The 72089-nt window shown below is 39.7% G+C and overlaps 1 protein-coding gene and 2 long non-coding RNA genes across 3 annotated transcripts; all 3 read right to left on the minus strand.

The window, feature by feature from the left end:
* Nucleotides 1–842: 842 nt before the first annotated feature.
* LOC112847859 (zinc finger protein 665-like) lies at nucleotides 843–24641 on the minus strand. Its single transcript, XM_025910424.1, has 4 exons — nucleotides 24588–24641; nucleotides 12617–12715; nucleotides 6665–7513; nucleotides 843–3899 (listed from the first exon to the last, which is right to left on the minus strand). Exons 2-4 carry the CDS (start codon nucleotides 12632–12634, stop codon nucleotides 3405–3407), a joined length of 1362 nt encoding a protein of 453 aa, XP_025766209.1. The 5' UTR covers nucleotides 12635–12715; nucleotides 24588–24641; the 3' UTR covers nucleotides 843–3404.
* A 9151-nt stretch (nucleotides 24642–33792) lies between these two features.
* Nucleotides 33793–36196, minus strand: LOC112847860 (uncharacterized). The gene is made up of 2 exons (XR_003221691.1): nucleotides 35378–36196; nucleotides 33793–34912 (listed from the first exon to the last, which is right to left on the minus strand). It is a non-coding gene; the product is annotated as an uncharacterized LOC112847860 (long non-coding RNA).
* Nucleotides 36197–62469: 26273 nt separating this feature from the next.
* Nucleotides 62470–64376, minus strand: LOC112847962 (uncharacterized). The gene is made up of 2 exons (XR_003221799.1): nucleotides 63822–64376; nucleotides 62470–62890 (listed from the first exon to the last, which is right to left on the minus strand). It is a non-coding gene; the product is annotated as an uncharacterized LOC112847962 (long non-coding RNA).
* Nucleotides 64377–72089: the final 7713 nt, after the last annotated feature.

Below are 72089 nucleotides of genomic sequence, written 5' to 3' on the forward strand. Positions count from 1 at the left end.
CAGGCCCCATCTTATCTTAATGACCTCGTAGTACCATATCACCCTATTAGAGCACCCATATCACCCTATATTCGCTCTCGCACTGCAGGCTTACTTGTTGTTCCTAGAGTATTTAAAAATAGAATGGGGGGGAGAGCCTTCAGTTTTCAGGCCCCTCTTCTCTGGAACCAGCTTCCCGCTTGGATTTTAAGATTAGCAAAAAGGAAAGTTTTAAGCCTAAAGCATATAGTTAGGGCTCGATCAGGTAACCCCGAATCCTCCCTTAGTTATGGTGCAATAGATGTAGACTGCCGGGGATTCCCATGATGCATTGAGTTTTTCCTTTCCAGTCACCTTTCTCACTCACTATGTGTTAATAGACCTCTCTGCATCGAATCATATCTGTTATTAATCTCTGTCTCTCTTCCACAGCATGTCTTTATCCTGTCTTCCTTCTCTCACCCCAACCGGTTGCAGCAGATGGCCCCGCCCCTCCCTGAGCCTGGTTCTGCAGGAGGTTTCTTCCTGTTAAAAGGGAGTTTTTCCTTCCCACTGTTGCCAAAGTGCTTGCTCATAGGGGGTCATATGATTGTTGGGTTTTTTCTCTGGATGTATTATTGTAGGGCCTACCATGAAATATAAAGCACCTTGAGGTGACTCTTGTTGTGATTTGGTGCTATATAAATAAAATTGGATTGAATTAAATTGAAAGGCAACTGGTCTGAAACTGTTTAGTGTTCATGGACTGTAACTAGAATAACATTTTTGGCCATTAATAATGCTAAAAGAAACATGATCTTTACTCATACATTCCTAACCTAACCCTAACCTTCAAACAATCAATCTGAATCTTAACTCAAATCTCAAGCTACTTGTTGTGAGACCATTTCTTTATTTTTCACACCAAAGTGTTTTATAAAACAAACTTTACAGAGAGTTCATCAAATATAACTAATGGTTTAACAGAATGAGGATTTGACAATACAAACTTAAAATCAACAAGAAAACAGCTCCAGAACGTGGATCAAAATGCATTCAATAACAAACAACATGTGGACTTCAAAGATACAGTAAATAAACTAAAGTGAAAGGGGGAGCTAAAATTAGAGTTTTCAAAAGAATTTGAATGAACTAAAAGAAGTCATCTGTGATTTCAAAATGGTCTTCATGTGTGCTGCTCTTTTTAGCTTTTAACATTTCTTTGCTGCCACTGTGAATAAGAATGTGTTCTTTGCCTGATTAAATAAAGGTTACACTGACTCTATCTTCTGGTACGAACCAGTTGACAGATTTAGTTCATACTGGAAGCTTTAAGAGCAACACGTGTGACATTATTTGGAGTTTGGGAAGAAACACTTTTAAGAGCACAGATTACCACAGCATAAGAAGATTAAATATGAAAAACAATTAAAATTTTACTGAGGTAACAGATAAAATAAATACAGTGGAACCCTGACTTACGAATACCCCGTTTCACGAAAAATTCAAGTTACGAAGGCAATGAACAGCAATATTTCTGCCCGTGTTACGGCAAAATGCCCGGGTAACTAAATCCGCTGGCTCTGATTGGCTGAGCCTACAATGCCCACAATGCCTTCCGAATCATGTGACAACCCCTTGGCTTCCGTACTTGTGCTTCGCTGTTCCACTTGAACGACGTATTGTTGTTCTAGTTAGCAATTAGCCTATAGCCTATCGTTCAGCATCGCCTGCTTCGACTTACGAAAATTTTCGACTTACGAAAGACCCTTGGGAACGAATTAATTTCGTAAGTCGGGGTTCCACTGAACATACAAATACATAGAAAAAAGTTAGATTTGGAAAAAAGCAAGAAAGTTATAATGAAAAAAAAAATATATACACACATGTATATACAGTCGCCTGGCGCTATAACATGGTTCACTTTTCCCAGTCTTGCTGTTTCGCTGATTTTTTGTGTGTGCAAATTTGCATGGTTTTTTATTTATTTAATTTTTTTTAACAGCGGATTATATTCTGCATACTGATTGTAGACCACTGTGACTCAAGGTGTTAAATAATCAGACCTTGAGTCACGGTGGCCTGCCGTGTCTACTGTCAAATTTACATAAATCTTCAATCACTAGTAGTGTGACTCTGAGGTGCTGTACTGTCTGTTTGTAAGTTTTTGTCATGGTCCCCATGTCTGCCTGGCTGACCCAGGTTGGCTACATATGTTTCTTGTTTTCCCTCTCCCTCTCTCTTTCCCTCACGCTCACCATGTGTCGCCTGGGCGGAGCTCATTGCAGGCTTCCGATCCTGCCCTTTGCACCTGTGGTCCATCACTTCACCAGCGTCCACTACTTAAGGCAGTGGCTGGAAACATCTCATCGTTGGACTATTGAGTAACCTCGGTAGTAAGCTTCCGTACCCTAGTTTCTAGTTGTCTCTTCATTTTATCTTGCTGGATTAACCGCTTGTTCCTGTACGCAGGATTCTCTTTCCCTTAAAACCCTGGGCGAGTGGAGTTGCTGGTGTGTTGTGTTTTGGAACTGTGTGACGATTTCCTCATGTGTAAAGAGCCCCTATTTCTGGACCTCCCCTGTGCCCCTCTGGATCCCCCCCCCCCCCTCTCTCACCTATATATAGTTGCACCTGGTGTTGTGTGTTAATAAAAGGAACTGCATTTAGCTTCCCTTGTCTGTGCATGAGTCCATCCCGCCCCGTGACAGTTTTCTTCCCAAAAAACACAACAATGTTGACGAAATGTTTTGCACCATCAAAGGCATCTGTGAGTGCCTTTGGTTTCATTCTATAATACTGGACATCTTTTTCTACGAAGATTTGAACTTTCACAAGAGAAGTGTGAAAATTGTCCATGTCTGTCTGACAAAAGTGTATGAAGTTTGTAGTGGGGTGTTTTACAGCCTTAAAACATCTATAATCTATAATAATTGTAAAAAATAAAGTTGGATACTTTGCGGATTTCACCTATCATGGGTTATTTTTAGAACATAACTCCTGCGATAAATGACCACTGTATGTAAAATAGCTGCTCGGTATTTTGTTTGAAAATGCTTTATGAAGTTATTAATATCCACATCTGCAGTTTTCATACAATATCAGTTTGGTAAAAAACACATTCCTATAACTTTTATAATACAATAAAAAGTACAACTACTACACACTACTGTGTACTAAGGGAACAAAGATTAAAATGTTACAGGGATAAAAAGCACTAATATCGCTCAAAGGAAAATAAACTTGATGTTTATCTCCATACTACCTAAATTTAACATTCAGTGCGTTTACTGCAAGTCCAGAAATCAGAGCTACCTCATCAGATCCAAGTGTGACATCAGCTGACACTCTTTTCAGGAGACTCCAGCTGAACTCTGTGGAGCCTGATCTCAAGGTTTTTAAGTCTGACCCTGAAACCAGAAGATGATATTTCTGTCTCTTCAGATTCATTGTGATCCAGTGATGGGAATAATTTCATGATCACGCTGATGTTTGCACAGAGCAGATAATGAAGTGAATGTTTTTGCACATTGGTAACAGGGAAACAGTTTATTTGCAGCGTGGGATCGTTTGTGTGTGGAGTATGAACTGAGATTTCTGAAGGTCTTGTCACACTGGTCACAGCTGAAGTTCCCTTTAATGTGTGTACGTTCATGTTTTTTACAATGAGCTGATTGTGAGAAGCTTTTGTCACAGTGTCTGCACTTGTATGGTTTCTCTCCTGTGTGGACTCGTTTATGCTCTTTAAGGTTACCTGCAGTGGTGAAGCCTCTCCCACATTCGTTGCAGTAGTTCATTTTGCCTCCAATGTGTCTAAGTTGATGTTTTCTTAGGCTCCCACGATTACTGAAAGTTTTTCCACAAAGGTCACAAAGAAACTCTTTCCCACCACCACAGTGACGACAGGGTTGAGAACTGGATCCATCTGTGTCACTCTGCTTCTAAACAAAGACACAAAGACAGTGTAAGTCAGGGAATTCCTTCAACATTTTCATTCTGAACGTCGCCTGAAATAAAAAGCATCTCTGCCAACGCCTAATTACATTTTACTGTTTACATTATAACACTCAGCTTACTGGGCGAAGTTAGGAATAAAATTATTAAACAATGCTGTTTTTTATGTACACATTGCTATGTGCTCATTAAAGAGTTGGCACTCCATGTAGTGATGGTCAAAACCTTCATTCAGCACTATGAATTATTGTGACTGACATACTGAGTTGCACAGGGTTCTGCAAACATGCTTACACATCACACTGGTTAAAGTCAGGGGAGATACTTTTGCTTGGCCAAGGGAGACCGAACAATATGTCCTGAGCTTAGATAATAACTAGAAACTGTATGCTGAAAATTGCTAGATAATTTTAAATGCAGCAAAGATAGGTTGGGGAGGTGATTTTTCGTTCTCCATCTTATTCCAGGAAGAGGGATGATACAAGATGAGGTCAAACGTGAATGAGGTGCAAGAGGAGATCCAGTCAGGAGAAGCCTGAAGAAGATAGTCATAACAATACATTTTTTTCTTTTAGCATAAAACTGTGCGGCCCTCCTCTAAGGGCATCCTTTGTGAGAAAGCAGACCGCTGACATCAATGTTCAGCACTGTAACTTTTAATTTCAACTGCTGAAGCAAATTAAATCTTTTAAAACAATAGACACTCTGACATACGTTATCAGTAAGCAGTCTCTGTTACTGTCAGTGGCTTCATCCATCTGCAGAGAAAAGTGTCTATCACGCGCCTTATCATTAGGCTGTTCCACTATGTCCTCTGACATATAATAATAATAATAATAATAATAATAATAATAATAATAGTAATAATAACAATAATAATAATAATAATAATACCGTGTATACTTTACTGATCCCTGTGGGGAAATTACTCTCTCTACATTTGACCCGTTCACTCAGTGAAGCCGTGTGCCGCCACTAAGGAGGTGCACCAGGGAGCAGTGTGTAGGGACGGTACCTTGCTCAGGGGTACCTCAGGGTAGCTGTTCAGTGGATTCGAACGCCGGACTTTCTGATCATGGGGCAACAACTCTACCTACTGAGCTTTCCCTGCCCCCATATCATAAATATGCCGATGGTATTAATTCCGCCACAATTGTGTGTGGCTTTTTACACTATTCCACTTGGTAGGCAACTTTATAAGAGCAAAGGTAAGCATTTGCTGGCACGGATGCAGCTTTATTAAAGAGACACTGCTAAGCACAACTATTCACAAATTTTTGTTTAAAAAAGTAAACTGACTTGTCTTTGTGCTGTGGATGTATTGTCTCCAAGTGGCATTTAGCTTGTTTGGCTTTAAACTGTCCTCATTATCCACCATTGTAAAGGTGAAGACAAAGGTAAGATAGGTGATGGGTCTGTCTAGCACAAACCCGCCGCTGGAACTGAGAGAATTCAACTACACAGCAAAGCAAGACACAAGCAGGAGAAGTTCTTTGTGTTACTCATGCATGAGGGAGACCTGACTTCCGTCAGACTCTCAGCCAGGTTCCCTGTAGCACTCCTTTTATTGTGGTTACATGAATATGCATAGGTTCATTAACACATGACGTCTTACATAGGTATACATGTGAACAAAGAGTACCTTGTCTGCGCGTTGTGTAAGTATGTGTGTGTGAGTGTGTGTGTGTGGGGCAAGATGTGATCCTGCGAAGACTCCCCAAAGCTGGTGCCAGGAGTCTAGCGGTCCATCTAAACAAAAGGCTCTTATACTTAACCAGATACAGAGTAGGTGTCCTCCTATACCATAAATCAGTAAGAGAAGAAATAACCTCTCTCATGACCTTAAGGTCTGTGTGTGCATGCCAGAATACTCTGGAAGGCACACAGCGTCTTTACAGACTGCTAAGGATCAAACCTCTATCATTATGCAATCTTTTATAAAACTCTAAGTATATATGAGTAGATATTTCTAAGCATAATTGACAATCCAATAATATTAACCTGACAATAGGCTTCATCAAATTTCTACTCTTTGGCTTGAAAGAGATTGGTTTGAAAACATATTTGGTGATGCTTCTGTTCTCCACTATGCTAGCAGTGTCGAAGCTTTTAAAAAAAAAAAAAAAATTTATACCCACCCGCAATGGCTCTACTCTACCTCAGCACTCAAAGAGCTTTTTACAACATGCCTCAATCACCCATTCACACCCGTAATACAAACACTTTTTCTATTCTTGAGTTATTTCTGGGGTGGCTGTAACTCAGGAGGTAGAGCAGGTCCTCTACTTAATGGGAAGTATGGTGGTTCGAATCTTCGATAGAAAGGGGAGAGGCATTTAAAGTCCTACTTTTGTGCAATGTCAGGGAATCTTCCGGAGATTTGTGTCAGATTTGACTGAATATTCTATAAAAAGTTTTTATGTCACATTGAGCTTTGATATTAAAATTAGTTAAAAAAAAAGTACTTCAAATGAATTGCAACTGTAAATCCGATTATGGATACAAAGTAACAGTGATCATTGTTTTTAGATAGATGACTTATGTTCTTTACTGACACTTGCCAAATTCCAGCAGAAATGGCAAATGTAACATTGGCCTGTATATGGTACAAAGTGGATACTGTGTCTACAGAGAATTAATTATTCAGGGGTTTTTTTAATGATCATGGAAGTAAACCTCTTAACTGAAATTCAAGTGTGATAAATCCAAACAGTCCAGGGTAAAATAAAAAGATAAAAATATAAATACATACCTCACAGTAACTGCACTTGTAGAGTTTCTTTCTGGTGTGGAGCTGTTGGTGGACTCTGAGGGATCGTGGAGCTTTAAAAGCCTTATCACACAGGTCACATTTATAAAGTTTCTCCTCAGCGTGTGTAAACATGTGTTGTTTTAAGTTGTTGTATGTCACAAACAGTTTGCCACACTGATCACAGTAGCACACGTCATTTTTGGTGTGAATGCGTAGGTGTTTATTTCGGCTCTGTTTGCCGCTGAAGTGTCTTCCACAGATGCCACAGCCGTACGCCTTAATTCCAGAGTGGGTAACTTGATGAAGCCGTAAATAGCTAATGTGAGCAAAATCTTTACCACACTGATCACAGGAGTATGGTTTAACTCCACTGTGGATTAACTGGTGTCTTTTTAGGTTTCCAGCCTGGGTAAAAGTCTTTCCACACAAATCACAGTTGTATGGTCTCTCCCCAGTGTGGATGCGTCGATGTTTTGTCAAATACTCAGCAAGGATAAAAGATTTTCCACACAAGTCACAGCTGAATGGTCTCTCCCCAACGTGTCTAAGCTGATGTGTTTTTAGTGAATCCTTTCGAGAAAAATCTTTCCCACACTCATCACAGGTGTACGCTTTAACACCACTGTGGATGATTTGGTGTGTTTTTAAGTGTCCAGCCTGGGTAAAAGATTTTTCACACAACTCACAGCTGTAAGATTTAACTCCACTGTGGAAGGATTGGTGTGTTTTTAGGCCTCTAGGACGGGTAAACCCCTTCCCACACTCATCACAGCTGTATTTTTTCTCTCCCTTTCTTCTGTGAGGTTTGTCGGCCTCCTGAGAGCGCTGACTTCTTGCTCCATGTTGGTCCTGCAGTGACAGAGATACAAACAGAGGCAGTGAGTGAAATGCAGTCGTGGAACAAACTGAACCTTCCAACTCCCTCCATTAGTGGAGTCAAAGATGTCACCAAACACACTGTAGTCAAGTCAAGACAGATTTCTTTGTATAGAACATTTAAAAGACATCAAGTGTCAGCCAAAGTGTTGAACAGAGGGATAATCTAAGGAAATTAAAAAAAATTTAAATAAATGAGGTAAAGACAATACTACAAAACATCTATCTATCTATCTATCTATCTATCTATCTATCTATCTATGTAGTGCAGCGGTTGTCCTTCTCTCCTGGATCAGCTGGAGATTTCTTTTGGCGCCTTCCCAGTTTTGACAAAAGTCCAGGTGGGATCACCACATTTACTCAGGGCCTTCTTGATGTGGTGTTTCTCTGCTTCTCTGGCCGCTGTGTCTATAGTGATGGTGTTTGCTCTATGTTGTAGCATCCTGATGACACTGAAAACACTACCGCCAAATGTGTTGATGCACTCTCAATCATTCAGGAAAGTAAATCTCCAAAAAGTTGAGTGAAACCAGCCCATTGTTCCTTCAGTGGGCTGGTTTCAGTCATTATGCAAATGTACTGTTTATAAGGTTGGGGAAACCTGCAGTCAGCTGAGACTGAAGAAGTCACTTGGATGAGTGACAAAATGTTTCTCCCACAAAACGCTACGTCCAGATGAACAGAATCAACTTTTGGAGCAATAACTTGGTTATGGCGTTCCATGTATGCCATGCCTGCCAGCATCTTGCACCCTGCTGTTATGTGCTGGATTGTCTCAGAGTCATCTTTACACCCTCTTCACCTGGGGTCTTGCCTGGTATAATAGACCCCATTCTCTGTTGATCTTGTGCATAGAGCATGCTCCTGTGCTGCCATGATTAGTGCCTCTGTGCTGTCTTTCAGTCCAGCTTTGTCCAGCCACTGGTAGGATTTCTGGATATCAGCCACTTCCTCTATCTGCTGGTGGTACATACCGTGCAGGGGCCTGTCCTTCCATGATGGTTCCTCCTCTTCCTTGGATTTCTGCTGCCCGAGGAACTCACTGAGCATGCGTTTAGGTCGAGCCATCTTCCTATTATTATTAATCTCTTTATTTGGATTTTTGACATAACAAACAACAAAAACAGTACAATAAATACTTGTGTCTACCACTCGTTTACACAATTGACTTGACAAACGCAACCTGCTATTAACGTGGGCCTGCCCCTCTCTGTATAGTTTCCCTCAGATCATCAGGTAAGTATTCCATTAGGGGGTGCCATATATCCATGAAGATATCATCATTACCTTGTAATTTTTGAACTCCATCTTTCAATTGGTAAGACTCTGAAGATTTCTTTATACCACTGAGTTATTGTTGGTGGATTTTCCATTGGTCCAATTAAAAAGAATACATTTTCTTGCCAATAACAATAATTTACATAGTAATTTATATTTGTTCTTGTCTGGAAATTTGTTAAGAGTTGGCAGCTCCAATAAATACTGAGCTGGATTTTTTTGTATACCCTTTAATTCTTTTGTTACACAGAGCCAGAATTTTGATATTTTTTAACAGGTCCAAAGACAATGCAAGTTGGTCCCCACCACAGATTTACATTTAGTACATTGTGATGACCTGCTCAGATCAATTTTTTTCAGAAAAGTAGGTGTTCTATACGGTCTGTGTAAAATTTTATATCGTATTTCTTTATATCTGTTATTAAGAAATAAAGAACGCGCAGATTGTATGCACTCATTCCAGGCATACTCATCACAATGACACTGGAGGTCTCCCTCCCAACTCTGAATAAGTTTTCCAATATTATGTTGTTAAGGCCTTGTAATGTATCATAAAACTGTCTTATAGTACTTTTATCTGAATTTAAGTTTTTTTTTTTTCATTGGGTCCTAGTTGCATTATATTGTGCAAAGCATCAAAATGTAAACTAATGAATTGACAAGTGTGTAAAAATGCAAAAAAAATCCTTTTGATGTATTCCATATTTCTTTTGGACCTGGTCAAAAGACATACAGACATTCCCTTTGAACAGATCACCAACCACACGTATTCCTGCACCAAGCCATCTCTGAAACACTGCACTTTTCATTCCAGGTGTAAAGTGCCGATTGTTTATAAAAGGTGTTAGATAACTCATTATAGGGTTACTTTCAGTGTATTTGTTCATATCACGCCATGTTTTTAAGTAATTGTCAATCATTACTTTGTTATGTTTTATATATATTTACTCACTTGTTCACTTAAAATCTTGGAATCCTGGACATGTTCACCATTCAAAGGATTCTCTGTCTCTTTTAGATATGCATGAATCCATTCATGTATAACTCTACTATGGCAAGACCAGTTATAAAGCAGAATGTTAGGAAAGGCAAGGCCCCCTTTATCTTTGGGCAGCTGTAATGTTTTCATACTTAATCTGGATTTCTTACCCCTCCAAATAAACCTTGAAAGATCTTTTTCAATTTCTCTTATGGTTTTCCTGGTAAGACTTATCGGGAGCATTTGTGAAGGATATAAAAGCCGTGGCAACACATTCATTTTTATTACATTTATTCTCCCCATCCAGAAAACTGGAAGATCCATCCATCTAGAAAGATCTTTTTTGAAGCTTTTATGAACTATGTCTATATTCTCTTTCATTATAGATTTTATATATTAGGTGAGATGTATATCCCCAAGTACTTAAATCCAGAAGCAGACCAAGTAAATGGGATATTACATGTCATAGGCAAATTTCCCAATGGCATAGCAATAGTTTTGTTCGTGTTAACCTTATAACCAGACAGATGTCCAAAGGTTTCTATAGTAGAGATTACAGATGGTATGGAATCCTCAGGTATCTTATCTGATCTTATCTTATCTTATATAAAAGTGAACTACTCTGTGTCAACTCTATAGCCAGGAAGATTTCATTACAAATTTTCAATTAAAGTTAAATCAGAGTTTATGACCTATCTGGTTACCCACTCATATAAAGATCTTTATGAAAGAAACGTTGTGTCGTTGCTTGAGATCTTCAGAGATGGAACAGTTTACCATTGTCATTAATTAGAGATGGCACGATACCACTTTTTTATGTCCGATACCGATACCGATATCATAAATTTGGATATCTGCCGATACCGATATGAATCCGATATAGTGTGTTTTTTAATCAATAAAACTGTTTTTTAATATCTTGCTGCATTTTGCATAAGTTCATAGTCAAGTTTAAATAAACAACAACACTAAAGCTATTCTGTTATACCTGTATGCAAAAAATACACTGCACCCAAAGTATTTCATAGTTCAGCAACACTGATCAATCTAATAAACTTAAACCTGCTCCATCCTCCCTATTCTGGTATTTTAAAGAGTACTTAGCATAAATATTAAGCAACCTAAGTAATAGAGTTGCAAACTCCCAGCAAAAAAAAAATAGGCAACCACCCCCCACCCTCCACCTCATGATGCTTAATCGACATAATCAACTTTAATTTGATGCAGGGTGAAAAAAAAATGCACAGAAATCAATTATTTTTCAAGAATAATTAAATAGATTCAACATCTTTCTTCTACAGAATTGCAGACTGCACAGATGGTACCTTCCCAAAGGAAAAAGTACTATAGCTTACTAGGGTATATTAGACTTAACAGTTACTATATACAGTAATGGACTTCTATACATTTTACATAAGATTAAAACTTTGGGTGTAAGATTCAGATAATTATTTATTAAAAGCGAGACATTTTAAATGAGAATAAGAAAGAAAAGTATGTCTTTGTGCCCCCTTTTCCCTGTTCATGCCCTATCGGCCCCCCTGGCTACACTTTGCTAGATCCGCCCCTGCACAGTTACCAGCCGTCAGCTACGTAGAAAAGGATCCTGGTGTAGAAAGTAATATTAAATAAATTATAACAACAGCTTATCAAGCTTAAACGTGCTGCTGTTGTTCAGCCGCTGGTTTCCTCTTTCTGGTGCAAAGTGGACCAAAAACAAAGAAGAGAGACGGACTCGCGACAGAAAAGCCGATCAGCTGATCATTGATCAGTTTCACGATTGAAGTAGCGGCAGGAAGGTGAGGGAGAGAGAGAGGCAGTCGCTCCATATATCGGTTGTTAAGCTTAACATGGGAACGCTTTACAAACATTCAGAGATGAACTTACACACTTGCTTTACTTCTCTCTGGGATAACTTCCTCGGAGATGAAATGCTGGTTTGCTAGCGAGGCTACAAATACACACAGCCGCTCTATCACGTGACACATACTGCTGCAACGTGCTACGGTTATGAGCCGAGTTACGCCGTGTCGCAAGTTTTGTGAGGTGCTTTTTTGATATTTAATGGATCCGATTACATTTTTTATTTCTCGCCGATATCCGATCCAGTATTTACGTCAGTATCGGACCGATACCGATACGTGATATCGGATCGGTCCATCTCTATCATTAATTGGCCACATCAATTCGATCACAATGAACATACTACTCAAGTTCCTTTATTTATTTCAATGTATTCCATGCTACATACCCAATAAGTATTTTATAACACTGAATAAGCATATCTCTGCATTTATTTGGAATGGCAAAATTCCTTAAATTCATAAAGATTTCATGAACTAAGCGAACAAGTGGATTAGTCTTGCCAAACTTTCAGTCTTATTATTGGGCAGCAAATATATGAAATGTGCTTTATTGGATAAGTTGTTTTACTACAGAGATTCCTGCTTGGCTCCAGTAAAGACCTTGTGATGGATATAACAGATGAACTCTGGCAATCTTTTCTCTACAGGGTACACTCCTATATGTGCCAGACATGGGCTCCTTCAATTCATGGTCCTACACAGATTACACATGTCAAAGGAAAAGTTAGCAACATTCCACACAGGAGCTGCCCCCCTGTGTAACAGACTGCCATGTGTGTGCATGTGTGCTGATAAAATATGATCTTTGTACTTTCTTGTAACTTCTGTGGTTTTTGTTTGTGAATGTAGATTCTGTATGTGTGGAGGAGCCCAGGATGGAAAAGATAAAGCTGCTGTTAACAACCAGCTGTGCACACAGTTTCAATAACAGTGTAACTGTGATATTTTTCTCACCTTTTGTGTTAAAGTCATCGTTTTCTCTGCAGTAGCTGAGCTGAGTCCAAATGGCTGAAATTTGCTGCTCCACCAGACTCTTCTCCTCCCGTTACTCAGCTGGGACACAAAAAAAGTATAGATATGTATTTTATCCCTGACAAGAAGAAGCAGACCAAAATCTTATATCCCAATATAAGACATTTCTCATCCTGATAACAATATATATCCAAAATAGTGCATTTCTGTAAATTCTGTAAATGTCGGGCAACTTGACTTGTGTGAAGTGTTTTCCGCTGGGCATTGTGTACATGGAGTCGAGTGTTTTGACCAATGCATGAAACTAGATATTTTTAGACATCATTTATTACATGGCATACTGCGGGGAAAAGCCGGTTCTAATGTTTGAGTCTAAGGTTCATTTTGAGCACCTGACGGTTATTTCTTGTATTTTGCACACTGGTGTTGCTTGTGAACCTTGTGTGATACCCACCAATGTGTGATCACATTTTTGTGAATTAATTTATGTTTAAGCAAGTGACATTTTCATTTGAAAATGCCCTAAATTAACTAGTTTTAATAGGAGACCTGGTAACTAGTCCGGGATATTTGTAGCATATGCTTCATTTTTGTACCAGTAGGTGGCAGTGTGAGACCATGGTTTGGCCTGTTGTTAGCAGTCAGAAGTCTATGGTCCGCTCTGTTTTCTCATAATGGTGGAGTATTCAGGAAGGACAAGCCACGTCTCCCTGTCTGATCATTTTTGTCCTGCTTGTAGGTCAGCATCGTGCCAGAAATATAAATTAAAAGCAGTCACACCCGATATATTGCATAGATTAGTTATAAAGGTTGGAAACTGAAAGCGCACAACATTGTGTAGTATAATATATTAGATTTTTGTAAGTATTTGTTTACGGCTTTAGCAGCATGCTATGGGTAGCACATTAGTATGGATCGCACACCCCCAACATTCTGTAAAGTTACTGTTCGGCTCCACCGTTATCATGTATTGTTTTAGTCGCTTTTTCTGCCATAAAGCGTTTCTGTCATGGTTCTGGGTCGGTGACCCAGTGTTTTTGATTTTGTACTCTTATTTTTGATATTATGAATTATGACAGTTTGTTTTGGTTTCCCAAGTGTTCATTCTGTGCTCCCTGTTTTCCGTCGTCTCTGCCTGTGTATCCCCTCTAGTGTGGTCAGGTCCCTGTGTTAAGCCCGCGTCTCGGAGTGTGTGTGTGTGTGTGTGTGTGTGTGTGTGTGTGTTTCCTGTTTTATATTGAAGGTCCGTGTCTTATGTGAATGTGTCCTGCTTTGCTTCCTTGTCTCGTCAGTCCTGATTTCTCCCAGCTGTGCCCTCCTTCTGTGTCTCGTTCCCCTCGTTACTTCCAGTGTATTTAAACCCTGTGTTTCTCTGAGTCAGTGTCGTGTCGTCCCTCAAGCTGTGTGTTTCCTTGTGTGCCTCCCCGTCAAATGTAAGTTTATATTTCCCAGTTTAGTTTTGTATGCTTTCCCCTGCCAGCAAATAAAGCTGAGTTTTGAGTTCATCCTTCGAGTCTGAGTGTCTGCACCTTGGGTCCTACTCCTGCCTGCCACACAGCGTTTCATGACAGTTTCCTTAAATTCATCACACATATTGAGATGTTGCTGATTACATAATTCTTTCAGAATATTTGGGATTTATGGATTTATTTTTTTAGCATTTGTTTTGAAGAAAGTTTGATAAGAAAACTAGGTATGTCTATGACAGTGAAATATGTTGATTCTCTTTGTCTAGCTAATAACAGAATATATATATATGGAATATGGAACAAGTAAATACACAGTTGTAATACTGTACTGTAACAAAAAGTGCATAATTGGAATACATAATGGTGGAGTATTCAGGAACGACATGCCACATCTCCATGTCTGATCATTTCTTTCCTGCTTGCCAGACACATATACTGCCGTCTACGGGTGCTGCCACTCGATACCTGTAACACTTGCACGCAAGAATTTCACTCACATGTGCTGTACGATTGGACCAGTAATGTGATGTGACAATAAAAGTGATTTCATTTGAGGTCCACAAACTTACACTGGATCCAGATGAAACCATACTCTCCTTCGATGTGGTCTCGCTTTTCAATTATATAACTAAAAACGAGGCAATGGACACTGTCAGAAAACTATGGGCTCAAAATGTGGCCATAAATATTTACTTGTACTTGTACTTGTAAATCAGTTTTGTATTTTTAAATCAGGATTTGTATGTGTAAAAGGAATATGTGTGTGAGTAAAAAAGATTGGGGTTCACAAGGTTCACAAGCAAGACCAGTGTTGGTTCAAGTTACAAGTACGAATTTTGACCCTATTTTTCTTCCTTTCATCTAATTGGCCAATGTCATGTCAATCACAAATGTAACAATCCAATCAGAGAACAGATGGGTTTGGCTGTCGGAGGGGTGCTTTTTTGAACTGCAGGTCCTTGAAGGGTAATACAGTTTGAAGCTGGAGGATCTCTATATAAATATCCGATAGCAGCTAGGTCCCCTAACTTTCAGCAGCTGTTGAAAGGATAAAGTTGTGGTATATCAGTCATTAGAAATACCATTATTACTTTAGGATTAGTTTAACACAAAGTCAGGGCTGACCCAGGACCATGGCTGTGAGTCACAGTGCGCAGCATAAAAGTCCTTTCATATCGGACGCAGCATGTGCTGCTAATGCTAACTGCTAACTAAAAGCCAAGGATCCAGAATTTGCTGCGCTGGCTGCTGAGCTCTGTGGGTTTTTGCAGCAGCTCTCCCTGTACTAGATGCACCTGCTCCTTGTCGTTTCTATCTCTGACTTTATGTCCTCTACAAGAGTTTCTGTTTTTTTATCTTCAAATGTTCAATAAAAACATGTATGCTAATTCATAACAAAGAAAGCTTTGTAACTATCCCCACTAGTGAAGACTGTCATCCCTTCGTTTTCCTTCGTGGTGATGAGGGAAAACGCTGGGCTGGCATGTAAAAGGGCATTTATTCCCTTCAAGGACCTGAAGCTCCATAAAGCACCCCTCCAATAGCCAAACCCATCTGTTCTCTGAATGGATAGTTAAATTTGTGATTGACATGACACTGGCTAATTAGATGAAAGGAAGAAAAATAGGGTCAAAATTCGTACTTGTAACTTGAAACTTGAGTGCAGAGTTTCACACTTATTTTTTGGTCCATACACAAATCTTTTTTACACACACACAAATTCTTTTTACACATACAAATCCTGATTTACAAGTACAAAATATTTATGACCACAATTTGAGCCCATAGAAAACAACTACAAGACACCTCCTCTCTTCTGGTTGAGGCAGCACCATGTGAGGACGCAGGTTTCAGAGCTCCATACTTTAATTACTCTTCAAAAATTACGCGATATTGCTTCACATTCAAGAGCAACAACATGATAGAAAACAACCATCCCGGGCTATAGACAATATGCCCCAAAAATTTTGGGCCAACAAGACGGAGCAGGACAGGAGTGCTTCTCAAGCGACTACTAGCCCAGTTAGCTTAGCTTGCCCAGATGCTGCAGGGACAACTGCGGGCAAGCAGCAGGTGATCCTGAAGCAGCAATTAATGAAACAACAATTGCTGGAGAAAATAGATGAAAATGCTTGGGACTCTTTGCCGGCTAAAAATTCCAGTGTTAGGTCTAATCATAACCTGCATTTTGTTTCTTTTCTGGACTAGCATGGTAAGCATGGTTTAAACAGTTTGAAGACTGAGAAGATAGACTTGGATCACTGGAAAGGATAGCATTCTCATTTTGAGAGCAGCTTTGTTTTGTTATTGTTATTATAATTACTGTTGCTTTAACTTTTCTCTCCATTTTATCCTTTTTTAATCCCATTTTCCTAACTTTTTCCCTCTTTCCCTCTTTTTCCCCTCATGGGCTACATTTTCTCTCCCCTGTACTCTTTGCTAAACTCTTTTTATGCCCTCAGTAAATGGAGCACTGGCCAGCACCCTTTTGGTTAGCTGGAAAGTCCTAACAATCTAGGACTAAACCATCCAGTCAAACGCAACAAAATATTCTCTCATCTCAATAAGTTGAAAAGTTGCATTGTTTATTTACAGGAAACCAACTTTATGAATATGGATCAGTTTAGACTTCTCAGAGGAGGCTTTACACAATATTTTCACTCAGATTTCAATAGTAAGAGCAGAGGAGTGGCTATTCTAATACATAGAGATGTGCAGTGTGAGGAGTCTAACACTTTCAGGGTTAAGTTGAGCTTCCTGGAAAATATGTCTTCCAGTTTTCCATGCCGGTTCAACCCAAGGTTATTACCCGAACAAAGGTTTATTGTCTTTATTAATACACAAACAGTTTTATTGAGCAGAATGAATCACCTACGATAAGTAATGCTATACTTTGAGAAAGCCCCAAAGCCTAAGAGGACACATAATATCTTATGTTTCTGGTGAAAATAAAAGAAGCACAAAATGGGCCGCAGAGCTTATTGAATGAATTAAAATGACAGATCAATTGCATCCAACATCTCAGGATGATTTATACAGAAAAAGGGTCTTACTTCAGACAGAATTTGACTCTGTTACAAATGTCAAAACCATAGACATGTACTTAAGGTTGCATCTCATGCATTACACATGTTTTATTACAGCAATAGCAGATGAATGTGGAAATATACTTACTAACCCAAATGATATGTCAGTTTGAGTAATTTTATGAACATTTGTATACTTCTGAAGCCTGTGATGCAGCCTTAGTGCAGATTTTTTCAATAATTAGTCTATGCCCACTCTGGATGACTTGGATAAATCCAAACTGGAGAACAACATTACTTTATCGGAAATAAATGAGGCTATTAAGAACTTTAAATCTGGTAAGTCGCCTGGCCCAAATAGATTTCCCATCAAGTTTTTAAAGAAGTTTGCATTTAAATTAGTTCCTTTACAATTGAAACTCTTTAAGGAGGTTTTAGACAAGGCCCCATATGCAAATATGACACAAGCAGCTATTACACTTCTTTACCTTAAAAAAATCAAAAGATCCCTTGCTATGTGAGTCGTACCGTCCAAACCTTCTGTACTGTGACTATATGATTCTCACAAAGGTTCTAGCTGCCAGACTTGAAGCTGCCCTTCCCGAACATATTCACGCGGATCAGATGGGCTTTGTAGCAGGCAGGCAGATATCTAGCAATATGCGACGTGACTTCAATATATTCTATCAATGTAATAAGGCAAGGCAAGTTTATTTATATAGCACAATTCAACAACAAGGTGATTCAAAGTGCTTTACAGAGACGTTAAAAAACAAAAACAAATAAAAAGCATGATTTAAAATTGAAGAAAAAAGAAAAAAAGAAAGGAACAGTAGATAAAATCAGTAGTTAAAATATAAGTTTTGAAATTTAAGCTTAAAAGTAAAACAGTGTGGATTTGGTGCTTTATTCAAATGCAGCTGAGAATAGGTGAGTCTTCACCCTGAATTTAAATAAACTGAGTGTTTCAGCTGATCTGAGGCTTTCTGGGAGTTTGTTCCAGAGATATGGAGCATAAAAGCTGAATGCAGCTTCTCCGTGTCTGGTTCTGACTCTGGGAACTGAAAAAAAACAGGATCCAGATGACCTGAGAGATCTGGAAGGTTCATACTGGGTCAGGAGGTCACTGATGTATTTTGGTCCTAAACCATTCAGAGCTTTATAGACCAGCATCGGAACTTTAAAGTCTATCCTCTGACGGACAGGCAGCCAGTGTAAAGACCTCAGAGCTGGACTGATGTGGTCCACTTTTTTGGTGAGGACTCAAGCAGCAGAGTTCTGAATGAGCTGTAGTTGTCTGACTGATTTTTTAGGTAGACCTGTAAAGATGCTGTTACAGTAATCAAGAATACTAAAGATGAATGCATGGACTAGTTTTTCCAGGTCCTGTTGAGACATCATAGGGCTGAGCGATAGGGCTGCTACGATTAATTGACTAGTCACGATTACGTCGACTATCAAAATCATCAACGACCAATTTAATAGTCGACGCGTCGTTTGAAGCTTTGTAAGATGCCAAAACACGCAGGAATAAATAGTAGGATTTAAGAGTGTAATAACGGACTGAAACAGAAGATGGCAGCACTGCATGTACAAGGATGCCAGCTGCCCTTAAACCCCGAAGAAGAAGAAGCTGTGTCCCAGAATTCATAGCGTGGCCCAGCTAAGTTTCCAACAATGGCGGCCGCTAGTTAGTTTTAACATTACTCTTATTATTCTTTCTGGGTCACAAAATAAACGTTTAACATATTTTCAGGCGAGAATGTAGCTGTGTAAAGCTCAAATATCTGCTCAGTTTATCAAGACACCACATATTTTCAAAAGCGCTCCGACGTTTTCGGAGACATCTGTTACCCCCCAGCTCGATACCTAGCCCGGCTTCAAGGGTCACTAGAGCCGTTGAGAACACCGGACTCCCGGCAAATCGTTTTCAAACCCACCGCTGTCTTTCGCTACTCAGGTTAAACATGATATATAAGTCACTTAGGTAACTTTAAAATGATATTGTTTGGCTTTTTTCAGTATTTTATTTGTTCCTGAGTAAATCGGTTTGGCTGAGATGAAAGTTATAGTTTTTACACAGCTGAAAATACGTCAAGCAGACAACTGATCATCAGAAGTGTGAGATGCTCGAGAATGTTATATTTTAGATAGCAAGGAGCAGACGGCTGAGTCCGACCGAAACAATCTGCAAATTTCATTAAAATTTAATAAACTATCATCTTGTCTTTATTTTTAGTTAGCACATACCTTAAACACTTAAAGCTGTAAGCTACTGATAGTTATTTAAGAGCAGATGCTGCTGGTGCAATAAGCTGTACACTGTACGTCCAATGGAGGCATGATCTGATTAGTCGACTAATCACAAAAATAATTGGTGACTAGTTGACTATCAAAATAATCGTTTGTGGCAGTCCTACTGAGCGATATGACCCAAAATTCATATCTCGATATTTTTTAGCTGGATGGCGATATAAGATATATATCTTGATATTTTTTTAAAGCCATAAAGTAAAAACAAAAAGAGAGTTCTTAGTCAAAGCTGTGTCCCAGATGTCACACAGGCACTTTTATTAACATACAGCATAGATGTACATGAAAAAAACTATTCAAAAATAAATTATGAGCATTTATTAAATAATAATGCTCCATAAATAAAAGAAAACTATGTTGTTTTTGCGCATAACAAAGAGTTCTCAATTGCACAGCTGCTCTGTTCCCAACTTCTACTGCGTGACTGACAGCCTGGAGTTTGAAATCCGCTTCGTAACCATGTCTCTGAACAGGTGCCATTTATTGTCCTTATACACACACAATACGGTAATATTACGTTGAAGCACAGTACGTATTACTCCGCGAGGCTCCTCGGTAGTCGTAATGCTCCGACAATCCATCAAGCGGTGCAGCTCCGTAGCTTAGCAAAGTCGACCTGAAACATTTTTTGACAGATTGCTGAGCGCTGTGTACCACATAAAATCGGTTCACGGTCATCAAGCACAACCAGAATTCATACAAAAGGCGCGCAGTCAACTTTTGAGAGAATGAAAGGATTTTAGGCTGTGCAGCCCCTCTGGGCTGCATGGCATTAGCGTGGTTAGCTAGTTAGCGTGGTTAGCTCGTTAACACGTTAGCGGAGATTTGCCGTGTCCATCTTGTCGCTGCCTGCAGGTGAAGTGATGGGGAGGAGGTGAGTTGTGTTCAGTGAAGGAGAGAGGCGAGGTCGAGTAACGTTGCATAGAGACAAAAGTGGACGAAAGAGAGGCAAACTTGTGGCTCCACAAGTATAATTATAACGTAACATAGACTATATCAATATAAAGGATATTGTCACATCTTATATCTCGTATAAAAATATACTGATATTTTTAAATATATCGCCCAGCCCTAAGACATCAGATCGTTTATCCTTGATATATTCTTGAGGTGATAGTAAGCTGATTTTGTTATTGTCTTAATGTGTTTTCTAAGTTTAGGTCTGCACCCATCACTACACCCAAATTTCTCGCCTGGTTTGTGGTTTTTAGGTGTATAGATTGAAGTTCTCTGGTGACCTGTAATCGTTTTTCTTTGGCTCCAAAGACTATTACTTCAGTTTTGTTTTTGTTTAGCTGGAGAAAATTGTGGCACAACCAGTCATTAATTTCCTCAATGCATTTACCAAGAGCCTGTACAGGGCCTCGGTCTCCTGGTGACATTGTGATATATATTTGTGTGTCATCTGTAGTGGTGCAACGGATCACGGTTGATCCGAAATCCGAACCGATCCCACTCCACGGTTTGGTATGCACGTGATCCGAAGATTCGAAAGAGAAAAAAAAGTATGTGTATGGTGCGCGTGGTCAGTCTTTCAAGCAGTAGTTATGGGCAGCGCTAGCGGTCCAAGTGGCACAGCAGAGGAGTTTGCGGCATTTAAGCAGCCCTTTGCTGCCCAATCCGACTGGGCTAAAGCTATTACAAAAGCTATTGGGGTGTTTAGCTGCAGACAGGAGGCCGTATTCCGTTGTGCAAAACAAGGGGTTTAAACTATGATGAACGTGCTTGAGCCACGCTATGATATCTCGTTGCGCGTCCACTTCAGTGTGACAAGATCGTTCCAAGCATGCATGAGCAGGAGACGTTTAAAGTTATGGCTGAACTGTCCCAGGCATCTTCTGCTGCCCTAACTACAAATGGGTGGAGCTCCAGGGCAACGGAAAGCCACGTGACTGTGACCGCTTGTTATATCACAGCGGAGTGGTAGATACAAAGCCCTGTACTGCCCTATAGATTACATTAGATTAGATGAAACTTTATTTATCCCTCAGGTGGGTTCCTCCGGAAAATTCAGTTTCCATTAGCACAGCACCAACAGAAGTTGCAGAATGTGAGCAGAAATATACCATATATACACATATATAAATACAGAGTATACAAAAGGGATAAATAGAATAAATAGGAATAAGAATACAAGGGAACGGCAAATTTCAAGTATTGTGAGTCTATTACACCGTTGAATATTAACAAAAACTATTGCACAGTGAAAATGCACTACAGCTTACTTGTTCCCCCCTCCTTTGTCCCCGTTTCCCCTCCCTCTCCCCTCCAGAGAGGAGTTAAACAGTTTGATGGCGTGTGGGACAAAGGACTTTTTAAGTCTGCTGGTCCTTGACTTTGGGAGAAGCAACCTGTCACTGAACAGACTCCTCTGGTTGTTTATGGCCGTGTGCAGAGGATGCAGAGGCTCTTCAGCATGGTCCATAATGTCCATATTGCACCTTAATTTGTTTTTATATAAGTGCGTGAAATGAGTTTTCAGTTGAATGTTTTTCAATAGGCAAAAAATACTTAAATAAGTAAATGGCGAGTCGAATTTTTGTCTTTTTTTTTCTATTTTTGCTGATCCGAAAATTGATCCGATCCGTACAGTGAGATTTTTGATCCGTTGCACCACTAGTCATCTGCATAGCTGTGATAGTTTATTTTGTTGTTCTTCATAATCTGTGCCAGTGGGAGCATGTAAATGTTAAACAGAAAGGGTCCCAAGATGGAACATTGGGGAGCTCCACATGTGATACTTGTCTGCTCAGATGTGAAGTTACCTATTGATACAAAGTATTTCCTGTTTTTTAAGTATGTTTTGAACCAGTTTAGTACAGTTCCTGAAAGACCTGCCCAGTTCTCCAGTCGTTTGAGTAATATGTTGTGGTCAACTGTATCAAATGCTGCACTGAGATCCAGTAAAACTAAGACTGACATTTTTCCACTGTCTGTATTCAGACATGTGTCATTGAACACTTTGGTCATAGAAATTTCAGTGCTGTGGTTCTGTCTAAAACCTGACTGGAAGGCATCATAACAGTTATTCTGTGTTAAGAAGTAATTGAGCTGTTGAGAAACGGCTTTTTCAATGATCTTACTTAAAAATGGGAGATTTGAGATCGGCCTGTAGTTATTCATTTGTGTCTTGTCAAGATTGTCCTTTTTCAGTATAGGTTTAATTACAGCAGTTTTTAGTGGTTCTGGAAACACACTTGATATTAAAGAAAAGTTGACGATCTGTAACAGGTCTGACTCCAAAGTCTTTGAGACCTTTTTGAAACAACCTGTTGTCAGGACATCTAAACAGCAGGAGGAGGAGTTCAGTTGACCTAAGATGTCCTCCAGGTCTTTGCTGTTAATAGGGTGAAACTGTTTGATGGTGTTTAAACAGTTTTTCGGTGGACACAGTACATTTCCTGGATCTGCTGTTGATGTATTAATTGCTTGTCTAATCTTTTGGATTTTTTCTGTGAAGAATTTGGCAAAGTCATTGCAGGCCATGGTCGAATGAAGTTCAGCTGCCACTGACACAGGAGGGTTTGTTAGCCTGTCAACTGTAGAAAATAAGACCCGAGCGTTATGACTGTTTTTAGTGATGATGTCAGAGAAGTAGGACCTCCTTACACTCCTCAGTCGTAAATTATAATTGTGAAGTTTCTCTTTATAGATGTCATAATGAACCTGGAGGTTTGTTTTTCTCCATCTGCGCTCAGCTTTCCTACACTCTCTTTTTTCATTTTTCACCAGTGTGGAGTTTCTCCATGGAGACTTCTTCCTTCAAGAAATAACCTTCACCTTAATGGGAGCAATAGTGTCCATTACATTTAACATTTTAGCACTGAAGCCATTGATGAGCTCATTGACTGAACCTCTGGACAGGTCAAGTGTTAATGGGAAGACCTGGTTAAAGATCTCACTACTGTATTCAGTTATACACCGTTTTATATTTAAAATTGATTCAGGATTTAATACCTCAATCAGAAAATTGATTATTGAAACCCACCCATACTTGGCACCACCATTGTGCAAGTGAAGCAAAAGGCAAGATATACGTCGCCGGTTCGAGCCCCAGCTTGGACAGTCTTGCTCATTGTGTCCTTGAGCAAGACACTTCCCCCGTTGCCTACTGGTGGTGGTCAGAGGGCCCGGTGGCGCCAGTGTCCGGCAGCCTCGCCTCTGTCAGTGCACCCAAGGGTGGCTGTGGCTACAATGTAGCTTGCCATCACCAGTGTGTGAACGTGTGTGTGAATGGGTGGATGACTGGATTTGTAAAGCGCTTGGGACCAAGTAAAGCGCTATACAAATACAGGCCATTTACGTCATCATATTTTCTACTCTTTGGCTTAGAAGGAAGTTGGTTTGGAAGCATATTTGGCGATCTTCATCTTCTGCTTTAGGTTTGCGTGTGAGCCTCATCAAAAACCTGCCCATTATGCTAGCAGTGTCCAAGCATTTTTTAATTTATTTTATTTTATTTTTTACTGATAGTGTAACATTTCGTAACATAACATCTCTATTAAGGGAGAAGTTCAAAAGTCAAAGATCTCTCTATAACTTTCAGTGCTGCCGAATGTGGATTTAATTCCTCACTGCACTGTGTGTGTCTGTTTATGGATTCAATAAAACACATGCAGTTCTCCCCAAATCCTTCCCCTTCTCATCAGTATATGCCCAACCCGAAAACAACCCCAAAATAATGAAATATGTAATTTTGAGAGTATTTTATTTGTTATATTAGCTTTTGGGATAAAACCGAGTAATATGATGATAATTAAATAATAATAAAAACACTATGAATCATGTAACATTTTAGTTTCTTTACTTAAACTAAAAGAATAACAATAAAAACAAACGACCAAAATATAAGCTCCAAATTTGATCTTAGTACTGAAAATACTATATTACTATTATTAAATTATTACTATTAGCTATGGTTGTGGCTACTTTAAGGGATACATATGCAGCAGGCCCCCTAATATTCCGGCCATCCTCGTAAAGGAGAATAAAACTAAAGCAAACCTTGTGAGTTTAGGTGTACAGTTTCCTGAATTTACGAGGTGCACCTAAAGGTACTGTGAATAGCGATGCCCGCACTGAACTGTACATAATGCTGTAGGTGCGCAAATGCTTTTTTAACCCTGGATGTGGCTCAGTGCTTACCTTTAAACGAGCCCACAAACCGAGAGAAACTCCGTGATGAAGCTGGAACTCTTTCCAAACACAGGAAACAGATCAGGGAGCAGAGACCCACGTGGTTCACGCTGATCTCAGCTACGATCCAGGAGACAAGGGTGGGCAGATCGATGCACGTATCGATCCAAACGTTGGTAGTGGTATATGATCGATACTTTAGTTTGTTTCTCTCCTCTAAGTTCACTGCTTTACTCCCGTTTCATGCAAATGCAGCTCTCTCTGCTCGACTCCTCTCCTGCACACACACTTTGCTCCGCCCCCTTCTTCCTGCTCTGCCGTGATTTGTTGCAGTGCGGTCACGTGACACAGCTTCACTGAACACATACGTGGGCTGTATCCCAATTCAGGGTCTGCAGCCTTAAAGTTCGCAGCCTCAACGGTCCTCAAGGGCCGCGTACTCAAAGACCGCTAAGGCCGGAAGTGCGAGCCTTGTGAAATGGGACGATCTAGCCTCCGTCGCGCTGCCCAGGTTGCCTTGCAACCATGATAGCTGGAAACATGTGGTTGACAGAAATGAAGGAGAACATATTTTGTTCATTTGTTTGTTTGTTTCTACACGAGCTTTGTGTGATTTAATAAGTATCTGAGGCTGAGACCACAGGACTGTAAAACATGATTGTTGGGCTTCATATCTGTACTGAACAGTCATTTTAACATTAGTTAGTAAATAACACTTAGTTAATGTTGTTCATGACACTAAAGTCAGTGTAAATATGATATGGCAAATATTATAGTTATTATATTAACCATTATAAGTTATTACAGCAGTGAGTTTGAACTCTCAAATCAAATCACTTTTATTGTCACATCACATGTGCAGGTACACTGGTACAGCACATGTGAGTGAAATTCATGTGAGTGAACTCTGTGTCAAATACTGAGCTTCAGTAAAGATTCAAGTTGCAGTTATTTATATGTTCTATCGCCTTAAATCCTCACTCAAAGACAAGTATCTTTGACAGTGTATATATAGATGTATTCTATATAAGAGACAAATGTTGTTCCTTCGGTATGTTGGCATTACTAAATTTGGCTCAATGCTTACATATATGTGTAAAAAGCAAATGTACGAGCTGTGATAACTGTTTCTGATAGAATGAAGATCAGACTGATATATTGAATATTCCTTTATTGAGTGAGAAAATCAGACCATGTCATAACTGCTTTAAGTCATACAGAATAGATATCAGAGCCTTAAACAGGCTGACTTCTGCTAAATGGGTCAAACTGGGCAGAAAGTATACAAACACATAACATCCTTATAGAATATGATGTAACACTATAGATCAACTTACCTCAGAATATATAAAGCATATAAACAATCACAACAATAAATAAGGTGGATGCATCATTGAATTGCTAAATCGCTATTAATTTTCATGACCTTAAGTGTTTTTTGTGATGTTTCCATTTTTATTATTAAACAGTTAAAACCCAGGACATAATTAGGAGAAATCATTTAAAAAAAAAATGCTTTAATATTGTGGCGGGTTGTGGTCTGCGATGCCGCTGCAGGTGAGATGAACTCACCTTCACGGCATCTACAATCATGCCTCGTCGGTTTAAAACCTGTGCGCTGCTTGTGCTGTTGTTGTTTTTGGTGTTCATGTGTATGGTTGGCAGCAGGAGAGCTGCAGCCATTGAATGTACTGTTACAGCAACCGTGTGATTACTGTAATGGTGGATAGTGCGTGGCTTGGGGTGAGCCGGAGGCTGGCACACCAGCGGGACCTGCCAAGCAGGAGACGGAGGTCGAGGTGCGTGGGGGTCCTGCCACGCCCGAGGCTGTCCGCTTCGGTCTCCTCCAACAGAGGCTGGCACGTTGTCTGCCCAGCTGCCTGTAAGCTGCCTTCCACGCCTGCTGCGCCGCCGCTGCTTGCTACATGGGTGGCCACTAGGCCAGCTCCGGGGCTTCCGCTGGAGGCGCGGGCGCCTGCCACAGTGGACGCTTCCCCATTGCTGGTCCGGGGCATCATCTGGCTGGCTGGAGCAGCATCTAATGACCAACTTGCAAAATAAAACAAAATAAAAACAAAACAACAAACACGAAAACACCAGACATTATGATACAGACTTATAATTTGGCCCGATGTTTTTTCGAAATTCTATACGTGAAAAGTGAGCGCGAGAGCCCTCGGTGCGCCTGTTTGCTGCTGAAGTCAAAGTAAACTTTATTGTTATCTCCGCAACATACAGTCCAGTATATAGAGAGACGAGACGACCAGGCTGCAGTTACAGCAGTGCAAGTAAACAAACAATAAATATAAGAAGAGTAAGAAAATAAATATACACTTTAGGACGAGGGGTAAAGGGATCAATAACAATTTAAAATTTTTAATTTACAGGTTGATGATTTAAAGTCTCACACACAACCTGTCGAAAGGGGAGGGAGACCTGCTGCTTCTAAATAGAGCACATTTCATTCATAATGTTGTAAATCCAAGCCCATTATGTATTCATGATTTGAATCCTGGGTTGTGTGAAATCCCAGAAATACACCTTAGACAAAGTGAATCTGTGAACTAAGATGTAGGTCTATTAGGTTATGTTGTGGTGATCCTCGAGTTGGGGGATTTGTGTTCATACTGGAGTGTAAAATTAAAACCAATGGAAGATGGACAAGAAAAGTTCAAAGCCATCAGGTGCTCAGTTTAGAAAAAATAGAAAAGAAGAGGAGGAGAAACGAGCAAAAGATACAGGTAACCAGATGTGTCATTGGATAATGGCAGGAGTAGGTTCGGTCGGATGGCTCCCCAGCCTGAAGCGGGCGATGGGCGTATGTGGCAGGGCGTGCAGGTTTGGTGGTGGTGTTGTGTATGGCTGGCAGTGGGAGAGCTGCAGTCGTTGAATGTACTGTTACAGCAACTGTGTGATTATTGTAAGAAGAAATGATGCTGCGAAGCATGAAAATGCCATCGGGTCTGCCGTGGTGGTGATCTCTTTTTTTTTTTTTTGTGAAAAATCTTAAGTGCACGCAAACCAGTAAAAAAATTAAAAACTGTAATAACTGTTGATAAACTATAATACAAAAATTACAATTAAAATTCTCAACAAAAAAACAACTGGTAAAAATATAATTAATATGTAAACAACTTAACAACCCCCAAAGTGTCTAAGTCACGTGACGTGACAGCGCAACACCAAAACATAAGAGTGGGGGAAGGGGAGCAAAGTGTGCCCTGTTGTTTTATGGAGCTCACATTAACAAGCCTGTGAAAAATATCCCTACATCACAAAGTTTTACATTTTAAAGAAAAGGGAACATTTACCAACATTTGCAGCAGCTCAATGACTTCTTCTGATGTTAAAAAGCTACTGGATTTACTGAAGAGGCTCAGTGTCAGTTTGTGATTCAAAGTTATGACATATGCATTTGTAAGAGTTTCACTTTCAGAAGAAGAAGATTTAAATGAGTCACACAAATGTGAATTACACTAAACTTACTGCATAATCCATAAAATTTATCATTTCTCCTATATTGGCTTCTATTGATTGGCTCCCTGTTAAATTGGGAATTGAATTCCAAATCCTGCTCCTTACATTAAGTAAGTTTATTTATTAAGCGCTTTTCATACACAGGCGGTCACAAAGCGCTGTACACAAAAATTAAAATAAACAGAACGTTAAGTGACAAAATAGACAATATACACAATATCCATCCATCCATTTGCTTCCGCTTATCCTTTTCAGGGTCACGGAGGGTGCTGGAGCCTATCCCAGCTGGAATAGGACGAGAGCTGGGGTACACCCTGGACAGGTCGACAGTGTGTCGCAGGGCCATACACAATATAAAAATGAAATAAATACATTTTAACACATTGATCAATGGAAGGCAAGTTTTTAAACTGCTTTTTAAAGGATTTCACAGTGTCAACCAAAAGTAGTTGCGGTGGTAGACTGTTTAACAGCCGTGGTGCCACAGACTGAAGGCTCTGTCCCCTTTCGTCTTCAGTCATGTATGGGGAACAACCAAGAAACTCTGAGTCTGTGAGTGGACACAACAAGCAGCGGTGTATTTTTTAAGAAACTTGGATAAATAATCTGGTGCTTGGCCATTTAGTGCTTTGTATGCTAAAACAAGAATTTAAAAAAAAAAAAATTAAAATCAATTGGGAACGAAAGGAAAGAATATAAAATAGGAATAATGTGAGCTCAATTGCTAGAATGAGTTAGTAATCTGGCTGCTGCATTTTGTATAGCTTGGAGCTGAGAAAGAGAGGATTTGTCCAAGTCAATAAACAGGGCATTAAAATAATCTAAATGCAATGACACAAATGCATGAACAATTTTTTCCAGTTCAGCAAAGAAGACCATATGTTGCAGTTTAGAAATGTTCCCTAAATGAAAGAAACAGGAACAAGACAAAGATTTTACATGTGAGTCAAGGCCCAGAGAAGAATCAAATAGTACTCCAAGATTTTGAATATCAAGTAAGAATATCAAATAAGAAGCACGAAACTGACTGATTTTACAATGTAGTTCAGGAGGAACTACGATCAACAATGATATAATCTCCCATATGATTGTTTGTGTTTAAAACACAGTTTTTGCTAGAAAGCCAGTCAGAAACCTGAGATAAGCACTGGACTAGGGTGGGCAGCCTATCCAGCTGATGAGGCTTAAAGGAGATATGCAGCTGAATGTCATCGGCATAAAAATGATAAGAAATGCCACTAAAAGATTGAATAATGGCAGCCAAAGGAAGCATGTAAAAGGAGATTAGGGGATTAGGGGGGCAATGTTAGATGTGAACCTGTCAGTCCTAAAAGAAAAGGTCCTATCTGATGAGTAGGAAGAAAAAGAGACTAAGTTGGAGCCAGATATACTAGCCAAAACCTTAAATCAAAATAAAAATTTTATTTGTCACACACACAACCATATAAAGTACAACATGTGGTGAAATGCTTATTGCTGTCCAAACATTAAACAGCAGTAAAGAACTTACTTAACTAAATTTACATTAAAAAAAAGAATATGCAAATGATGGTTTAAGAAAGAAATTATAAAAAGTGTGCAAATAAACAAAGTGCGAGCGGTGATGTGGTGTATGAGAGTCCAGTCATACACCTGGTTCAAGGCCTGGAAGAAGCGGGAAGAAGCTCTTCCTCAGTCTCTCTGTTTTGGCCTTAAGGGGGCAGAAGCACTCCCCAGATCTCAACAGTGAGAAGAGTCCAATATTGGGATGGGAGACGTCCATGACACTTTTGAAGTGCTACTGGGCTGTAATCATTCTGGCAAGCGGGCTATTGTTTCTTAGGAGCAGAAACAATAATGGACTTGTTGAAGCATGTAGGAACCTGTGCTTGGGCCAGGGAGATGTTGAAGATCTCTGTAAACACTGGTGCTAGCTGGTCAGCACAGGCTCTCAGGACCCGACCAGGAATTGCATCTGGTCCTGCTGCCTTCCTCTTGTTCACTCTCCTGAAAGCTTTCCTCATGGGATGCGCCGTAATGATGAAAGTGTTGTCTTTACTGGTGCCCTCTATGCACGCGCAGCTGTTTGATGTTTTCTTTGCTGCAGCGTTGACGCGCACATTAAATGTGTTCAGCTCAACAGCTAGTGAAGCGTCAGCATTTATCATTGAAGAAGCTGGTTGTTTATAATAGCTTGCCATCACCAGTGTGTGAATGTGTGTGTGAATAGGTGGATGACTGGTTGTGTAAAGCGCTTTGGGGTCCTTAGGGACTAGTAAAGCGCTATACAAATACAGGCCATTTACCATTTAATGTCATCAGAGCTGTGTTGAAACATGTCCCAGTTTGCGTCATCTAGTGCGTCCTGCAGCGTGGTCACTGAATGGCCCCTACAACGTGCGACCTCCCTCCTGATTGCAAACAAAAGCTAAAGCAGGAAACACCAAACAGGCATAAGGAAGATGGAAGCATGGTCTGATTTTTCAAATGCCGACAGAGGCTGTGCTTTGTAGCAGTACTTGAACAGAGTGTAGCAGTGGTCTAATATCCTAGTGCCACTGGTGGTGCAGGTCATGTGCTGATCAAAGTTATGAAATGTGAGATTAAGATTTACTCTGTTAAAACGTTTTGATGCATGCTCAATCATCCAGGTAAGTAAATCTCCAAAAGTTGATTCTGTTCATCTGGACGTAGCGTTTTGTGGGAGAAACGTTTTGTCAGTCATCCAAGTGACTTCTTCAGTCTCAGCTGACTGCAGGTTTCCCCAATCTTATAAACAGTACATTTACTGAAACTAGTACCAGTGAATGAACAACTGGGCTGGGAGGTCAGTTTCTTCATCATAATAAGAAGTGACTGAAGAAGTCAATTGGATGAGTGATGAAACATTTCTCCCACTGAAAACGCTACGTCCAGATGAACAGAATCAACTTTTGGAGATACTCTGGTAAAATGTCCCATAACAATGAGTGCGGTGTCCTGGTGAAGTGCTTGTGTTGTATGAGAGCCGTATGTAGCTCATATAGGGCAGTGTCCGAGTCCACCTAAGGTGCAATATAAACAGTGCAGGCAATGATCGCAGTGAATTCCCAAGGAATATAGAAAGGGCGACATTTAATGATCAAAAGTTCCAGATTGGTCGAGCGAGAGCGTGTGAGTGGAGAAATGCTTGCGCTGTCACACCATCTGTTTTTCCACCATCAGACACACTCCACCACCTCTTTTCTTCCCCAACTTGCTCTGTCCATGCGGTAAACCTTGGCGAACTTAACTCTGGCTCTGAGGTCATCAAGATTGTTCTTGATGGACTGAACATTAGCAAGCAGGATACTGGGCATGGGTGACCGTAGCCTGTTCCTGATGGCAGCTTGTTTCCCTCAAGGCTGTTGCTTAGGGTCGTGTCCTTTGTTCCCTCTCAGGATCTCCCATGGACAGGTTGGGTCCGTAGTTAAACACGATGAAATGTGTGTATATTGTAAACCAATTAAAACAGGAGTATCTCTACTGTAGCAAATTTGTGTTTTCCATAATGTTTAACAATTTAGCGTTTAACATCTAAAAAAAAGTCACAAGACCCATGACTAACTACTCATACATCTTCTTCTCTTGCTCTCGGTGAAAGCGGTCGCACTTTTTTTCCCTCCTCCTCTCCTCTCCCTTAGCTTCCCTGCTTAGCCTCTTGTGTCCTTGTCTAGTCTCGTGTTTTTTTGTATTACTTTTCCCTGGAACACTCTCTCACAGTCTGTTCTCTAAAACCTAAAAGAGGAATTATGGATTTGATCAACTGCTCCCTGAATGCAATTGACACCCTTTTCTCAACGAGAAGTCTGGGCTCGGGTGAGCCTGACTGCTGAAGACATCTACCTATTTGGAACCATGATAACAGGGTTCTTGCTGATCGGAGCTGGCTTGGCCCTGGCTTATCGAAGAATTAAGGAAGCGGAACCGGCTGTTCAAACCCCCACAAGGCTGCCCGCTGGGATTGAAACGATGGGACGAGGCGCGAGTTTCTCAAAATGGGCTCATTGAGTGCAGCACGGATAAGATCTTGGAGAACCGCACAGCTGCCGTGAATACTCAGAATAAGACCTCTGAGTGCAAACTGGATTACATCTCGGGAAGCACACTGCGGTCGTAAGTTCTCAGAATCTGCTGTTGAGCACAAGAATGACAACATCACAGATCGTAAGTCTGATAACATCATGGAGAAGCTCACGGCTCTCCAACGGGAGATTGAGAGATCAGTGTTGGACTGTTAGAACAGCTTTGAAATTCATATGAGTTGTTCGCAGTAAAGTTAAAACCACCATTACTTCATGCGGAGATCCCTTCGGCGCCAGCTGCGGTCTCAAGGCTGGAGCTGAACAAAACACCCTGATAACGACTGTGTTGAGACTGTTCTTCCCTTTCCATGCAAGGCCACCTGGGTTGGCTGGAAGACTGTTTACTTAGCCTGGCAGGGCGAAGGACACTGTCTCAGCTGAACTCTGGACATACACACACACTCACACACACAGACATATATACATACACATGCAGACATACACTCATCCCCCCTCCCCCTCCAAACGCCTTCGACGCTTATTCCCTTCCGATGCTGACGGTGGATCATGGAGACCAGCGCATAGGCTGCAGGCCCAGATGTACTGTCTACATTGGCTGTCTCTCACCATTTACCCACCCCTGTTGCTTGTCACGTGTTTCTTTGGTGTATTAAGAGTTTTTTCATGTGCTGATCTCCCTGTTGGAGCTCAGTCTGGGGGGAGTTATTTTTTTCTCCTTATCTTTCCTCATGTTGTGCTTTTCCATGTTATACCCCTCTGACCCGTCTTCCCCATGTGATGTTTGTGTAATGTATGTATGGTCGGAAGGGTAAGACGGCACTGGCACGGCTGGCAGCCTTAACCCAATTTCCCTCGGGATGAATAAAGTATCAATCAATCAAGGTCTCTCTAACATCTCTAACATTTGGCTTTAATTTGACAATTAAATTAGAATCAGAACAAATCAGTAAACTGACAGGTGTATTTAGTTTCATAAAATCTTTTCAGTGATTTTTTAAACTGTTTTATTCAATATTAAATATGCTTATAAAATTTTTGCATTCTGGTCGGTAGAAACGCTAATGCAGGTTCGAGGGTAGTATCAACGGGAACTCCGACATCAAAGATTTGACAGGTCATGGGGACCAGTGTAGCTCACTGTATTGAGTGGGTGCCCACATGCCGTATGGCTGACAGCCAGAGCTCAGAATCAGCCCGGCTTCAAGTGGGAGACACGGCCCTTTGCCACGTCTTCCCCTCTCTCTTCATTTTGTATCATTAGGCTCTCCAGGCTTCATATATTAAACATATTCCTTAAAGGGTACAATCAATAAGAGAAACTGTGAAAAAAATGCTCCTCTCAGCAGATTTAAAACTGAAACTGAACATAAACTGAGCACATCACATGGCTTATGTTACCCATGGTGATTATAGTCAGGTAAAAAGAGTATGGAAAAAAGTTATCGTTCATACTACAGCTTCAGAAATCCCTCAGTCAGAATATTATGGTTTAGGTGGAAACTAGCGAGCTGCTAACTTCTGACTCTGTTAAATTTCATAACTTTCATTTTCATGGATGTCTTGACTTTAAACTTATTTGTTACACCTGGTGGAGCAGCAACACTGATCATTCATGCATGTGGTCATTTGACTTTGGGAACTAAAACGGAGTTTGGACCCGGAAACGGCTATTGACGCCAGACTTAAAGACCGGATAATGGTTGTAGTGAGTCATTTCTCCAACTGTTGGCACAAACTGGTTTTACATGGAAGTACAGCCCAACACGAATTTAGCTTGAGTTTTTTTTAATTTTTATTTTGCGTATAAAGTCACATCAGTTGTTGTTTCAAAGCCTGTTGACCGATTTAGTTCATATTAGAAGCTTCACGAGCAACTGGTGTAAAATTATTTGGACTTTTGGGAGAAAAGCAATTTAAGAGCACATATTACGAAACAGATAAGAGGATTAAACATGAACATGGATTAGAATTCGACTGAGGTAACGCATGAAATGAATAAATAAAAAACATTCATGTTGAAACAGAGCATCAAAGGTAATCAAAGAAAAATAAAAACTTGACGTACATATTTATAATTTCAGCTTCTTGAGTGTAACATTCAGGATTACTCACTGCAGGTCCGGAAATAAGAGGTACCTCATCAGATCCAAGTGTGAAATCAGCTGAACGCTGAGAAGCCTGATCTCAAGGTTTTTAAGTCGGACCCTGCAAACAGGAATTTTCTGTCTCTTCAGATTCATTGTGATCCAGAGACTTCAGGTCTGCATGATCACGCTGATGATTGCACAGAGCAGATAATGAAGTGAATGTTTTTGCACACTGGTAACAGTGAAACAGTTTATTTACAGCGTGGTATCGTTTGTGTTTGGAGTATGAACTGAGATTCTTGAAGCTCTTGTTACACTGGTCACAGCTGAAGTTCTCTTCCATATGTGTACTCTCATGATCGTTACGACTGGTTGAATGCGAGAAGCTTCTGTCACAATGTCTGCACTTGTATGGTTTCTCTCCTGTGTGGACTTGTTTATGACTTTTAAGGTGACCTGCAGTGGTGAAGGATGACCCACACTGATCACAGTTGTGCTTTTTAACCCCGCTGTGAATAAGTTCATGTATTTTTAATATACTTGGCGTGGGGAAGCCTCTTCCACATTCTTTGCAGTAGCTCATTTTGTCTCCAGTGTGTCTACGTTGATGTAGTTCTAGACTTCGGGGATGGCTGAATGTTTTTCCACAAAGTTCACAGCGAAAGTCTTTCCCACCACCACAGTGACGACAGGGTTGAGAACTGGATCCATCTGTGCCGCTCTGCTTCTAAATAAAGACACAAAGACAGTGTAAGTCAGGGAATTCCTTCAACATTTTTATCCTGAACGTCGCCTGAACTAAAGAGCAGCTCTGCTAACGTCCAATTACATTTTACTGTTTACATTATAACACTCAGCTTACTGGGTGAAAATGTCTCTTCATTTGTATGTAATCTACTCAATGGAAAGACTGATTTTTAAACCCCTGGATGCTCTACTCTGCATGCCACAAGAAAGTAACCCCAAGCTGCTCTCCGATGCATCCACTGGAGTGTGATTGTTAGATAGATAGAAAAGGAAGAATCTTTAAAAACATATTTTTTTCCATCATCAGGAAAGTTTCAGAAGGTTTGTGTGAGGTTTGACTGAATATTCTGTACATTAAGTTTTTATGTGTCGTTTAGCTTTGATATTAAACTACATTCACATAATACTTCAAAATAACTGCAAGTCTAAAAAGAAAAATACATACCTCACAGTAACTGCACTTGTAGAGTTTTTTTCTGGTGTGGATCTGTTGGTGTTTTTTCAGGGAACTTGGCTCTTTAAAAGCCTTATCACACAGGTCACATTTATAAGGTCTCTCCTCAGTGTGGGTAAACATGTGGCTTTGTAACTGTGCATCTGTTGTAAACAGTTTGCCACACTGATCACAGCAGTAAACATCATGTCCAGTGTGAATCCGTAGGTGAATATTTCTGTACCCTACATGGCTGAAAGTTTTTCCACAAATGTCACAGCTGTACGCCTTAATTCCAGAGTGGGTAACTTGATGTTTTTTTAAGTTTTGGGACTGGGTAAATGATTTCCCACATAACTTACAGCTGAATGCCTTAACTCCACTGTGAATGAGTTGGTGTTTTTTTAAGCTTCCAGCCTGGCTAAAAGACTTTCCACACAAGTCACAGTTGTATGCTTTAACTCCACTGTGGGTGACTTGGTGTATTTTTAAGCTTTCAAGATGGGTAAAAGACTTTCCACACAAGTCACATCTGTATGCTTTAACTCCACTGTGGATGAGTTGATGTCTTTTTAGGCTTCCAGGATGGGTAAAAGACTTTCCACACAAGTCACATTTGTACGCTTTAACTCCAATGTGGATGAGTTGATGTGATTTTAAGTCTGCAGCCTGGGTAAAAGGCTTTCCGCAGAACTCACAACAGTACGGTTTAACTCCACTGTGGATGAGTTGGTGTCTTTTTAATTTTCCAGGACAGGTAAAATCCTTCCCACACTCATCACAGCTGTATTTTTTCTCTCCCTTTCTTCTGTGAGGTTTGTCGGCCTCCTGAGAGCGCTGACTTCTCGCTCCATGTTGGTCCTGCAGTGACAGAGATACAAACAGAGGCAGTGAGTGAAACGCAGTTGTGGAACAAACTGAAACTCCCTCCATTAGTGGAATCAAAGATGTCAACAAACACATTGTAGGTGTGTTACCACCACCTTCTGGTGATATTATCACATCACAATGATGTGCTACAATGAAGAAATATTGATCACAGGAAAAAAATTCTGTTACTTCATAAAAAAAACTGAGTTCAACTGATGATAAAGAAAATGGAAAGAAAACATTATTGAAGAAATTGTTTGTTGGGAAAAAATATTTCCTGTTTGGAAAAGTTTGAGTTCAACAGATGACAGTGTTTTTTTCCATTGTGTGCTGATAAAATATGATCTCCGTATTTTCTTGTAACTTCTGTGGTTTTTGTTTGTGAATGTAGATTCTGTATGTATGGAGGAGCCCAGGATGGAAAAGATAAAGCTGCTGGTAACAACCAGCTGTGCACACAGTTTCAATAACAGTGTAACAGAGATATTTTTCTCACCCTTTGTGTTGAAGTCATTGTTTCCTCTGTAGTGGCTGAGCTGAGTCCAAATGGCTGAAATTGTTCCTCTGCTGCTCCACCAGACTCTTCTCCTCCTGTTACTCAGCTGGGACACAAAAAGTATAGATATGTATGACAAAAAAAAGCAGAGAAAACGAACATTGCTACACTCTTCAGTGACAACAATACCTTTGAAGCTTCAAGGTGAAACCCCAGAAGCAACAGCAAAAGAAAGTCATCAGCTGCCTACAAGAACTTGAAAGGGAAAAAGCCACTGAGCACCCTGCATACCACCACCTTTACCCAGGGGATGCTACACCCTGTATATATGGACTTCCATAGATACACAAAGAAGGAGTCCCACTGAAACAAACTTACACTTGATCCAGATGAAACTACAGTTCCCTTTGATGTAGTCTCGCTTTTCACTTATATACCTACAACTTGGGCAGTGGAGACTGTTAAAAAAATGACTACATCAAGAAAAGCTCCTTACAAAACAGAACCAGCTTTTCCGCAATCAGATTTGCACACTGTTATATCAAGCAAGCAATCTCAGACATATAGCACTTTGTTTTCAACTGGAAGTTGTTTTAAAGGTACACTGATTTAGGTTAAAAATATATAATAATTAGAATTTGATTAAAACAATAACGTCACCACATTAGATCAAATTAAAGAAAGAAAATTATGGTCAAACTGTTTAAAGGAAAGAGTAAAGACATCTTTTAAAATGAGTTTTAAAGACGGACAAGGAAGGGACCTCTCTAATGTTCTGTGGCAGGTTATTCTAGAGGTTAGGAGCAGCGATATAGAAGGCCGTGTCCCCTATGAACTTCTTCTTGGACCTGGGTACCTCCAGGAGTAGCTTGTCCAAAATACAGTATTACTGTAATCCAAATGAGATGAAATAAAAGTATGGATTACTGTTTCAAAATACAGCCTGGACAAAAAAAGCCCCATCTTTGCCAAGCATCTTAAATGACTGGACTTGACGGTAGGCCCAAATTGTGTCCAATTTAAAATCACAATTAAGAATCACAACGCCCACTAGGACCAAACACCTCTGTTTTGTTTTAATTGCATTTTAGGGAGTTTAAGTTTAGGGACATCTAAGTTTTAATATCTTCTAGGTACGCCACAAGTGGTTTAATAGAGAAAGTATGTTTCGGCTTAAGAAAAATCTGGCAGTCATCAGCATAACAGTGGAAGGATGCCTTCTATGGATGGTTCCCAACGACTGTAAATACCAATTACCACTTTCGAAAATACAAGAAGTTCTAAAGACAGAAACATGGATGTGCCATGTGCCATGTGCCATGTGTCAGATGATAGGCTGAGGCAATGTGTCACAATGGTTTTTACCTGAAACCTTGGCGGAAAACATGCTGCACCTGTTTTCACACCTTGACTCATGTAATTAAACAGATGATCAATAGTTGGTCAACCACGCTCGTAAGGCCCCATAAATCAACGACTCCACTCTCCACCAAATACTCTTAGAACTGAAGAAGCTTCTTGGATGTGAAGTGAAAAATCCAATAAGTCCAAAAAAGTTGATTCTGGATGTAGCATTCTCAGCGGGAGAAATGTTTAGTCACTTTTTCAAGTGACTTCTTCAGTCTCTGTCCCTTTTCTTTCCAAGCTTCTTTCATCATAAAACATGGGCCTGGACCTGATCAACACTTAACAGCCTCTTCACGCTCCATGAGTTTTCCTGAATCCAAATGTTGTTGGTGGTTACAGACCCGTTTGTCTGTATTTTCAACAGACATCATAATTTTACATCCAACCAGAACTTAATTACAACTAGAATATTAGACTAGAACTAGAACTAAAATATAATTTGCATAGTATAGCTTTCTGGTGCCTTTCTCTGTGCCTGGATCCATATGGTGAGTGTAAGCACCATTTATAGTTACTTTATCTTTTAATTTGAGGTAATTTGTTTGATACATATTCTGAAATTTGATGTTTGAGAATACTATCATTTCAGTTTACTTTGAAAAATCTCAATAGGATCTTCACTGTTGATTGGAAAGAAGTTTGGGACGGTTGGGATCAGACTGACAGGCAGGAAATTTGATGGTAGACGCTCCATACAGTTTGAGTGAATTGTTTGGTTTTTGACTTTAGACTACAGATTTGGATCACAGACTTTGGCAGTTGGCATCAAATGGTGTGCGATGGGACTGAAATGGCAACACAGGTAGAAGACGATGATGACATGGATTTAGGAGATTGGATGCTGGTTCATAGTGGGAGAGGGGCAAGAAGAGGGAGAAGAGGAAGAGAGGATGGAAGTATGGCACGAACTCAGGGCAGCAAACAAAGTTTGGAAGGGAATAGCTTGGATGACTGGAGTGTAATTCAGAAAAGGATTGTCAGAGAAGAGTTTAAAATAATATTGAAATTTAGGCCAGAGGATGAAGGGGTGCAACTTATCCCGATAGTTTTGTCAAGAGAGCTGAAAAAAAAAAAAAAGTTTGGAAAAGTAACATTAGCTAAAGTACTTAGAGATGGAAATTTGTTGATAACCGGTAAGATGGAAGAACAGAAAAAGGTCTAAATACTGAGAGTATCTTCACAAAGACAGTGATAGGGGGCGCTAGTGAGCTGACAATGGAGTAAGACGTGTTGGACTGGGCTCCTGCCTGGCCAGCTTATATTTTAACAATTCCAAACACCTTTTAAAGGCTTATTTCAATGAACTATCACTCCCCATAACACCTGGCATCTAAACTCCGGAAATATAAGTATACTGGCCCCTCGGGCCAGCGGCCAGACGCATCCTCGGCACACGCCGATAAAGCAAGTGGGAGCTCTTCGCCAGCTCGCAGTCAGGCACCGCGATGGAGTATGAAGGTCTGAAATCGGGCATCCTCTCCTCTCTGAAAGACGACATCTCCACGATTATCAGGTCAGAATTGAAAAGTGCGCTTGCAGAGGATTTCGACTCCCTCAAGAACAAACTAAGAGAAGTTAAGACGGAGATTGCTAAAAACACAGCAGCAGTCCGCTCAGAAATTAACAACGTCAAGTCCGCTATTAGCAACCTGGAAGAGGATTTATCATCATGGTCGGACACTGTTGTCAGCCTCCAAGAGACGGTTGCAGGATTACAGACTGAGATGGCTAGCTTAAAAGAAAAGAACGAAGATATGGAGGCAAGAATGTGGAGGTGCAAAATTCGTATTGTGGGTGTTGCGGAGAGCGCCGGTTCCAGCTTGCTAAGCTCAGTTTCTACTCTATCGAAAGAAGTTCTGCAACTGGATAAAGAAATCCTGTTGGACTACTCACATAGAGGCCTTACACCCAGAAGATCTAATGGGAAACCTCAAGTTATCATCATCGCCAAACTCCATTACTACCACGACTGCGTCAATGTGCTACGGCAGGCCCGGGAGTGGGGTCCGTTGCAATACAAGGGGAACCCTGTGGCCATCTTCCCTGATTACAAGGCGAGTGTTGCCAAAGCTTGCTCCGCTTTTAACGACATGAGGAACCTGCTTCGGGGACGTCACGATGTCCACTACGGAATAATGTTTCCAGCGAGGCTGCGTATATCTTTCAGGGGCGAGAGTAAGGAGTTTCTGGATCCAGAAAAGGCAATGGTATACTTGAAAAACGTCATCTTACCGAGTGAAGTTCCCCGCCTGACTGACTGACTTTGTTTCTAGCCAGTCCCCGAAGATGAGGCTTCGCAAGACACAAGGTTTGGTGGATAGTGTAATTACTTCGTTAATACCACATGTTAAGACTGGATAAATGACGTTTGCACTACTTAAGGTGTTTATTAAGGTGCTATGGTATTTTCAGTGATCGCCAGGCAGTTACCAGTTTTGTTTCTTGTTTTTTTGTTTTCCCTTGGTCTTAGTGTTTCCCCAATGCCAGCATTCCAATGTGTGGTCTTGTTCAGATAGGGTTTCAGGGTCACCCGGTTCTACATGGTGACAAGGTTTGGGACACTGCCAGAATTCTTACTTTTTAATTTATAATTTTCTTTCTTTCTTCTTTTTTCCCCCCTCCTTTTGGAGTCTGGGGGTGCATATACATGCATAATGTTGCTCTTTGATTAGATAACTCTATGGCTGCTGTTAACAAACAGGAAAAGTGTACTGGTTATGCAGCCAACTTGTTAAGCGCAAAAAGGTGCTACACACCTCAAAAATCTCAAGGCTGACATATCTTTTCTACAGGAGACTCCCCTTTGCATAGCAGACAAACATAGATTGAAGACTGGTTGGGTTGGCCAAACATTCCATTCAAACTTTAACTCTAAGACGAGAGGGGTGGCCATCCTTATTGGTAAAAGCGTCCCCTTTTTTTTTTTTTTTTTTTTTTTTTTTTTAATTTGTTCATTTTAGGCACAACAATAAAGTTGAACATAAAGTGCACAAAAAACAAAAACAAACAACAAAATGTACCTGAAAAGGAGTGGGATGAAGAAAACTTATTAAATCCCACCCCTATATTCACTTATCAACAAAAACAATAAACTTCCCGCAGCTACGCCCAAGCAAAACAAATAGAACCTTCATAACTGAATACAGAATATATTAATTATAAATTGCGTTACCACAGGTAACAGGCAATAATAATTACAAGTAACAAACACACATACATACCTATATATCTACACACACATGTACATATATATACACATACATACACACAAACTTTTTTTTTTTTTTTTTTTTTTTTTGAATCCATACCAGCAATGGTAAGAGAACAGACATTTCAGAGCACACTAAAACCATCATTGATTATACTGTGACCAGACCAACTGTTTGTAGAGAAATTTAAATCTATGAATATTTTTGCATTGTTTCAGTTGTAAACTCAGACTGTTCCAGATTTTCACACCACATACAGACACACAAAAACCTTTACGGGTTGTTCGAGTTCTGGGTAATTTGAATTGTCCAAAGCCTCTCACATTATAAGCCCTTTCTCGAATTTCAAATATAGATTGTAAATTTGCAGGTAGAAGTTTATTAAAGGCTTTGTATAAGATTATGGATGTATTGTAATTAACCAGATCCTGGAATTTAAGTAACTTTGCCTGAAGAAAGAGTTTGTGAGTATGATCTAGATAACCAGCCTTGTGAATAATACGCAGTGCTCGTTTCTGTACTGTGACTAATGGATTAGTTGTGTTTTTATATGTGTTTCCCCACACTTCCACACAATATGTAAAATATGGAAGAACCAGGGTACAGTACAGAGTACGAAGTGCATCTTTATCAAGGTATGGTTTCACTTTGTTCAAAACTGCGAGGCTTCTGGAAATTTTGGTTTTTATGTGTCTGACGTGGGGTTTCCATGAAATTTTGTTATCAATTATGACTCCCAAAAATTTGTTTTCACTCACATTATCAATGGGTACACCTTCTATAGTAATTGGTAATTCTATATTATATTTTAAATTACCAAAAAACATTGCTTTAGTTTTATTTATATTTAATGATAATTTATTTATATCCATCCATTTTTTTATTAATTTTAACTCCCTGTTTACGGTCATTACAAGATCAGTATAATCATCGCTACTGAAAAATATGTTAGTATCATCTGCGAACAGTATGAGTTTAAGTACTTGAGAAACATCAAAAATATCATTTATGTAAACATTGAAAAGTTTTGGTCCCAACACTGACCCTTGGGGAACACCACATGTAATACCAAGTTTCTCTGAGTGGTAATGCCCTATGCTAACATATTGTTCCCGACCCGTTAGGTAACTTTTTAACCAGTTTCCAGCTTTCCCTCGAACACCATATCTTTCCAATTTGTCCAATAAAATTGAGTGATTGATTGTGTCGAAGGCCTTTTTGAGATCAACAAAAATACCAACTGCATATTTATTTTTATCCAGTGCATTGGTAATTTCTTCTACTGCCTCAATTATCGCCATTGAAGTGGTTCTTTGCGTTCTGAAACCATACTGACCAACATTTATTATTTTATGTTTTTCAAGGAATTTTTCTAATCTTGAATTAAAAAGTTTTTCTAAAATTTTTGAGAATTGAGGCAGTAGTGAAATAGGCCTATAATTGGTAAAACTGTGTTTGTCATTACTTTTGTATAGTGGTATTACTTTTGCAATTTTCATTTTTTTCGGAAAACAACCGGACTGAAATGATAAATTACAGATATATGTTAAGGGACTAGCAATGTTCAGAATAACCTGTTTAACTACAGACATATTTATGTCATGATAATCCATTGAAGACTTACTTTTACATTTTAATGTGATATTTATTACTTCTTGCTCATTTGTAGCTGGGATGAACAGTGAAAAGGGATTTGATTTTATATTACTGATGTTTTCATTTTTTTGACACGGGATGTCCGCTGCTAGTTCAGGGCCAACATTTATAAAAAATTTGTTGAACCCATCAACAATGTTACTCATGTTGTAATTTACACCATTTGCATCAATGAAATATTCAGGATATGATGTTCCAGAAGATCCTTGTTTAATTAAGTTATTTAACACATCCCAAGTTCCTTTTATATTGTTTTTATTTTCATATAATCTTCTTCTATAATAAAGTTGTTTACTCGTTCTTATAATATCAGTCAATTTATTTCTATATGCTTTATATCTTTGTTCCACTTCTTTTGTTTTTACTTTGATGAACTGTTTATACAGATTGTTTTTCTTTTTGCATGCATTGATAATTCCTTTTGTGAGCCAAGGACTTTTTATCTTTTTTTTTCTTTGTCCTGTATTCTTTTACAGGACAATGTTTATTGTACAACATAGTGTAAATATCTAGGAAATTTTCATAAGCCTTGTCCACCTCTGACTATTCATACACCGAACTCCAATCTTGTTGCGCTAAATCGAAATTGAAGGCATGAATTGCTTCTTCATTTATTGTTCGCTTTGCTATCGTAATCTTGGTATCTATTATTTTTTTTAAATCACAGTCATACAAAGTAAAAACTGGTAAGTGGTCAGTTATGTCACAGACAAGCAGACCACTATTAATTTGGAAATCCATGACATTAGTAAAAATGTTGTCAATAATAGTGGCGCTATGTGATGTTATTCTGCTTGGCTTTGTTATTGTTGGATATAGTGATAAGCTGTACATCGTGTCAGAAAAGTCATCAATGGCTTTTAACCTTGTTGGGTTTAGCAAGTCAATATTAAAATCACCACAGATGAATAGTAATTTTTGGTTCACCGAAGAAAACACTTTTTCTATCCATTCATTAAAAATGTCAATACTTGAACTGGGTATTGAGCATTTTATCTGATCCTATGGGCCTTTATATTATTGTGGCTGGACAACTTTATGGACTCAGACTAATTTTAGCCAGCATTTATACCCCCAACTGGGATGATGAAAACTTCTTTGTCAATTTACTGTCTTAAATTCCAATATTACAACACACAATCTCATCTTTGCTGGAGACAAACTGTGTGCTCTCTAGCCTAGACCGAAGCTCTAATAAGGATACTCCTAAATCAAAATCCGCAGAAATTATTAAAAGCTTTCTCCAATTTCACAGCGTTGTTGACATTTGGTGTTTTCATAACCCTTCATTAAGGGCATTCTCCTACTACTCTCCTGTCCACAAAACATTCTCTCAGATTACTTTTTTATTGATAAACGTGCTCTTCCACTGGTTGAAACTTGCGATTATCAATCTATTGTTATTTCAGACCATGCTCCCCTAGTGATGAGAATGCACATCCCTGGTGCCAATCGTATATACCACCCATGGAAGTTTAATCCTCTTTTACTCTCTAACGAAGCATTCGTGAATTTTACAAAATCTGAGATTAGGGGCTTTCTTGAACGAAACCAGACCCCTGGGATATATTTTTCAGTTATATGGGAGTCACTGAAAGCCTATCTTCGGGGCCAAATTATCTGATTTTCAGCAGCAAGAAAAAAAAGCTGACACTGTGCACTTGAAACAGCTATTATATGATATTTTGCTGCTAGATATAAACTACAGTCACTCACCGTCGGAAAGCATCCTTAAAGAACATCAGGCCTTCAAAATGAAATTTGATCTTATTTCAACACAGCAAGCGGAGCAACTCATCCTAGTGTCTAGATGTACTTTCTATGAGGAGGGAGAGAAAATTGGCAGTCTTAGCATATCAAATACGTCAAAAATCATCCAAACAGTTCATCTTTGAAATAGCTGATGAACAGGGCCTAAAGCAAACCGACCACGCAGAAATGAACAATTTTACAACAATTTTACTCTGATTTATATACCGCAGAATCAAGCCAAGATGAGTCTGCTATGGACAACTTTTTTTAGTCACCTCAGTATAACCACAGTTGATCCTAAACTGGTTACCAAACTCAAAAGGGACCTGACTATGCAGGAGGTCATGATGTCGATTGGTGGAATGCAAAGCGGCAAGTCCCCTGGACCAGATGGTTTCCCATCTGACTTTTTTAAAAACGTTTTCTAACCAACTTGCACCACTTCTGCTGTCAGTCTTTTCAGAGTCCTATTCATGTGGCACTCTCGTTTCAACTATGCGAGAAGCAGTTATTTCACTCATTCTGAAAAAGAACAAAGACCCTCTCCAATGTAGCTCATACCGCCCAATTTCACAGCTAAACACCGATGCAAAGATTCTCGCAAAAATTTTATCACAGCGCTTAGAGGTCATGTTACCAACAATCATCTCCACAGACCAAACCGGCTTTATCAAGGGCAGGGTTATGGCCATTATGGCCATATATGGGACCACGAAGTCTACACCAGACCACACTTCAAATTTGGGGAAATCGATGCCGCATTTGACGACCGCATTTGGAGTTCCACTTCACATTGGGACAGCTGTTGCTGTGACGTAATCGGTCTCCAAATGCACACTACGAAGAGTGTGGTTCCTGGATTGGGACACAGCCCTAGGGACCTGTTTGGGCCCAGGCACGGCTAATGATGTCAAAATTAAGGACCAGATTGGAAAAGTACTTAGTCTCTGACTGATGGCGTATCATGAGTACGGAAGTACACACAAGTACACATAAAATGTGATGTCATTTCCCGGATAAAACCGCAAAGGATTGTAGGTACGAGTGGCAAGCGGTACTAGCGCATGCAGGCTTTCACAAGAAAAGTCACACAATGATAAAAAGAAACAAAGAATGGCAAGAAGCTGTTGCATTATTAACTGCAAGAACCAGTTGCATGAAAGTCACTGGAAGCCGACGGGTAAAGAGATCGGTTTTTATTGGATTCTGACGTGGAAGAGAAATTGTTCAAGCCATATTTCCGAAGTAACAAAGAGCCGACGAATGGCCTGGATTGCAGCCATTCGAAGACCAAATATAACGTTCCAGAACACTCCAGCTCACATGTTAGTCTGCTCCAAGAATTTCCACAAAGGTAAGTCTTCTGTTGTAGTTATTACGTAATTTATCATAACATAATTGTTGATGTAGGTTACAAATAAGTCTTATATTGATTAGAATTGAATTCATTGCACTATGCTGCTTTGTTCACCCGCAGTGAACAAAGCAGCATAGCTTTGTTGTGTTTTGTAGGAAAACCAGCCTACAAAATACTGGAATGCGATCCAGACTGGGCACCCTCTGTCAACTTGGGTCATACCGAGTTTAAAGCTGCTACTACAGCGAGATTTGATCGTTTAAGAAAAAAAAGAGGAATATCAAAACAGCCATGAAAAGTCAAGCATATATGTGCCCAAGTGTTGTATTGAAGCAATCAAGTGATGAATAACTGTTTTCCAGTAAGTTGTTTTGATATGGTTTTTTTATTGCATTGTTGATTTTTTGTTTTCCACCAAAGCAGCTAATAAAAACAATGGAATACAATTTTGCCTCTTTCTTGTAAGATTCTATAATAGAATGAAACAATAATCCCAGTTATAAATAAAGACAATAAATTGAATGAATTACGAAACACTAATTTTTTTTTTTCCTATTAGATCTGAAAATGTTGTGTAATACTACAACCCGAAAAGACAAATAGATTGTGTTGGCCAGTACAGGAGATAAAAAAAATTAACAACAGCTGTGAAATGGAATAGTCCAAATCACCAAAGTAAACTGGACCTGGGCTTGTTGCAGGGATCTGAAGTTACTAAACACTTCATGAGTATATGCACTCACACTTAGGACCATATAATAATAAAGAGGGGCCGATGGCGCGATATGGCAGCCTCGCTTCTGTCAGTCTGCCCCAGGGCAGCTGTGGCTACAACCGTAGCTTGCCTCCACCAGTGTGTGAATGTGAGCGTGAATGAATAATGTCATTGCAAAGCGCTTTGGGTGCCTTGAAAAGCGCTATATAAATCCAATGCATTATTATTATTATTATTATTATAAATATGTGTGTGATAAAAGTCGGGCAGCATGCCAACGTCCTTACTCCACTCTGTATGCTCGTATGGGTCCGACCCATTGACTGTAGAAAACATGGACGACGCGACTCCGCCTCCTACCATTGTGCAAAAATGAAGCCAAAATATCCCGCTTGTGGAGGCTGCCATCTTGCAAATTTGGAGCCAGAGTCTGCGCAGTAGTGACTTGAGGTGGAGCGACTGTGTAACGCTCCCGCCCACACACCCGCTGGACATGACCGCAAACACACCCCCCTACACTTTTTACGTAGCCCGGCTGCTCGAGTTTTTTTGCTGGTTTACCGCGACTGACGACTCGTTTAATTAAGGTAAATACAACCATGTCACTGTTATAAAAAAAAGACGCACCGCTTATCATCTTATAGTTCTAAAATCACTTTGTTGTTAATTCGTTTGCTAGATTAGCCGCTAGCATACGCACTGTGTTGGAGGCTTGTTGTTAGCTAGTTAGCGATGCTACACACCTAATACTCTAATAGTCTGTGTTATTGAAGGATTCAGCACTTCTTATGTTTGTTTTTATCCATTTTTAGACAGCGATGAGATCATCTGCACACTCTACAGAGGCCCAGAGTTACTGTTAATATCAAAAATATAATGCTGTCCTTTGAGATTTTAACATAAGACTGTGAGTGTAATGGATCTAAAACTGTTTAAATCTTCAGAGCCCTCTACAGCCTGGTAACATGGAAACTTTAAAAACATCAGCAGAACGTTTCAGTAGTGTAGTCTAATTTGTTCTTTTCATTTAATAATAGAGTCCATATTATATCAACAGCTACCCTGGAGAGAAACTAGTGAGGGAGACCATCAGGACCAAGCTGGGTTTCCTGGGTCCAGAGGTTTGGAGAAACTTCTTCCTTTTCTTTCATCACAGCTGTCCTGTGCCAGAGGTGCTGTTGACCTACTGAAAGAGGCTTCATTTAAGAAACACCAGGAAGACTGAAGCTCATCGCATTGATCAAGCAGGACTCATGATCTTCACCAGCAGCTCCCTCACAGGGAAATCTTCAGCACTCCTCCGTAGGCCCGATCCAGGAGATGGATAAACCCAGCATTTCATGAACACTGTGATGGAGACCTTTGGTTTGTGTAATGTTATAAATACTCGGATACTCCCCAGAGTCTCCAGACTTTTACATAAAGATATTATATTCAGTCCTGTAGAAAGTTATATATTTAAAAATATATGATCCTCTCTGGTTACTCTGGTATGAATAACTCTGAATCACTTTATGGTAAATAACACTATCTACAAAAAACTGTGAAAGAATTCCAGATGACAAGTTTGTAGTTCAACATACAAGTGACGACCTTTGACCTTCATCAGGTTTTATTTAATTGTGCCAGAGAAAATCTCATATGCTCTTCATGCAGCTGAGTACATCAAGTGTTTAAAACGGAAGCTGTGCAGGTCTGAGATCAGCAGCTTTGTGAAACATCAAACTGAGGTCCTGTTAATGCTGATATATAGTGACACAGTTACCAGGGGTGATTAATCCTTTTGTTTTTTTGTCTTTAACTTTATCAATAAAGCTGCAGCTTTCACTACAGGACATGTGGTACTTTAACCTTTGTACTGTTTTCATCAGTTCATTTTGCAGTTAACATGTGAACATGTTGGATGATCTGTCTGCTGTCTGCTGTGGTGCTGTGTGAATCTGAGGGCAGCTCCTGTAATCACAAAGAGAACAGAACCATCACAAACTCAAATATGAATTTTATCCCTCAAAATTGAAATAAAGCTGATTCTTCTGTCCTCACACACTCAGGATCTGAAGTTCTTCTCTTACATTTTTTCAGTATTACAGTACACTACAGTACTTTAATCCATAGTTCCTGATTAATGAGGAGTTACTGAAGTACAAGCTTTTAAAAAAGATGGTACTGTCTTTACAGATGTGGCAAGAGACTGAAAACATGCTGTTGTTTGCACATATTTAATATTCAGCTCTGCACAGGAGCTGAAGCAGCGTGCAGCCTGTTGCTTTTACAGTATAATACTTGTAATAAAAGTACAGTAACAGTAATTAGTGACTGATTAGCCCGGAACGTTTCTCTTAATTTCTTTAGTAAATTCATTCACCTGCACAGATTAGCTAAACGAACCCTGACAGCCGAGTGCTCATCTTAGCTAGCTAGGTCTCAGGACATAGCTAAGGACAGTAGTTACGGATTAGCTTACAAACACGATTAACTTACCGAAAAAGTGCAGCCGGGCCTCGGGTCCTTCTGTCGGGTAGTCCAGTTTACTGAAGAACACCTCAGGCTGTCAGGTTAAAACACTCGGTCGTGTTTTCGTAGCGTAAACGCTGGCCCTCCTCTCAGAGCCTACGCTCTATCTGCTATTCCCGAACAGAGATAGGCAAGTTTCTCCGTGACTGCAGTTGTCAGTCAAAGCTGCTATGATGACGTTTCACCCCAATTTAACATCGCCGCTGTAGGAATTAGAATCAAACTTATGGGAAAGGAGACCCCTTGGACATCAATCAGCATGATGAGAACTATTGATAACAAAAGAAAGAATCTTTGGAAAAAAATTATCTAAGGAGAATAAATTTATTTTAGTCTGACCCCAGTCCCATCCGCTAACATGGAGGAGACCTATACTGCAGCCAGACACCAGGGGGCGATAGAGACGTTTTGGCTTCATTTTTGGGGAACTGTGGCGTCGTCCATGTTTTCTACAGGACCTTTCACTCCTTTGATGTTTTTTCCCTCTTACTGTTTTTTTTTGCCTTTTCGTCTAGTCTGTCTTTGTACGGACCTGCCGTGTTCACCATCGTTTTGTACATAATTGTTTTTGGGGCAAATAAAATGCTAGTAGGGATTAAGATCGCAGAATTAATGATTAACGGTGCTGGAAATGCTAACGCTTGATGCAGTGTTTTGATTTTGTTGCCACCCACAATGCAATGCGCGAAAGTCACGTGGTCTGTCAATCTCTATTAGGGAAAGGAGAGAGGAGACAGGCCCAGAGTAATATGAAACGATAGGTGTTTTCATATCGTTAACCGATATGTTTCGTTATAACGCATAGCCCCACACTATGGTTTGGACTCCGTGTGGCCGTGGGCCGCTGTAAGCTATCGCTTCGCCATTCCAAAAATACACTGCAAAACACTCCCTCACTCTTCTCTGGACGTGTTCACAATAAACTGTGAACAAGCACTGAGGGGAGCAGTAGAAGACCTCATTCAGGAGCTAAACTCAACATGAACTGAGCTCACAGTAAAGTTAGCTCGGTGCTTACCTTTAGATGAGCCCACAAACCGAGAGAAACTCCGTGATGAAGCTGCAGCTCTTTCCAAACACCGGAAACAGATCAGGGAGCAGAGACCGACGTGGTCCACGCTGATATCAGCTACTAGCCAGGAGACAAGGGTGGGCAGATGGATGTAGATATCGATACAAACGTTGGTAGTGGTATATGATCGGTACTTCGGTTTATTTCTCTCCTCAAAGTTCAGTACTTTACTCCCGTTTCATGAAGAAGGAGCTCTTTCTGCTCGTCTCCTCAGCGGTACACTTTACTCCGCCCCCTTTTTTCCTGCTCTGCTGTTATTCGTTTCTGTGCGGTCACATGATGCAGCTACGCTGAGAAAACACATTTTTGAGATGAGAGCGTGAGAAAGAGGAGCCCCACGTGAAAATAGTTTATGGCTGGAAGTGAAAACACTGAGATAAAAACAAATATAATAACTTCATACTGTCACTGGGTTCAAACTAAAGCAGTGCTCACGACAAATCATGAGTGAATGAAACCGTGACATTATAAAATGTTTGTTAAAGCAACCAAGAATGTCTTCTTTGTGATAAGTTTGATGTGAATCTTTGGTAATGCATGGGGAAAGCTCTGTCCCAGTTTTATCACCAAGTAAGGATTTGACCTGGCCTCCAGTAACACTGTGAGGGATCTTGAGTCACTTTTGACCAGGATGCACATCAATGAATAGAATAGAATAATCATTTAATTGTCCCACAAGGGGAAATTTGGTAAAGAGAAAAAAGGACTCTATCAGGTAGCTGTAGCTGTAGCTGCTGATACTGGCTGCCAGCTCGGAGCAGCGCCGGACGTTTTAACTTCCAATGCACATATTAAACAAATATGTAGGACTGCTGTCTTTCATTTGTGCAATTCCTCTAAAATTAGTAGTATCCTGTCTCAGAGTGACGCCTGAAACAATAGTTAATACACTTTTTCACTTCTTGGCTGGACTACTGTAATTCATTATTTTCAGGATGTCCTAAAAACCTTCCGAAAAACCTTCAGATGATCCAAAATGCTGACAGGAACTAGAAAGAGAGAGTAGTACCAAGTGTTTAGCTCTCACATTGATGACTATTGTTGCCTTTACCTGTGTACAGGGTGGGCCATTTATATGGATACACCATGATAACATGGGAATGGTTGGCGATATTAAAGTCCTGTTTGTGGCACATTAGTATATGTGAGGGGGAAAACTCCTCAAGATGGGTGGTGACCATGGTGGCCATTTAGAAGTCAGACATCTTGGATACAACTTTTGTTTTTTCAATAGGAAGAGGGCCATGTGACACATCAAACTCATTGGTAATGTCACAAGAAAAACAATGGTGTGCTTGGTTTCAACGTAACTTTATTCTTTCATGAGTTATTTACAAGTTTCTGACCACTTATAAAATGTGTTCAATGTGCTGCCCATTGTGTTGGATTGTCAATGCAACCCTCTTCTCCCACTCTTCACACACTGATAGCAACACCGCAGGAGAAATGCCAGCACAGGCAGTTTGATGTGTCACATGGCCCTCTTCCTATTGAAAAAACAAAAGTTGTATCCAAGATGGCCGACTTCTAAATGGCCACCACCCATCTTGAGGAGTTTGCCCCCTCACATATACTAATGTGCCACAAACAGGACTTTAATATCACCAACCATTCCCATGTCATCACGGTGTATCCATATAAATGGCCCACCCTGTATATTATTATCATCATTATTATTATTAATTATTCGAAATTGGAAGACATACAAGACCATTGATAATCTCCCTCATTCTGGGGCTCCACGCAAGATCTCATCCCGTGGGGTCAAAATTCTAATGATAATAGCAAATGCATATTTGCTTTGTATTGGATTTGATGTTGATGGAGTTAATACGCCCAGACTGTAGGAGGAGCTAGAGGGGCGAGCTACCTCAGGGCATACCTATTGGCGGAGTTGTTGTTTATGTGTGATTAATGCCAGTCTTCACCATTACTCTTTAAGTAATGGTCTTGTTATTGAGAACCCACTACAACATAAAAAACAAGTCATTGTGTCAAAAGATGGACTCGAAGACAAGTAACGGACTATAATATACTAATATCAACGGCTCAGCTCAGCAGTGAATGTTGTGTAGCTAGCTCGCCAAGGGAGAAAAAAAAGAGACCTAGCGTCGACAACCTGGACGGCTCACACCCACCACCGATTCTGGCTGAAAATTGGAGAAGATTTAAGCAACCTATTAAATTGTACCTATCAAGACGTTTTTTATCACTTGACGAGGCAAGTGATAAAAAACAAAACAAAAAAAAACAAAAAAAAAAACCCAGTGGGTCCTGTGTTGCGGAACAAACAAATTTTCCTTGTGTTTTGCCTAATACTAAGATCATGCTTTTGAACAATTTAGTTTTCCAGTCTGCTCCAACAGACAATTATTAATCTGCTGTTGCCTCTGAGAGACCCTGGCTGCGACGAAGGCTGTCCCAATTCAAAGGCTGCTCGAAATGCGGCCCTCAAATGCGTCCTTAATTTCCCTGAATTTTAAGGATGTGGCGGTGTAGACTTCGTGGCCCAACATATCCCAGAATGCATAGCGCAGCGGTGGGTGTGGATAATTTTACCGAAAAAAAAAAAAAAAAACAGCAGAAGAGGGGTGCCCGAAGAGTAAACTTTTAAAAGTAAGTACTGAATATTATGTCACTTATTTATGTGCAAATGTTTAATAACGAAGAACATTAAAACATTACTGTTGGCCACATGTCGGCAAAGTTATGTGACATTAGTGATGTTTGTACTAACTTGGTTTTAAAGCCTTTACTACGGTGGCCCTGAAGTGCAAACCACAAAAACAAATCACAAAACGCACAACAAATTGAAAAGCGCAAAAACAAATTGAAAAGCGCAAAAACAAATCTCATAACGCAAAAACAAATTGAAAAGCGCAACAACAAATCTCTTAACGCACAAACAAATTGAAAAGCGCAAAAACAAATTCACTTAACGCAAAAACAAATTGAAAAGCGCAAAAACAAATTGAAAAGCGCAACAACAAATCACAAAACGGAAAAACAAATTGAAAAGCGCAACAGCAAATCACAAAACGCAAAAACAAATTGAAAAGCGCAAAAACAAATCTCTTAACGCAAAAACAAATTGAAAAGCGCAAAAACAAATTCACTTAACGCAAAAACAAATTGAAAAGCGCAAAAACAAATCACAAAACGCACAACAAATTGAAAAGCGCAACAACAAATCACAAAACGCAAAAACAAAAACCAAACCGGAAGAGGTAGGTACCAATGCTGCAACAACAGGCATCACTGATTGGATGATGGATCCGGTAGCCTTTTGAACCGGAAGTTGTTCTGCCGAACGTGGTTATGAGAAAGAGCAGTCAACGGCTGTATCCCAATTCAGGGTCTGCAGCCTTAAAGTACGCAGCCTCAACGATCCTCAAGGGCCGCGTACTTAAAAACGCTAAGGCCGGAAGTGCGAGGCTTGTGAAATGAGACGGTCCGCGCTCTGCCCAGGTTGCCTAGCAACCATAACACCAACCGCTGGAAACGTTTCATACAGCTTTGACGGAAATGAAGGAGAACATATTTTGTTCGTGTGTTTGTTTCTACACGAGCTTTGTGTGATTTAATACGTATCTGAGGCTGAGACCACAGGACTGTAAAATATGATTGCTGGCCTTCATATCTGTACTGAACAGTCATTTAAGATTAGCTAGTAAATAACAATTAGCTAATGTTGTTCATGAGACTAAAGTCAGTGTAAATATGATATGGCCAATATCATAGTTATTATATTAATCACAAGTTATTACAGCAGTGAGTTTGAACTCTCAAATCAAATCACTTCTATTGTCACATCACATGTGCAGGTACACTGGTACAGCACATGTGAGTGAACTCTGTGTCTAATACTGAGCTTCAGTAAAGATTCAAGTTGCAGTTATTTATGTCCTATCACCTTAAATCTTCACTCAAAGACAAGTATCTCTGACAGTGTATATACAGATGTATTATATATAAGAGACAAATATTGTCCGTGTAATATGTTGGCATTACTAAATTTGGCTCAATGCTTACATATATGTGTAAAAAGAAAATGTACGAGCTGTGATAACTGTCTGATAGAATGAAGAGTAGACTGATATATTAAATATCCCTTTATTGGGTGAGAAAATCAGACCATGTCATAACTGCTTTAAGTCATACAGAATAGATATCAGAGTCTTAAACAGGCTGACTTCTACTAAATGGGTCAAACTGGGCAGAAAGTATACAAACACATAACATCCTTATAGAATATGATGTAACACTATAGATCAACTTACCTCAGAATATATAAAGCATATAAACAATTACAGCAACATGATGCAACAAACACAGCAGTACTACTAATCCAAAATACTCAAAGCTTCATAGAACTGAAACAAACATTTATTTTTAGCTCCATTCTGCTGCTGATACATACTTTAGGTTTCTGAATATTAAACTTGTTGCTGCCTTTCATAGTGTGTAACTTGAAGGCCCTGAGTACTTTCTCCCACACTGAAAACACTGGAATGATCAAATTATCTGAACATTACCTAATAAGACTGATTCAGGACAGACAATTAGTTATTTTAAATGTTTCTAGCAGTCCTTGACAAACAGGGAACAGTCTGTCTATTCTCTCCATCTGTCAGCTGCTGCTGGCTCTTCCTCATCCTCTTCCTCACACACTGCTGAGTTTGTCCTGGTGGATCATCAGGGGTGCAAAGCCTCACAGATGATGTGCAGCAGTGGGTCCCTCAGTCTGTCCTCACTCTGGACACTTTCAGTTGTCACACATGGAAATCAAATGTGTGATAAGCTGCAGGATTCAAACACAAGTGTAACTTATAAATACATGTTCATACTTTTATTCCACAATCAGAGAGAAAGAAACAGAGAGAGAGTGCAGGACAGACAGACAGGTGACAGTCTCAGGTGTATACACTGCTACAAAACAGCACAAGAGAAGGAGGATTCAGTGTTTGTGTTATTACGAGTGCTAAACAAGAAGAGTTCCAGATGGTCCAGTGGACACATGTGTGACTCCTGTGATTAAAGCATCTTTCTTTCAGCTTAACGAGTGAACCGTCAGCTCGTTCAAACACACGTTAAAGTCCGTTTGGCTCGACACCACCGAACAGAGGCAGCAATATAACATAGCTAACATTAACAGTGCAGTGAATCCTGCTTGTGCCGTCATATTCAGGACTGCAAACCGAGCAGCATCACTGACTTTCAGCTTGTTGTGTTTGTGGATATATGACTGACTTTAATTATCCATAAAATCATCACATTCTCTGTAAGATTAAGGTCAACTATTGTATTATTATATTTTAAATGCTTTAAAACAAAGTAAACGCTGAAAGTACAAACATCGCAAATGGCAAATAACTTTGCCGACATGTGGCCAACAGTAGTGTTTTAATGTTCCTCATTATTAAACATTTGCACATAAAAAAGTGACATCATATTCAGTACTTACGTTTAACAGTTTACTCTTCGGCCGCTACGCTTCTGCCGTCTGCGGCAAAATTATCCACAGTGACTGCTGCGCTATAAATTGTGGGATATGTTGGGCCACGAAGTCTACACCGCCACAGCCTTAAAATTCAGGGAAATGAAGGCCGAATTTGAGGGCCGCGTTTCGAGCAGCCTTTGAATTGGGACAGCCTTCGGCGCGCCGCTGTGACGTAATCGGCCTTAAAATGCAGCCTTTAAGGCTGCAGACCCTGAATTGGGATACAGCCAACATGTTTTGTCCAAGTTGTGGAAAAAAGTTGGTAGAACAGTCACCAAACTTCCGAACAGAACAACTTCCGGTTCAAAAGGCTACCGGATCCATCATCCAATCAGTGATGCCTGTTGTTGCAGCATTGGTACCTACCTCTTCCGGTTTGGTTTTTGTTTTTGTGCTTTTCAATTTGTTTTTGCGTTAAGTGAATTTGTTTTTGCGCTTTTCAATATGTTTTTGCGTTAAGTGATTTGTTGTTGCGCTTTTCAATTTGTTTTTGCGTTAAGAGATTTGTTTTTGCGCTTTTCAATTTGTTTTTGCGCTTTTCAATTTGTTGTGCGTTTTGTGATTTGTTTTTGCGCTTTTCAATTTGTTTTTGCGCTTTTCAATTTGTTTTTGCGTTAAGTGATTTGTTTTTGCGCTTTTCAATTTGTTTTTGCGTTAAGAGATTTGTTTTTGCGCTTTTCAATTTGTTTTTGCGCTTTTCAATTTGTTTTTGCGCTTTTCAATTTGTTTTTGCGCTTTTCAATTTGTTGTGCGTTTTGTGATTTGTTTTTGCGCTTTTCAATTTGTTTTTGCGTTAAGTGAATTTGTTTTTGCGCTTTTCAATTTGTTGTGCGTTTTGTGATTTGTTTTTGTGGTTTGCACTTCAGGGCCACCGTACTTTACTTTAAAATATATGCCATTCAATAGTTGACCTTAATCTTACAGAGAATGTGATGATTTTATGGATATTTAAAGTAAGCACTGAGAGAAATTTAGTAATGCCAACATATTGAAAGAACAATATTTGTCTGTTATATATAATACATTTATATATACAGTGTCAAAGGAACCTGTCTTTGAGTGAAGATTTAAGGTGACAGGAAATATAAATAAATGCAGCTTGAATCTTTACTGAAGCTCAGTATTTGAAACAGTTCATTCACTGCTGTAATAACTAATACTGATTGAAATAATAACTTTAATATTGGCCATATTATATTTACATTACCAAAGCGAGATGACTTTAGTCTCATGAACAACATTAGGTAATTGTTATTTACTAGCTAATCTTAAAATGACTGTTCAGTACAGAAATGAAGCCCAACAATCATGATTTCACAGTCCCGTGGTCTCAGCCTCAGATACTTATCAAATCAAAGCTCATGTAGAAACAAAGAAACAAATGAACAAAAGATTTTCTCCTTCATTTCTGTCAAACAATGCTGTATGAAACGTTTCCAGCTGTTAGTATCATGGTTGCTAGGCAACCTGGGCAGCGCGATGGAGACTAGAGCCGCTAGACTGTCCCATTTCACAAGCCTCGCACTTCCGGCCTTAGCGGTCTTTGAGTACGCGACCCTTGTGGACCTTTAAGGCTGCAGACCCTGAATTGGGATACAGCCATAGACATTTCTCAGACCGGTGTATCGGTCCCCGGTCCCTCGATACCTCATTAGAAAATGTGCTATCGAGGCTGATACCAGATACCGGTATTGGTGCATCCCTAGTTACCATGGTGATTGTAGTCAGATAAAAGGAGAGCCATTTTCATGACACTGAAAACTCTTAAGCTCAATTTACCCTCCTTTACATAATAATGTCCTTATGGATTAATAAAGTAGTCTGATTAATCTCACTTTGGTTGTTAGAAAGCACAGCTTGTTTGCAGTTTGGAAGGAAAACTCATCCTTTTAGCATCTTAAACACACCCTTTGCAAACTTCATACCTACAGCAAGGTTTTGAGATAAAATTTTATGACCTTATTTTCCTTGAAGAGAATTTCAGAGTTTATAATAAGCTGCAGGAACCCTGTTCAGTGTGATTGGAGAACAGCCAAGTCTCCTCTGACAAACCTCCACCTCTGACACTGAAAACAGTTAATCTGAACCTGAAATCATGGCTCAAACTACGCATTTTATTTTTCACATCAAACTGTTTAAGAAAACAAACTACACAGAGTTCATCAAATATAACTAATGCTTTAAGCGTATCAGGATTTCATAACACAAACTTCAAATCAACAAGAAAACAGCTGCAGAACATGTGAATCAAAATACATTCAATAACAAACAACATGTGGACTTCAAGGATACCGTAAAGACACTAAAGTGAAACTAGGCAACGAGAGGTTTCAAAATCTGTAAAAGGGTCATTATTCCCTCTATAAACCACTACTTTTCAATAATCCAAATTGTAACTTTTGAACCACCAATTCTATATTTGGACATTTTTTAATACATTTGGTTTTCTGCAAATACTGTCCAATAGGTATATAGTACTGCAGAAAGAGTAACCCCCTGCTTACATGTTTGCACCGATTAGGAGATGCTCTGTATGTTATTGTACATCTGTATAACAACAATAAAGGGATTCTATTCTATTCTAGCTTCCTGAATGAAACATTCAGGATTATATACACTGCAGGCCCAGAAACAGTGGCGTGTCTAAAAAAATTTTGTTGGGGGGGGCCAGGTAGGGGCACAGATTTGGAGAAGGGTACCAGATGTAATTGGCAGATAATGTTAAAAAAAAAAAATTCTACCAACCGTTAACCATAATTCAATAACCCTGTAAACCTAATAACTGAATTAGCTTTTAACTCTTATTAGAATGAGGTTTTAACCACTACAGTGCAAAGTTTTTAGATACTGCGTTGATGAAGTACAAGAGATACAATCAGTGCTTTGTCAGTGTTTATTCAGCATTCAAGGACAGCAATATTTGCATAGTTTTTTTACTGACATATAGAGCACATATGTTTTAGGCAAAAACATTTTTGAATATTAAAATACGAACATTTTTAACATACAACTGGCAAATTAGCCAATGCAAAACTTTATCTGCCTATTAAAAAATGAAGATAATCTCCTCACAAACTGCTGTTTGATTTTGAAACAGGAAAAAAGTGGGGAAACAACTGAAAAGACTAACATTTGAATAAAACCTGAAAGCAAGTAAATACTTTCTATGCTGCCTTATGGTAAACTTTGGTAATATTGATGTACAAAGAACAACACTGGCTGATGATGAAATACAGTCAGCTGGCATGGTGACACTGCCAGTATTAACCTGCAGGGCTGGACTGGGACAAAAAATTGGGCATTTTGACTACAGACCGGCCCACCAGGTATTAAAGCCATAAAGCCTTTGAATGAAAACAAACGCTGTTGTGACAGCGATGTACACTGTCTTTTGGTATATGTATGATTTCTATAAATTTTACGTCAGATAAAAACTTTGTTCGCAAGATTCAGATAATTATTTAATAAAAGCTAGATATTTTAAATGAGAATAATAAAGAAAAGTATTTCTTTGTGCCCCACTTTCCCTGTTAATGCCCTACCTGGCCCCCTGGCAAAACTTTGCTAGACCCGCCCCTGCACAGTTACCAGCTGTCAGCTACATAGAAAAGGATCCTGGTGCTATTTGTCTCTCAGAAACAGTTCATAACTTCCCTTCAACTCATTCATGTCACCTAAAAGGTAAACCTGTTTCTCCATCACCTGTTCAGCTCTGATGATTCAGTAAGGACATCTCCTGGTTTCATCTTCATGTTTCCCTCTCACCACGTATCCCAAACCGATATCATGACCAGGAGCTTTTACAGCTGTGGCTCCAGCAAACATCAGCTGATACTAGAAATTATTATTAAATAAATTCTAACAACAGATGATCAAGCTTAAACGTGCTGCTGTTGTTTAGCGCAACATCCACTGGTTTCCTCTTTCTGGCGCAAAGTGGGCCATAAACAAACAACAGAAAAGCCGATCAGCTGATCATTGATCAGTTTCATGATTGAAGTAGCAACAGGAGAGGGAGGGGAGAGAATGAGAGAAGAAGAAGCAGCTGTGCAGCGTAAACACAGAATAAATCCAGCTTTGTGTCTTTTTCATTATAGCTAAAGTCCGGGACAAACTGCGTCTCTTCTCAGCTCAATACCAAACGTGTAATATTTTCTCTGAATGAGGGACCATTCCATTTTTTAAGGAGCCGTTGGCAACTCTATTTTATTCATAAGGTTAGTTAGTAAAGTTTACTATCAGTAACATCATAGCACCCACCCAGCTGTATAGGAACTCCGTCATGCTAGCTAGTACGCAGCACGAGTTATTGTAACTGACTGTAAAAAGTCAGCACAACGAAAATAAACTCCACCTAAACTTGGTTTATATCTGACCCAGATAGACTGCAGGTCATAACCTCTTACCTGAAGTTCAGTTCACCTGACGCTCCGATCGGTGGCCGCCTCGGGTCTTTCCTCCTGCCTCCCCTTCCATCATCCACCTGCTGGCCTCCATGGAAGCTCCGCCATAGCCACCACCAAACAACTGAGTTATTTTTACACATCGGCCAGCATCTGGCGAATCCACCACCTCTCATTGTTCATGCCGTTACAAAAAACATAAATAAATAAGTCATCCGCCCACCGGGCAAATGCCCGGTATGCTCGATGGCCAGTCCAGCAATGTTAACCTGTCAATCTTTAGCCGAAAAACTGTTTTCTGCGGTGCCGTCTTTCGTGCTTGGCTCTCCTACCTTTGCTAACATGATGCTCATAGCGCAGAAGCCGATGCTGCATTCACTTACACTCTGATATCTGAGCTTCACTGTGAAAACATATATCGTACATTTGATATTTCATTGAATTTTATTGTTTTAGCTTCGGGGTGGCACCTGGGGTGGCCAGTCTGGTTGGAGGGGTGGCCTGTGCCCCCCCCGGCCAGAAATCAGAGCTACTGAGAAGGGATATTTTACTGTTATTTTATCATTACATCAGAATCATATAATAAGCATTGCATTAAAGCATTTATTGAAGCTATTGACATTACATTAACGTTTGTATTACAGTGATTGTTATAACCTCATGTTAATCTTCTATTTACAGGTGTTGGTATAATCATATAATCTTTCATTACAGGTGTAACCATGATCATCTTTATACATATTGCCGCTTGGTGCTTATTATGGAGTTGTGCTCACGTCAGTAAGGGTTAAAAGCTACAGTCAGCGGGATGTCTGGCTGATCTATTGAGGGAAGTGACGTAGAGCGTAGAAGGCCGCACATGCTTACAAGACACTTACATCATGTTATTTTATGATCCTTTATTTAGATATATCTTTTGTTAACCTTTAAGTAGTGTGTATTGGCAATAATTACTCATTAGTTCATTTATGTATCATCATTAATTGTTACTTCATTAGAGAACTTCTTTAGGCTGTCGGCCTTATGTTACAACTTGTATTACAGGTATTGTCATGATTCCATATTAACGTTTTCTATTACAGGTGCAGTGATAATCATTTTGTATATACATGCATTGTATTTTTGTGCTTGCCAATGAGGGGGGCTCGGTCAACTAGTGGAGGGTCGGAAACTTTGTTCAGTCCTCGCGCCGAACAATCTATTGTGTTAAGGATCTTGAGCTATAGAAAGAACACGCTTACAAAACACATATATCATGTTATTCATCATTATCCTTTATTCATTTATATTCTTTTTATTAAGCTTTGAGTAGTGGCATTTGATTAGAACATTTATTCAACATATTACAGGTATGGTTTCAGTTAGGTCATTGCACACATGAAGAGTTGGCGTCTGTCCTTATAGACAGAGTGAATGCTGAGGTCGAGGCACACACGCAAGCAGTAGTTAAACTCATGTAGAGGGGAGAGTTCAAATATTTAAATAATAGTTTGCAAAGCCTTGTAGCTGTTTGATTATGCTTGCAGGAGAGACTGTTTGTTCCAGGGGATAAGCAGAGTTAGAAGATTACTGGGAAGGATCTGGCCTCGGGAAGAAGAAGATGTTCTTTTAATGTGTTAAAAGTTGTCAACATTGATTGTATTGTACCTACTTTACGCATGAGGGGGCGTTCCAATACCCTGATGTTCATAAAAACTATTGTTGTGTGGTTTTCGGTGAGAGATCTGGTGCCGTCTGCGTACAGTGTCCCATCTCCCACACGTGTGCATTAAAATCATCGTTTGACTTGACCCGGCCGGACCAGTGTTGTTATTTTGGTTTTCCTCCTGTATCCATCCCCAATATTTTGAACTCGTGACACTACCTCATCAGATCCAAGTGTGACATCAGCTGCACTCTTTACAGGAGACTCTAGCTGAACTCTGTGGAGCCTGATCTCAAGGTTTTTAAGTCCGACCCTGAAACCTGAAGAGGATCTTTCTGTCTCTTCAGATTCATTGTGATCCAGTGAATTCAGTCCTGCATGATCACGCTGATGTTTGCTCAGAGCAGATAATGAAGTGAATGTTTTTGCAAATTGGTAACAGTGAAACAGTTTATTTACAGCGTGGGATCGTTTGTATTTGGAATTTGAACTGAGATTCTTGAAGCTCTTGTCACACTGGTCACAGCTGAAATTCTCTTCCAGTGTGTTTGTTCATGTTTGCTACGACCAGATGATTGCGAGAAGCTTCTGTCACAGTGTCTGCACTTGTAAGGTTTCTCTCCTGTGTGGACTCGTTTATGCACTTTAAGCTCACCTGCAGTGGTGAAGGATGACCCGCACTGGTCACAGACGTGCTTTTTGACCCCACTGTGTATGAGTTCATGGTTTTTTAATTGACTCTGTGTGGGGAAGCCTCTCCCACATTCTTTGCAGTAGTTCATTTTGTCTCCAGTGTGTCTACGTTGATGTATTTTTAGGCTCCATTGATTACTGAACATTTTTCCACAAAGGTCACAGCGAAAGTCTTTCCCACCACCACAGTGACGACAGGGTTGAGAACTGGATCCATATTCTTTGTCGCTCTGCTTCTAAACAAAGACAGTGTAAGTCAGGGAATTCCTTCAACATTTTAATCTTGAACGTTGCCTGAAATAAAGAGCAGCTCTACCAACGTCCAATTACTGTTTACATTATAACACTCAGCTTACTGGACAAAACAGACTCTTCATTTGTAAGTAATCTACTTAATGGGAATGGTTAAACCCCTGGATGCTCTACTCTACATGCCGCAAGATACTAACCCCAAGCTGCTCTCCAATTTATCCATTGGAGTGTGAATGTTAGATAGAAAGGGGAGGAGCTTTTAAAACATTACTTTTTCCATCATCAGGAGTTTCAATAGATTTGTGTCAGATTTGACTGAATATTCTGTACATGAAGTTTTCATGTCTCATTTAGCTTTGGACCATTGTATATTTCCCTTTGTTTGCCTTATATGACCTATGGTGCAGAAATTTGGGGGAACAAAAAAAAAAAAACAAACAAAAAAAAAAATGTATTTGGATTCAAATTTTTAAATGGCAAAAAAGAGCTATTAGAATAATAAATCAAGTTGGATATAGGGAATCCACCAACCAGTTTTTTGTAGGATCATCTATATTAAAATTCATGGACATTATATATTCTAAAAGTTTAGAAATGATATATCGAGTGATGGAAAAGAATGTTCCAATTTGTATTTTAAGTATGTTTAAACTAAGAGATGGAAAATATGATTTGAGGGGGTCTTATAAGTTTGAAATACCTAAAGTGAGAACCAATGTGAAGTATAGATGTGTGTCAGTCTTGGGAGTGAAATTATGGAATGGACTTTTCGGTTACTGTATTACTGAGTACTTTTATGTAAAACGATAATCTGTGTTGTTGTTGACTGAAAGAAATTTCACTTCACTTTCGAAATTAAACTACATTCACTTAATACTTTAAAATAACTGCAACTATAAAAATATAAATACATACCTCACAGCAACTGCACTTGTAGAGTTTCTTCCTGGTGTGAATCTTTTGGTGTTTTTTCAGGGAACGTGGCTCTTTAAAAGCCTTTTTACACAGGTCACATTTGTAAGGTCTCTCCTCAGTGTGGGTAAACATGTGCCGCTCTAAATCTTTGGATTTCACAAAGACTTTTCCGCACTGATCACAGCAGTAAACATCATTTTTGGTGTGAATGCGCCGGTGAATATTTCGGTGCCCTGGCTGGGTGAAAGTTTTTCGACAAATGTCACAACTGTATGGCTTGATTCCAGAGTGAATAACTTGATGAATTCGTAAGTACCTACTGCGAGCAAAGGCTTTACCACAGTGATTACAGCTGTATGCTTTAACTCCACTGTGGATGACTTGGTGTGTTTTTAAGCTTCCGTCCTGGGTAAAAGATTTTCCACACAATTCACAGCTGTAAGGTTTAACTCCACTGTGGATGACTTGGTGTGTTTTTAGGCGTTCAGCCCGGGTAAAAGATTTTCCACACAACTCACAGCTGTATTTTTTCTCTCCCTTTCTTCCGTGAGGTTTGTCGGCCTCCTGAGAGCGCTGACTTCTCGCTCCATGTTGGTCCTGCAGTGACAGAGATACAAACAGAGACAGTGAGTGAAATGCAGTCGTGGAACAAACTGAAACTCCATTAGTGGAATCAAAGATGTCAACAAATATGTTGTAGGTGTGTTACCACCTGCCAGATATTTTTGTTTCATTGTGTGCTCATAAAATATGATGTTTGTATTTTCTTGTATATTGCGTAGTTTTGTTTGTGAATGTAGATTCTGTATGTTTGGAGGAGCCCAGGATGGAAAAGATAAAGCTGCTGTTAACAACCAGCTGTGCACAGTTTCAATAACAGTGTAACTGTGATATTTTTCCTCACCTTTCGTGTTGAAGTCATTGTTTCCTCTGTAGTGGCTGAGCTGAGTCCAAATGGCTGAAACACACACACACACACACACACACACACACACTTTGTAAAGTCCTCGTCTGGATTCTAAAAACGACGTCTCTGTGAAGGTTCTCAGTCATCCAGGTTGTCGTAATTTAAGGAGCTTACACTGTGCTAGCCAAAAGACTCAATTTTGCCATTTTTCTACAACTGCTGCCCATAGTGGATCTCATCACAGCCAAGGAAACCACCATAAAGATTAATAAATTACCACAACCTAAATCAGAGCAAATCAGGATCAAAGTCTCAGCCACTCTCTCCAGTGCAAAAGTTCCTACATTAAACCTTATAATACAAGAAAAGAAAGCAGTCACATCCCTGACAAAAGACCACTGTTGTTCGTAACACAATGGATTATCACACAAAAATTACTACTTTCCTCAGTGGCAACAACAACAAAAAAAGTTTAGTTCCCTAAAAGAACTTGAAAGGATGAAGTCAATTACTGCCTTGCATACCACCGGCTGTTACACCCTGTATATTGGGCTGGATATCAAATTCGATCGAGTCGATCATTTTCAGAAAAAAAAAAAAAAAAAAAAAAAAAAAAAAAAAGGGAGATTGTCCTGGCCTGGCTTTTTATAGCAGATAACTTTCAAAATATTCTAGAACAGTTAAACCATGAAACAACATATGAACATTACCTCATGTTGCTGAAGTGAAGCACAGCAGTTACAGATGCCAAATTATATACACAAAGTTATAGAAATCATCACTCCTGTTGTTCATCATGATTTTAACTTTCTTCACCATAACAAAGAAATACATCTTGAACAAATATGTGACTGAGTAGAGATGTGAGAGTGAGTGGATTTAAGAAAGTGAGTGACACAAAAGCTGCTCTTTTGGTTTTAAAGCCAAGTTAAGAATATTCATCATTTCATTTCCAAAACTTGCATATGATCTTCAAATTGTAGCAAATCTACTGACTATCACAAAGCAGCTGGAGCAATCTCAAATGGAGTTTAGTCCACTACTGCCACCTGTGGCCAAGTACCATAGCATACTACCATATTAACCTGTGACACATCTGCAGTACAGGCTGAGTGGCTGCACTTACACCTGGAGCACTCAAATCAACACAAACATGTTGAAAGATGCAATGTCAGCTATGTGGACTGTCGAGACTAAAACCAGTCATTAAACAAAAATAATAGGGATCCGTTTTTGTCTGTTTATTTAGCATATGTAACATTTGTAGTAGGGCTGTTCGATATAACGATATATATCGGATGACGATATAAAAACGTCTATCGTTTCATTTTACGCTATCGTTTGTTTCATGGTGTCGCAAAATAAACTGTTTACAGCAATATTTTTTCATTATTTTGATGATCACTGTAGTGGCTATATTAATTTCTTAAAGTTCTCTCTTTCTCTTATATTTAATATAACCACACTACGGAGGACAAGCGCTTGTTTTTATGCGTTGTCGTTAGCAACAACGATATCTTGTTTATTTTCCACATAAACCTTTCACAATGAAGCTCAAGATCCTGTTGAGACTTTTAATAATAAACTGAATCACGTGAAAGATGCAGAGTATTTACGGATGAGAAGCAAAAAAGAGCCGTCAGGTGTTAAAAAAAATAACCCTTAGACTCAAACGTTAGAACAGGCTTTTCCCCGCAGCACGCTGTGTAATAAATACTCACAAAGAAAACGGCGGCCGTTACAACCTATGTCTAAAAATGTATCGTTTCATGCATCAATTAAAACACTCGACTCCAGGTACACGACGCCCAGCTGGAAACACTTCACGCAAGTCGAGCTGCCCGACGTTCACAGAATTTACAGAAAATGTTACATTTTTGTGATTTATATCGTTATCGAACGATAGACGTCTTAATATCGGGATATGAGACTTTGGTCATATCGCACAGCCCTAATTTGTAGTGCCCTTCTGTACAGGGGAAGTCCACGCACACTGTGTAGTACCACTTTGGACGCAAGTTGCATTCAATCTGCAAGACAAATTTCATTGTCATTCATCCAAAGTCAGGCTGTTGAGTGAAGCAACTAAACATGTTTACATGTTCAGGCACTGCAGATTTCTGTACACAGGTCGAACAGATCACTAAAGTGGATCGCTTGATGTTTTCATTTGTCCTTTAGGTGCTCCAGTGTCTTTAAAGTGCAAAGGCATGCTGGTTACTTGAACAATCTTTTTCTGTTGGTTCATCAAAGTGACATTTCACCCAGTGATGTTGAAGTAACCCCATTCAGAGTCCTTACACACTCATCAGTTTCTGCTCCAGAGCTTCTCTCACCACACCACATATAGCTGCGAAAGGTCTTTGAAAATATGTCACAATATGGACATGCATACAAATGCTGACTATGCTGACAGAATGTGTTGTGAGAACAGTAGTCAAACATGTGTAATATATTTGAATACATATTCCTTTGCTGTGAAATGATATAAACAAAAGGAATATTGATTTCTAAAACTTAAAGTGTATGATAAGCTGAAAATAATACACAATTGCATTTCATGGTAAATGGACTGGTTCTTATATAGTGCTTTTCTACTCTTCTGAGCACTCAAAGCGCTTTATACAACTTGCACATTTTTCTAAGTGCTTTCCTCACTAACATTCACACACATTCATACTCTGATGGATGCATCGGAGAGCAATTTGGGGTTAGTATCTTGGCCAAGGATATTTGGCACGCTGCCTAGGGGAAGCCAGGAATCGAACCACCAACCTTCCGATCAGTAGATGACCTGCTCTATCACCTGAGCTACAGTTCAAAATCATGTATTTGAACTTTTTTTTTTTTTTCCCCTCAAAAGAACGGAAAACATTAAAAGTTACAAATGTATTGTGCATGAAACGAATTCAAACATGGTGATAGAGATGGTTGTCACAAGTTAATCTGGCTGTATAATGAACAGACAAAAATGATCCCTGTTTCACCCCCTACACTGCAGACCTCTCTATCAACTCCCCACGCTGCCACCTACAGAAGTTCCCTGACTACTCTGCCATAGTCGGCCTCATCACAAGCGAGGACTGATGAGGCCTCACCTGTATAGGTACCTGGGTGTAAGGCTGGGCCATATCATACCTTTCACGGTAATACCGGTATAATGTTGGGCAACGATAAGAAAATGAAATATTGCGATAGAATATGCGTAAAACGCGCATGCGCAGTGCCTTTGTTTTCATATGCACATGGCGGAAAAAGCATGGCGGTGACGGAGAATGAGAAGGGCGAAAGCGGAACGCTGAATGAAACAGATGAACCAGAATTGGTTTGTAAAAATGCTGCAACTTCAGTGGTGTGAAAGTGATTTGGCTTTCATCCGTCAGATACACAACAAAGCACCATTTTTGGTAGAGCGTGCTAGCGGTCCGTCGTTATTACCGTGTTTTTTGGAAAATATGGCACACTTAAAATTAATCCTTTAATTTTTCTGAAAAATCGACAGTGCCCCTTATAATCCTGTGTGCCTTATGTATGAATTCTGGTTGTGTTTACTGACCTCGAAACGATTTTATGTGGTACACGGCGCTCGAAAATCTGTCAAATGTTTTAGTACGACTTTGCTAAGCTACGAACCCGCACCGCTTGATGGATTGTCAGAGCATTACGGCTATCATAGGCAGGCGTAGGGATGGGTATCGAAAACCGGTTCTTGTTGAGAACCGGTTCCCACCGTTTCAATTCCTTGGAATTGTTTGCCATTTTTGCAAATGATTCCCTTATCGATTCCAGTCGCCCCGAATGACGTCACCACGTTGCGGAGCGTCATTTACCTGGCAGGAAACACGGCGGCTCAAACACTCAAAAGTTTGGTTATACTTTACGAGAACGGATGACAACAGGGCAACTTGCAATACTTGCAAAGTAGCTATTTCATTTAAAGGAGGAAACACTACAAATATGCAAAAGCATTTGCTCACAAAACACGCGATAATCTTAAATGAATGTCGTGAATCTCAACCCAGCAGCAGCGGTAATGTTTGCACGTCCTCTCCCGTTAATGCGGCAGGTAAATAATCAACTAACGGTGCATATTATGTTAGCACGATCTGCCTTATTACAAAACCTGCCATTACTGTGCATTTAGGTGACCATGATGAGAGAAACAGACAGTCTGGCTGGCGCTTGCTGGCAGTTGTCGCTGCAGTCTACCGGTAGCGTCTCCTTTCAGGCCAGGATAGATGAATGTCACCGAGCAGTGACTAAGTTTGTGGTAAAAGGCTTGCACCCATTTGCCACAGCAGATGCCCCCGATTTTTGGTAAGTGAATGTGTTTAATTGTAGGCAGGGACATTACTGGATATTCTTGTGTAACTGCTACAGAAGAATATTTAATTGTTTTACATTTACAATTTATTTTCCTGGGGACGCTGTGACACCACTTTGAAGAGCCGTAGGCTGTGGATCTCTTAAGATCTCACTGTTGGGTTTGTAAGGCCATGTTACTCCTAAATTTCTATCTTGTTCAAAGAGAAGATATAAAACAAAGTTCTAAGCTAATCGACCTTAGTGTTCTCCTTTTTTAAAAAAAAAAAAAGAATCGATAAAGAATCGAATTGTTAAACAGAATCGGAATCGTGAAAATCTTATCAATACCCATCCCTAGGCAGGCGCCTCACGGAGTGATACGTACTGTGCTTCAACATAATATTACCGTATTGTGTGTGTATAACCTCTTTTTAAGTTTTGTGGATATTATACATGGTTATGCTGAGGATATGTCGGCTAATTTCCATTGGAAATGCCTTTTGGTTAAACTGTGAGCAAGGAATTTGCATTTGCACTGTTAAATTTTTATCTAACTTTAATGCAGATAAAAAACAGCTGCTTGTTTAAGTGAAAATACTTTGATTTTTTTGTTTTGTTGTGCACGAATAAAGTTATGGAGTTGTAAAGTATTTTGTCTAGTGTCAATTATATCGTCAGTTATTTCGTTATCGCAAATTTTCAAATGTATATCATGATAAATATTTTTGATCATATCGCTCTGCCCTTCCTGGGTGTTCACTTGAATAAACTGGACTGGAGCCACAACACTGCGGCTGAGGTCATTTGGAGTACAGGGAGCGCTTCTAAAGACCTTCTATGACTCTGTGGTGGCATCTGTCATTTTTTACAGTGTTGCATGTTGGAGCAGCAGTTTATCGGCAGCTGCGAGGAAGAGGTTGGATAAACTCATCAGGAAGGCCAGCTCTGTTCTGGGATCCACCCTGGACCCAGTGCAGGTGGTGGGAGACAGAAGGACTCTGGCCAAAATAACATCTCTGATGGACAGAGTCTCCCACCCCATGCATGTAAATGTTGCTGAACTGCAGAGCTCCTTCAGTGACAGACTGCTGCATCCTCGATGCATGAAGGAGTGTTTCCGCAGGTCCTTCCTGCCTGCAGCTGTCAGACTGTACAATCAACACTGCTCCCAACAAACAAAGATGTTTCAAGGCTCGCAAAATTTCAAAATCTCTGGTAGCCCTTCGGGCAGGCACTCTTCAGTTTTTGGTAGCCCACAATAAATTTAAGTAGCCCGAATAAAAAAAGAGAGCAATTTTTTAATGTTTTGTTTCCTTTACAATATTATACATTAAAGTATAATATTGTAACGGAAACAAAAATTAATCAGAAAGTTGTTAAATACAAATCACAACAACTGTATAAAAATCACAGTCATCAACTCAAATACTTGGTTCTAATTGAACAGAAATTTCTATGAACTTGCAAGAACTGTGTAGACCATGAATCTGAAATATCCACTGAAGTCAAGGGTAAGAGGTAAGGGGAACCAAGATCGAGGCCATTTGCTTTTTGAAGTTTGCAAAGACTGCTAAATTTTGACAATGGTAGTTCACTCTGTGCACCATAGTACGCTTTTGAAAGATTTTTCAGGACTTCTGCTTGTGCTTGGTTTATTTTTAGTATGTTTTTTCCAATTGCTGTTTGTTCTGGGAAAGATATTGCAGACTGAGCAATAATGCATTTCTTGCATTTCTCATGGGTTCTGATGGGGTCTTTCTTAAAATTACTGGTCCCAGTTACAAAGGCGCTTGTCGACTCAAATGAAATGAAACTCACAACACACCTGGCAGAACATCATGTTATTTAGCTTGTCATATTCCAGCCACAGAAATTCTTTTGTCCATGAAACCAAAAAAGCTGAGCTTTCTTTTTGCCTCATAGTCTGATTTGTCATAACTTTTCCGTTTTGTGGTAGGCTTTTATTTGGCTGCCCCTTCTTCACCCTGACCTGTCTTATTTGGCTCAGCAGAACTAAAATACCGGCGTAAATCCTGCTGCTTTTACACACGTACTTACATAACGCTCAGCGATTCTCTGCACAATCAACCTCTCACATGTTTAAGCTTGCTGTGGGAGATTTCACTTGTCACGTTTGAATAGTAAGCTAATGAGTGATAAGACGATGTCAGAGGAATTGGTGCGCAATTAATCGTCACTCACTAATCAGTGCCGCCGCTCTCTACACACAGTTCACGCGATCGCAAAGTGAAAGTGAAAGCAAAAAACAAGCACAAATTCAAACGCGATTTCAATATGTCACATATTGACAGTGGCTCATCGATGCCAATGACATAATTACTCAGCTACATTTTCGAAAGAATGCAAAAGCATTGACACATATTTTCCCTTCCTATGATAGCCCGACGGGCAGGGCTGAGATAGATTTTGGTAGCCCGACTGCGAGCCCTGTGTTTACATCAGCGCTGTAACTGCACTATTTTATCAATTGATTCAAACTACAACCTGGGTTTGCCTCTTATCTGTATTTAATTTTAGTAACTGTACAGTACTCTGTTTTTGGTAGCTATTGTCCTTGAAGTAAATTTGTTAAAGAATTGTGTAGGTTTCTGTTCCATTTGTATGTGCGTTTTTCTTGCTGCTATTACAACCAAATTTCCCCTTGTGGGACAATTAAAGGATTATTCTATTCTATTCTATTAATGACTGGTTTTAGTCTTGACAAGCCACATCGCTGGCATTGCATCTTTCAACATGTTTGTGGGTGGCAGTAATGAACTGAACGTCATTTGAGATTGCTCCAGCTGCTATATGATAGTCAGTAGATCTGCTACAAACTGGAGATCATATGCAAGTTTTGCAAATTAAATCATGAATATTCCTAAATTAGCATTAAAATGAAAGATCCCTAACTCTCCTCCACACTCAAAAACAGATGACAAACCAACTGACACACCTGTGTTACTCACTTTCTTAAATCCACTCACTCTCACAGGGTCGACTCAATCACACTGGGTCTATTTATTACTAATCACAGTGTAACTAATCACTGTAAA

This window comes from Oreochromis niloticus, linkage group LG9 (assembly GCF_001858045.2).
Source record: "Oreochromis niloticus isolate F11D_XX linkage group LG9, O_niloticus_UMD_NMBU, whole genome shotgun sequence".
Classification (NCBI taxonomy): Eukaryota; Metazoa; Chordata; class Actinopteri; order Cichliformes; family Cichlidae; genus Oreochromis; species Oreochromis niloticus.

Bases quoted from the DNA above. Each gene is read 5' to 3' on its own strand.
- LOC112847859 (XM_025910424.1), bottom strand. The intron at 3,900-6,664 runs GTATGTATTTAT...GTCTTTGTTTAG, and splicing joins ACAAGTGCAGTTACTGTGAG to AAGCAGAGTGACACAGATGG.